The sequence below is a fragment of the Notothenia coriiceps genome, unplaced genomic scaffold (genome assembly GCF_000735185.1).
Source record: "Notothenia coriiceps isolate Sejong01 unplaced genomic scaffold, NC01 NC01_scaffold00020475, whole genome shotgun sequence".
Taxonomy (NCBI): Eukaryota; Metazoa; Chordata; class Actinopteri; order Perciformes; family Nototheniidae; genus Notothenia; species Notothenia coriiceps.
This window is the reverse complement of record NW_011353176.1, coordinates 394545-452261: the sequence shown is the minus strand read 5'-3', so window position 1 is coordinate 452261 and position 57717 is coordinate 394545. Positions and strand designations below refer to the sequence as shown.

General features: G+C 40.4%; 1 protein-coding gene across 1 annotated transcript; it reads right to left on the bottom strand.

Moving 5' to 3' along the window:
* Positions 1 to 28239: 28239 nt before the first annotated feature.
* rab11fip2 (RAB11 family interacting protein 2 (class I)) lies at positions 28240 to 45747 on the bottom strand. Its single transcript, XM_010779614.1, has 6 exons — positions 45547 to 45747; positions 44138 to 44717; positions 40231 to 40637; positions 38708 to 39041; positions 36623 to 36689; positions 28240 to 33063 (listed from the first exon to the last, which is right to left on the bottom strand). The coding sequence occupies exons 2-6, from the start codon at positions 44488 to 44490 to the stop codon at positions 32836 to 32838; spliced, it is 1389 nt and encodes a 462-aa protein (XP_010777916.1). The 5' UTR covers positions 44491 to 44717; positions 45547 to 45747; the 3' UTR covers positions 28240 to 32835.
* Positions 45748 to 57717: the final 11970 nt, after the last annotated feature.

The window sequence follows — 57717 nt, the reverse complement described above, 5'->3', positions numbered from 1 at the left end:
GATTGGAAAAGACTGATAATTTGCCAAAAAAACCCGTGGCGTGGAAGCATGTACTCAACCTTGGGCCCAGGTTATTTTAAGGAACGCCAATCTTTGATCAGCCAAGCTGAAATGGCTAAGATAAGTGGGAGCTACATCTCGCGGCAGGACCGCGCACCAGTCTGATATTGCTATTTCCTCCCTGGTTTCTCAAGAGCGGTAAATAGCTGCTGCCCCCACCTCTCCCCCCCACTGCACCTCCTCCCCTCCCCCTTATCTACTCCCCACTTTCTTCTGGAGATCTCTGTCACTTTAATCCACAGAGTCTGCCGCTGGTTAACAAGGAAATCCTGTGTCAATTATCACCAACCACTTCCTGCTGGGAGAGCAGCGGGGAATCAAAGGGGCCTGAGAGTCTTTCACACCAGAGAGGAGCAGTAGTCCTAATTAAATGGCCCTTGTGTCCCGCTGGCTGCCGGTGGCCGGGTGACAGATAGCCCAGCCCAACGATAACCTCCTTCAGCTGATGATTGTTTTGATAGGGGCGCTAGTAGGCACTTTGGGTGCCCTAAGGTGGGCAGATAGCGATCCAGGGGTCCAAATTAACTCACATCCAGGACGCAAAGGTTTATGGGGGAAATGATGGCTAAACTCTTTGAAATGTATGTAATCATAATGTAATGTGGGTACGGGTACAGATGTAACAGATTCATGTTGAAATGAAGCTGTTAAAGCTTTTAAGTACAATACGCTTTTTTACAATTCACCATAGGCTTTCGCAAAAAAATCAGTGTCCTAAACTACAAGTCAGGGGGGAAAAATAGTCATTTAAATTCTTGGTTCATAAGTCTGGGGATGTGAAACCCGTGATGCATCATTTGCACACTAGTGGGTGAAGCGTGCATATTAAGATTTGATATGCCATATTTTATCTCGATTCTCAAAACCCTGCATTTGGGGAAGAAGGGAGGTTATTTGAAGCCCAAATGTGCAACGCTCAAAATGACAATTCCCGGACCACTTTCAGGTGGGGGTCTGTGAAAGCACAATTTAAGGTTCAAACTGCTTTATATCAACTTTTAACATCATATGGGGTCAGCAAATCAGCAGCCTGCCTGCCTTGTAGTTGTCATTTCACTCCAAACTGTCACTTACAGGTATCTTATGTCGCCTGCATAATGTCAGATTAAGCTATCAGCCACAGTCACTGCCAAAAGTAGCTCTTTCTGTTCATTAAAAAAGTTAGCTTCTAAAAAACTCACCGGAATTATCATTTCAAATAGTGCCTGTGTGAAATATGTTTCCAAGATATTGGCTATGGATTGTGCATGATTTATAGAATAGGTAGTTTGAGGGTCGGGAGGAAGTGAATAAATCAAACTTAGAATATTTAACATTTAAACAAGCTGAGGATAATGCTGAAATTTGACATTGAAGCCAAACATTAAGAACAAAAGAACCTGCAGCTGAATGAAGTTCATCAGAATGTCCTCCCCTCTGCCTCCACTCCTGTTGGAGACTGCTTCACCCCCCAGTGCCTTGTCCACCTTCACATTTTCATATGGAGGAAAAGGGGCAGCAGAAAAACCAATTTACTAACAGAGCGACATCATCTGTTTGGCCGTTTATCTCTGACACACCACCCCTCAGTCCAGTGTTGACAGTACATGATATTCCATTAATCTGCCTAATGAAAATTTAACCAGTGTTATAAACAAATAATTGGCCATTATCCTCTCAAAGATCCCGAATAAATTACTTGGGCGTTTTTCATGGCTTCTGAAAGAAGAAGAAGCCGGCCCCTCCTGATTGATGTTGGAATAAATGCGGGGCCGGCTCCGACGCTGCGAGTGGGTCTCGGCTAAGCCTGTGATTGACTTAATGAGAGTCTTTGGGGTGAGTAAATGTTCCAAATTGCTCAGTCATTAGCTTTTGCTCAGCTGTCTGAAGATACCCCCGGATCTGCAGCGCGGGTCTCTCCTCTTGTACCATTCCGCCTGCAATTACATTTTCATTTAGAGCAAACCTCTGAAGTCCGATAGGCAGGCCCCTTTTCATTATGCTGGCCTCCTTTTTCTTTTTTATCTAAATGGTGTGAAATGTCTCTTCATTTAGACCAATTAAAGTTGAAAAAGACTGCGCTGTAATGAATTATCATACAAATTATTTACTTAATGCCACAATCTCTCTCCCTCTCTCTCTCTCCCCTCCTCCTCTCTCATCCTCCTCTCTCTGGCACCAAGGATGCACGGAGTCAGGCAGGCGGGGAATACGGTGTGAGAAGACGTGGTGGGAGTCCACAATGGATCCACTTTGAAATTGAAACTTCCCTCAAAATGCTTCACATTTCGGTGAGGTTACGTCTCTCTCTGGCATTTATCTACGTCTTGCATGAACCAAACGCTGCATATGGACCATCTTGACTAATGGAGGAGGAAGGGGGAACAAAGGGGAATAGTATGTCGTCAATATAGCTCATTTCAGATATTTCATTTCAGGAGATGTCTAAGCTCTTCTTAATTAAGGACAAGCTTATGGTTTCAAATTAACTCATTTAATTGAAGGGACCAGTTCTAGTCTGCAAGACGGTGTGGAGAATGTCTCCAGTCTCCTTCCGGAGGCTGTTGGCTCACACATAAACACTGGGAGAGTTCACAACTATCACAGCAGCCCCATCCATACCTCTGGGACCGCCTCTCTCTCTGTCTCCCTCCTCAATGAGACACACACTGCCAAAGTCTCCCTCCATTAGCTTTTCACCAGCAGAACAGCTATTCAGCGCATATTCTCCAGCCATTATTCAGTGTTAGCAGCCAATGCACCATATTAGGGTTGTTTTTCACCCGTCTACATAATAGGGAGAGGAATGAAACGCTATATTTTCTTTCAATGTTTTTTTTTTATTTTTTTAAAGCCAGTCAATTCACAGCCTGGGTAAAGCTGGTGGAGCTGAAGTGACTTGTCACCATGGAGACGGCAGCTTCTACTTCATGCCAGAGCAGTTCAGCTAAAGCCCCGAGATGAGGGGGCAGCAGAAAGGGGGCTGTTAGTTTGTCCCCAGCCCAGCCACCACTTCCCTTACTGCAAATGAGGGGGACTGGCCGGACCCGAGATGGAAGCCAGATTTGTCACCGGAGGCCATATATAAAAAAAAACAACAAAAAAAACCTGCTGAAATGAAAAGTCCGAGCCTGGATAAATTACTTTTACGTCCTGCAAAGAAGTTGGAAATCTATGGGGGGAAATAAACTCAAGAGGGGTCAGTTTCAGAGGTGTCAAAGTGTTGTTAAACTCACTTGGCAATAATCGTAAGTACTCCATGATTTGCACTAATTGGTATGAAATCACCCACAGTGCTTAACTGCAGCTACCGCTTCGGTTAGCTGCATCTGCTCTATGTCAGAGCCGATTCTATGTGACAGCCTGGAAATACAAATACTAAATTGCCGTATGGATCGCCCACCTATGAGCTTAAGCAACAGGTACAAACGAAATGGATTCTCACCAGAAATGTTGCTTCCTTATCAGCAGTTAAGGAAACAAGTGCTATGCGCTGTCATTATCAAGGAACACGTAAAAGCTGCAGATATTTTCTTGTGCAAAGGGAGCTTTTCTGAAAATGATGATGTGGAATGATCCAAACACAATGACAGGATTGCTGTTTGGTGATTTAGACAAGCAGGGGCGATATGATATGCTCATAACACAAAGACATATGTTGCCTTTCAGCGGGAGACGTGGGATTCTGACAGCAATAAATTACCGCTGTGAGAGGATACTGTAGGAGTTTGATGTCAAAACCAGCTCACTTAGATCAGTCATGGGATAGTGAGTGTCCCCTAACCACATGTGGCTGGACGAGGCTATTTGCTCTCTCCAACATCAAGCTGTCTGAGTAATCATACCCAAGTACTCATTATGTGTGGCATGCACCCTAATGCATGCTAATTGCTGCTTATTAATCTAATACTGGCATTTAGAGAGGTAACTAAGGGGGCTGGCGCGAGTAAAGCCAAAAACAGAGTAAAGTAATGAGTAAACCCTGCGCATGTATTGTCAAGTTGGTGAAGATGTTTCCTCAGTTTCATGTTTTTTTTTTTATATTTGGACCGTTTTTGAAAGTGCAGAGCATTTCTCCTAATGCAAGTATTTTGGGCCTGTCAGCCACCCTAGGTAACTCAATCAGAAGAAACATGAAAACAATACAGAAGCCATTTATAATTGTTGATTTACTAAAGTAAAATGCTTGTTGATTTGATTAATATCTGCTTTTATATTCCTTAAACTTTGCTTGTTGTTTTAATTTAGATTAACATAAAGTCAGGACAGGTATATCCTTAATGCTCATGTAAGTAACTGTATCTTCATTTAAACTACTGAAACAAATGTAGGCTTGAAACTTCCGCCTGTCATGAAATGTTTAAGACTCGGAGCCGACGGATGAGTTGTGAAATTCTAGACCTGCCGGCTAACATTACCTCCCTGTTACTTTAACACAAAAGGCCTTGTTTCTTCAGTATTAATAACCATTTGTCACCTTAAAAAAATTAATTTGAAACTATGCATACACTCCTGAATAGGAGAGGGTAAAACTATTAATTAAAAGTGGAACAGGTTCTTATTTTAGTGGAAAGTGGAAAAATGATGAGCCTTTGTTAAGGAAGGCCCAGGAGCAAAGCTTTCATTAGCCTACATGCATGGCAAAAGCAATTCATCAACTGTAATTTTGCCTCAATGGGCAAAAAAGAGGGATCAACCTCAGCATGCTATTTATGGAGATTTACGGAAGTCTGGGAAATGCTAATGTGATTAACATTTATCTACAACATGTTTCAAAATGGCCCTCATGTCCGCGTTTTGCCTCTAAGATTAAGTTATTGCACTAGCTGGAGAAAAAAAAGGAAAAATATAGTGTGATACAGAATCTGCTTTGCAGAGCAAGAGCACAAAACGATGATTTTTTGGGGGGGAGAATTCTCTGTCACATTAGTGGAGGATTTCTTACCCCCCCCCATCCCCTCCCTTCTCTCTAAATATCTCTCTTTATGTGTGTCTGTCCCTAGATGTAGGCGCGGCGAGCAGAGCGGCGCTTTTGTCCTACCGGAGTGTCTCTCTCAAATATGTGAACTGTTCCACGGATTAGCTGAGCAGAGATTTATTTAATGCATCCTCATAGAGTATTGTTGAAATCTATTTTGGGATACGGAGCTTGCCAAGCTCTAAGCCTGGTAATATATGCCTGCTACAGTTTAAGAGAGAGGGTTCACAGACCCTCTTTATGTTGGGATCATATGGATCATACAGAGTCATTGAATATGAAAATATTGAGGGCTGGTAGCACATTTATTGTTTTCACACAGGGCTTCACAAAAGGCGTGTTTCCATGCCCCCCCCCCCTTCAGTCTCTTGTTTGTTTGGCCTGTTTAAATATTTGATGTCCTAGAGAATGATTGTGATATTCACCAGATAAGATACTGCACATGCATATGCCATGAGAGGCCCCTATTTAAGATACCGGCTTAAGGTTTCTGAGAGGCCAACAAAGCCATGGGTGGAAAAGACTGCAGTGCATTTGCATTTAAGCGACGGATTTAGCTGGAGCAGAATGAATACTAATAATGTATCTAATTTAAAATGCTAAGTATTTACCTTAGAATGTATTCATCCATAAAAACATATAAATACAATCAAAACCTTTGTATTCAATATCTAAAATAGCACAGGATGGACTGTGATTTCAGGCAGCATTTAATCAAATACATGTATTCATTTAGATTTAGTTGAAATGTCATGGATCAGTTTCCAGCTGCTGATATCAGCAAACTCCCCAAAAACTGAACCAACAATCCCCAGACCCTTGACTACACTTCCCAGCATGCCTCGGGGGGATAAGGTTTTGGACCGCTTCTCCTCACTGTGAACGGGTAGCAATATGACAGAGAGTGACACAAAAGAGGAAAGCCAGGGGGTGTGCAGGAGTGGGGGAGAGGGAGCCGGACAAAAGAGAAGACATGGGCTTTGCACGGAGGACATGATAAAGCCAGGAGCATTATCGTCAGTGTGAAAGACGGGGGCCATACTTCAAACGGGATTTTCTCTCCATGACAGGATACTCCGCTGACGCAGAGCAAATAGCTCTCTGTAGCAGTATATAGCTTCAGGGCTTCTAGGCTTCTTTGTACATTCAAAAAACTACAATGCAATGATAGCATCTCATACAGAGAAACCAGAATGCTCAGTATCAAAATTATAGAAAGGTAAATAAAATAGAAAGGTGGAGAACATTCATAATTAACGTAGAAAAATATATATTTTATTGTGTTATTAAGAAAAAGTAGTTCTTGAGTAAATAAATGAGACCCACTAAGCTATACTAGCAACTGATGCTTTTTTTCTAGCTGCTATAAAGGAGGCTTTAAGCTTTACAAATATGACTCTTGCAAGGAAGCCACGGGGTTCAATCAATTAGTCTGTGATTATTATTACTTCTGTTGTTATTACTAGTCCCAGCAGCCAGGCTGTTATGGTAACCCTAGACGCGGTCCATACTACTAATCCTTGCCCCTTCCCTAACCCTAACCTTTACTCTCTTAATCAACATCATATTCGGAGCAAGTGGGCAAAATATTGACATGTTATCCCTCGCAGCATTCAGTGAGAATTGACATTCACTCTGGGAATTCTCAGCTGGAGTTGTTTTGTGTGCTTGCATACATGTAGGAGTGTGTGTTACAGTATGCGCATTTGTGAATGTGTATACGTGTGTTATTCTGTCCGGGAACCATTGTTGTTTTTGCCTCTTTTGTCTGAGTTGAAAGTCACAAGGACATTAGGGCTCCAATAAATTAGAGGAAGAAAGGCTCCCATTGTGGATGGGCTGCCACGGGTGGTGTAGTTCTGTCTTTATATAGAACTGTCTTTCCCTTTATGGACTTTCTGACAAGTAATAGCTTTGGGCTTGGCCTCAGAAGTTGTGGTAAAATACAAGATATTTTGAGTTAATAAAGGCAAAAAAAAAGACAGTAGTACAGCAACCACAGCTAGACAAGTTTATATCCCAGACTGGTGGAAAAGCTCTTCTTTTATTTTGTTCAATATTCAACCCATCTGTCCCAAAATTACTACTGAGAAGTTTGATCCAACAGCAAATATAAACCGGACAGCAAGATAAAGGAAAAGCACGAAAACATCGAAGCAAGCAAACATCAGAGTGAGACAAAGATATTTCCTATGCAAAGCTCGCACACAATGTCATGTGTGATAGCGACGAATCCCGTCCAAGTCACACGCAGGGGGGTTGGTGGGGAGACAGAAACGAGGTCGGCTGCCTGCATCTTCCAATGATTCCCCCTCTTAGCTTTGATTTTGCTGATCCAGTATCTCGCCATATAGCAAGGGACACAAAGCAGATTTCAGCTTTGGGCTAATCTCATTAAGAAACTCTAACCAGCCCTATGAGTGGTGGGGGGGGAAAGCAACTCATTCTGCACTATGCCAGAGCCAAGGCTCAGGGAGGCAGGTGTAATGTTACATAATTAGCCTCTAAACGGTAAAAAGGAGATTATTGCAAATGGCCTACCAGCCAGCACATGCAGTGGACCTGGTCCCTGAAGACTCACAAGTCTACTGAAGCTGAAAACAACCCCAGGGAATTGATGTGTGAAAAAGGAAAAACAGGTTATTTGCGGTTAGTGTTTGGTATCGAGTGGTCAAGACCCTTTGTAATTTGGTCCACTTTAACAAATGAGTTTGATTAGGGTGTAAGGGGGGAGTTTAAGTATTTGATGGCCAGTTAAGCTGCTGGAAAAAAAAGCAGGAATCTGAATTGACATGTAGCTGTCCACCATCTTTCTTTTTCTCTCTTAAAAAGGTGAAAATGTTACTTTTAAAGACATGAAAACTGCATGAGGGGAATTTAGTGAGGCCCGAGTCTGTGCCCCTGCTGAGATGTCCTGTCAACCACCAGCAGGGGCTCTGTGGCCGACTCCTGCACAGCAACGGCTAACAGAAGAATTGATGGAGTCGGTCTGATCCGGGGAGCCCACACCTAGTCACTCATAACCTCAAGCCTGGATTACCATGTCAGATTGTTGCCATATGTGGCACGGCGCACCACTCTGGCAATGACAGTGATCAACTACTACCGTTCACCATAACCATCCAACAAACATTACTGTCAGAGTTCAAACACTGAACGCACTTGGATAAAGGATTTCTGCGCCGTGTCCAAGTACAATAGGACGTATTGTCCAGCTAACATGCTAATTAGAGAAACAGATGATCTGAAAGTCTCTCTGGGCAGGACAAAGAAAGAATGGCGGCATTCCTTTGTTGCCTCTTCAGACACGCTGAAGCATCGGCTCGTTGTTACATAAAGTTGTATAACAAATGAGCCTGGGCCCTTTGAACTGGCTGACCACACAAGCCTGCAAGAGTCACTAGGAGCCCAACATGTGGCAGCAATAAGATGGCCCGCCCTCCACAAGACATGTGGGAGACACTGCATTCCAGCGGAGCTCATTAAAGCTAAAAAACAAATCCAACAAACTCTGCTCCGGTCTCAGAGGAGGACTGTGAAATATGTAGGACAGGCCGCTGCAAATGATGCATTTATTGTTTATTTATCTATTCTCTAATCATTTGATTATTTCTATTGTCTACACTGAAATAATCCTTCATTCCACTTGCTGATCATATCAGGAACTTTAATGAACCAGTGTAACTGACGGCTGAATTTTCAGACACGTTTTAAAGACAGTGACATTTACCATGGCCTTTATAAAGTGTACAGATGTGGTTAGGCGTTTAAACCTGTCATTGAATTTGGCTTATTTATAATGCTGTTTGTTCCACCAGTCTGCCCAGTTAAGCTATGTGTTGTCTGTTCAACTTGGCTATAAACAGACTGCTGCTGACTGTTTGAACTCCTCCTCATGTGAGCACAGGGCGTGTTTTTTTTTTATTACTGTTATTGTAAAATGTGACATGATATTGAGTTTGTGTACATGACTTCACGACATGAGGGCCGTGCATTATGAGGATCCCAGGGAGTATATTCACTTAAGATTGATAAAAACTCAAATCAAATGCCCACCGGGAGGCAGCTCTTCTCACTGTAGCAGACATCTGGCATGATTATTTTCAGCTCTTCAGCTAATCCTCTCTAAATGTAAACTGAAGAAAAATGTGCCAAATGGCTTTAGAGCAAGACTGAATTTTGGACTTGCAGAAGGTTTAAATGAGTTTTATAGAAATGTTAGAGGCATTATTGGAAAACACAGTGAGACAATTGTAATTACTTTTCAGCCTGTCACATTTATAATCATTATCCCACTTTTTAGACATGGCAATTTTTGACTCCTGTTAACCACTGCAGCTGTGGAGGAGCCACGTAACATGCGGCAGGTTGTTTTTGTTCATGTTTTGATGTGCTTTCATCTTTGTTGCCGGGCGTTAGATGTTTGATATGTAGCGTTGTGACTGGAAACGCTTGAGTCGTGTGCATGCCATTCAGAGGTGGCCCATAAGAGCTAATCTACTTGTCAGGGTTGACTGCCAAGCATATCAGCCCACACACTTCACAATATGACTTTATTCATACTGTAGATCTGGGACATTAACTGTCTCTGCCCACCAGAACACAACACTTACGCCCACCGCTTCCGATGAAAGAAACCGACATTACAAGAAGTGCTAAAAAACGGATCTAGGTTACCTTAAGACGATAACCTTAGATACTTTTTACTCAAACTTAAACTTGTTTTTATGCAGGGAATCTATTCATTTTGATATTCCTATTCAATAGACTTCAGGAAAACTGCCAGCAGGATGTTTGGACAACACTCCATTTACAATCATTCTTATGCAGCAGCATTTGAAATGAAAAAGGCTTAAGGGGCTATCATGTTTACAGCGGCTGCATCATTAAGGGACTTCTCAGTGATGTCTACCACCAGTACCAAAGATTCTGAAACATAAGTGCTTTATGATTAAATTAGTCAAAACAAAAATGGATTTGTGATGACTCTGACAAATGTGGTGATAGCTTCCAAGCAGATGACTTGAATCATGTTCGAAAAACGGCATATCGCTTCTGGCTTGGAAGCAAGATATGCATTTGATCGGGCTTATGGCACATTGTAGCATAATAAAAGTGGTTGGCATGATTTATTGAGCTTGAATAACGGTGCCTCATGGGCATTTCATAAATCTCTAATAGGGGAGTGACCTCAGGCGCCAACACTTCATAAATCTATATCAACAAAATTGGAACTTCAAAACACACATAATATAGCAAATGTGTCTAATATGTTTGCTTCAATTAAAGGAATTGAGTTCAGGTCAAATAGGCTGGGTTCACGTATACATTAAGAGTAAGAGCAATTATTTAGAAAGTAATAACTTCTTGATAAAGAAGAAAGGACACACAGACATCTGCAGGCGATTAAAGCCTCCTAAATTTACAACGAGGCGGAAGAGGGATGTCAAGTTTTCACACTAATTTAATACCGGGTCTTCTTGACCCAGCTATTATGAAAGGGATAATTTTGCATAACGTATTGCAATGATATATCTAACTCTGACCCGTAAGGCTAAAAAGCTGTCACAGGAAGGGACGTTGCCAGATTGTAGAAATATCACTCTTGACTGTATTGTATTAGGACACAATTCAAATAAGAAGGTTTCCAAAGTTTAAAATTGCAAACGTTTTTTTTTTTAAATAAAGCAATAAATAAATGAGACTACAAATGTGTAAGCCTCAGGGCAAAGAGAGCCTCTTGCTGCCAAGTCACTATCTCAGTTTGTAGTACACCACAAGGGGCAGTGTGCGGCCTGTGAGGGGCTGCAGAGCGGACACACACTGATTCCCTCACTGAAGTCACTCAAGGTAAAGCAGTGATTATGGCCACAATTGTATGTATAGCTAGCAGGTTAAATGAATGTAAAACCAATGTGTGCCGGGGGTTTTTATTGCAGAAATGCATGTGTATTTTGTAAATCTTCTTGTTGTTATTTAGCCTGCACAGCTACTATGATGCTTTAAAGGCAGTATATTGTACTCATATGAACACGAGCAATAGTCCATTCATTCCAAAATGGCAAACTATTAATGTTCAATATGACATTTAAAATAGGCTGAGAAGATTTCTGAATATTTTATACAACCAATTAAAAGCTTCTTAGTGGATGGATTTTATTTGAATGAACAGGCCTGTCCTTTTTAATTTCCCATTTAGATTGTTTCAAAAGGAAAGGAAATAACTCACAGGTACAGGACTGACAGCGGCAATGTGTTCCTGGGTGTATGCTTAAGGCTTGTATTTGTAAAACATGTTCAAAACATGTGTTTTGCATTTCATAGTTTGAATACAAAAGGCCATTGTTAAAGTTACTTAAAATATAATATTGGAAAAAAACAGTTTTTGAATAATTAGAGAATTATTGAGTGTGATTTAAATGACAAACTAAAATCTTTCTTTGCATATTTTCTATAATTGATGAAATAGCTACATTTTTATTTTAATACTTACATTTGTATTTTTCTTATAATGAAAAATTGTATTATAATTTTGAATTCAATGATTTGTTCCTTTTAGTATTATATTGTTAATACTGAAACATTACTGACTACAAAACTCTTATTCTTTATTATTTGGATCTTTTAGCTGTAAAGAAGAAATACTTTCTCAAAGCCACACAGTTCACTGGGCTGTGTTAATTACAGTAGGCCGTTACACTGTTTGCTCATGTACAGATTTACAATGCGGAAGGGGGGTACATTTTGTATCTATATCCACAGTAAGACAACCTTCCAGCTGAGCCACTGAGGGGTCTACAGGCTGAGGAGAGGCAGGGGGGCTGTGAGGGTGAGGAACTTGAGAACACAACCTGAATCACTTTCAATCTATGTACTAAATTGATGGCGATGAAAATAAGTCTCAGACACACAAAAAAACACTTGTTTGCAGATGAATGTCTTGAAAGCAGGATTGTGAAGGTGCTCTTTGTCGCAGGGCTCACATTGTGCCGCAGCCCTCACCTGAGACTAATGCTCCAAAGACCCTCAAACCACACTGGGCTGAGCAGCACAAATGAGACCAAAAAAAACGATTCACTTCGCTAGAAATGTAAAAAAGTAAGCCACCTCATTGGGGAGACCATTTAAACACAGTTTGTGTTTCTCCAGAATGTCACATTTAGGCTCTAATATTCTCCGGCAGAATGAATATATTTGTTGACTAACAGCACGGATAAAACTCTTAAATATTCAGAATTTTTAATCTGGTTTAACATTTCCACCCGTTTTATGCAAATGACAGTCTATTAGCATAATCTCATTTGAGAATACATCCTTTTAAAGTAAAAGATTATAACCTATTTTTTTAAACGCATATAAATCAAATGTTATATTGAAATGGTAATGTTTTAAAGTCTGTGTGCTCAGCAGCAAAGAAGAGCATTTACATATATACTTTTTTTTTTGCATTAGTGGCTCAACACTACATGAAAAGATAGAAAACTGAGCTAAAACCTCCATGAGGGAAAACATCCAACAGCTTAAATGTCTTGGCAAACATGAAACATCCGTTTAAAGAGCTACAATAAACAACTAAGCAAATATTCTCTTTGTCTTGTTTCACCCAATGTACGTACATCATTTCTACCCTTTTTCTGATATCAATACTGTTGTTGACAAGATTAAATCCATTTTGCTGGAGAGGAGAGGAAGAGGTAGGACATTACCTCCAGGCATTTAAGTGGAAACAGGGTCTGTAAAAGCTTCAGCGAGATATTGGGATGGATAAAGATGTAAGAAAGGGCCATTATGCTGCCGAGGTGGGGGGACTGTATCTCTCCCCGTCCCCCTCCTCCTTCCCTCTTTACGTCTACCTTGAACTTGTAAGGAGTTCAGCAGGTCTGAGCCTACGGTCCAGACAGGCCTCTGGAATGCGAGTGCGGCCACTCAAGCCCGTCTGACCTGCCACCATAGCAGCTCCGTTTTCACCGGGCTAACTTACCTATTCACTTACAATGGGACTTCAACTTTATCTTCCCTTGTAACACAACATTAACTGCCAAAGAGCTGGAAATGCATTATCAGCCCGCCCCAAAGCTTGGATTGCTTCCCTCATAAATAAGATCATTATACGAGTGGTAATCCCATTAAATAGATCATTTTACAAATATCTAAATCCAATTAATAAAGTGTTTTCAGAGGGGGTGCAGCAAACACACGGCCTTATAGAGAGCTGACATGCTGTGACTCCAGCTCTTTGTTCCTCACTCCCTTAGTAGCAAGGGTGATATTAATAAATACAACCCCGAGCCTGATTCACTCTTTGAAAGAAAACTGGGATTCGTTGTTCTGGTAGAATAGAAATGAAGTGAAAAGTCAACGTTTATCAAATGAAAAGATTCAATTATTTAAGTGAATTTTAATAAGGGTTCAGGAGATTCTCCCCAAGAAAAATAACTTCTTCCCTCACCTTTAACTCGTATTGCGCTTGCTTGCATAATGTGCTTATGGGATGTTCTTATGCTGTAATCCTATAAAAATCCCTAGCTGGACTAGGCCACATGAGCCAAAAGCTTTAAAATGATTGCCAGATGGTTTAACAAATTAACCATTTATGGAATTAATCCAAACTAGTTTCCTAAATCATTACCATAACTCATCAGTGCAAGTGCCCTCTAAATGCCCTTTAACTTTTGGACTCCCTGCTTTGACCATGTCACTTTCTACGGACCATTAGCCAGAATATTAGAAAGAGAGAAAACTGTTAACTAATTAATTGCCCTTGATAAACGAACCATCTGTGGGAAGAAGAGGCATTATAATCTTAAAGTAGATGCCCCTCAAGTGCTTGTGTTTGTTCCACTGAACTAATAAAGTGCATAATCCGATAAAGGATGATATCCTAAGCTTTGATTGCGCCTGAAGTGGTTGTTTTACCTTTGTGGAAAGTGCGTCTGGCATGGTAAGAATGTTTTCGTATCTTTTCATGGTTTTTAATTGCCGGCTGAAGCTGTTAGGAAAACACTGCTGTGGTTAAATGAATTAGAAAACAGTGCCCCTGGGTGATGTTAACACGTTGCACCCTCTCATCCGAAGAGCGCATGTAAGGCAGCTGCCAGTGGATGATCTATGTGTCATTTATATGGCTGTTTATGGTACAGCGTGAGGGAGACCACAGCTCTAATTATGGTTTTGAATAAGTCTTTCACTATCTAGATATTTTCTTTATCTTGAGGCTTTAATGACTGTGAGATGATTTACATCATATTGGCAACAGTTTTTACCGCACTTCAACCTGTCAAAAAAAAGTTAAATATATGTCTGAATCTGCACATACCATAACATAAGAGTGAAAAGCGTTTTGAAATTCAGCAAAGCTCTATGTGTTGAGAGCACTACAGCAGACCACAAGTCAGCATCCTAATGATGGCATCATTAGAAGAACGCTAGCAGTAATTATGCTCTTCATCTGAGGGCAAGCCTACAAAGAGGGGCCGGTGAAAAACTAAGGTAGAGAACATACCTCTTCGACTCTGCTTCCCCCGTCTAATCTGTCTTCTTCTAATGAAGAGAAGGAAAGCGAGAACAGTGAAGGAAAGAGATGTCAAGATTGAGGTCGGCCGGCCCCCCTCGCGGGGTCAAACTCGAGGGGTTAATACCTGGTGTCCGACACTGCACATAAACTCCGCTGAGCTCATCACACTAATTAAACAGACACACATCCTCTCGGAGCTCCGATGGCCAATCGCTGCCAGCTAAAAAAGCAGTCCATTCATGGAGGTTGGCAGGGTGTGCATGTGGGGTGGGCTAGGGAAATGCTACCTGCCCTTCCTCAGTTTGATTAATGTGAAGAACAATGGAGCTCTTGTGGCCCGCCAGCCTCACTCCACTTGGTTCTGGTTCAGCGCTCCAGGAGAGGGGACTGCATGTTCCAAACTCGTACCCCCAGACGAACCAGCACCCAGCCTAACAACTATTCCACGACTGCTGTCTGCTCAACACCCATCCCCTCAAAGTACTGACCCAACAAAGGCACAATGTTTAGGAATATATGTCATTTACGAGAATTGTTATTGCAGTTATCGGAGATCATTATTTTCTCAAGACATCACTTGTCATTTTTCTATTTTTCAAAGAAACCAAAGCTGCACAATATAAGATTTTTTACGGTCAACGCGAAGTGAACAACTGCAATTTGGAACCAGAGATTATTTTGATTTAGTTTAAATAGATTATCAGTGGAAATCTGCATTTGATGTGCTTCTATTATTCTTCTTTTTATTGGTGTCAGTTCAATTTGTTAAAAACTGTGTAGTATTTTGGCCTAGAATACTGAAAGCAGCTGAAAGGCAGAAGCGAGAACACTTAAATATCTCTTTAGTTAATGCAAGCAACAGCAATATGAAAATAAAACTGCTACTTACATTACGGTTAAAATAGTATTTCTAAACTCAGATTAATACTGTAAACCACTGAAAAACAACGGTGTTAAATACAAAAGTTGTATTTATATGCAAATGTCATCAATTGTTAGTCTTTCCCGACTTAACAACCTTTAACTTAATGCATCACTTCCAAGTTAAATAAAAATTCTGCATGATGCCTGAAGTTTTATCCAAAGGATCGTACAACCTTTCTTTCTTGTTGTTAGCTTAAAAAGTAAAGGACAGCCTGCAATTACATCAACGTCATCTCTCTGAGGAACGGCATAATGTAACGCCTGTCAAAACTTAGGTGACATAATTAATTGCTGCACTCCCTAAACTCTTGTAGAGCTTTACCAATACTTTGCCAATACTCTGAGCTTCAGCTTTATCCAAACAGGGAGACACATTAAGCCACCTGCATGTCTCCAAAGCTTGACAAGCCATCTCACTTGCAAATTGCAGGCATTTGACCCCCCCTACAAAGAAGTCCGTAGAGGCTTGCGAGCTTCTCACCAGCCAAGGCTTGATGGGTCTTCATACGGCTATGTGACACTCTGAAAACAGTGGAGACATTCCATAACACTGGAGGCTGGAAACAGAACATGCAAAGTCCTAATGATGGCCGTCCATATGGCCAAGAGCATAGTGTTGGTCACACACTCTGACATGTTTAGAGAAGTGCTTCATAATTATTTTCAGAAAAACGTATATTTGAAAAAACAAACCATAGTGCACTAAAAGGTATTCAGTGAGTATTATGAACTCAGGCATGTTAGTTTTTCTGTAACGTAAGGTTTATCTAAAGTAAGATTTATTTAATGTGAAACTGGTGCTTGTTGCACAAACTGGGCTTATGTGAATGTGGTCGTCACTCAGCGTTCTAATAGATTTGCAAGTTGCCTCTTCTAGGTTTACGGCCCGTCCACACTACAGCTTCAAAAAAAGCTTGGAGCTGGGCATATCTGAAGCTTGGGGATTTTTTGCGAGCAACGCGACCAACAACCAATCACATGAGTCTCCCGCCCCGACATACAAAGCAAAAAACCCCGGGATTTTATGCGAGCAATATATTTAAGCAATAGCTCACGACAGGCCGTGGTATATGCTCATTATATCACAGCTAAGGGGCGTGGTTCGGCCCGACGCGAAGCGGAGGGTCGACAACCCCCTTAGCTGTGATATAATGAGCATATATCACGGCCTGAAGTGAGCTATTGCTTTTATAAAACGGTTACCAAGTGTGGCAATATGAAAGAAAAATACACACTCTAATTTAAATAGTTTTTATCAGTAAATAATGATGTTCAAAATAAAATAGTGCCTCCGTTGCCTTCTGCACAAAACATAGTGCAAGGTGGTTGCTATGCAACAACACTAACAGCAAGCGAACATATTAGACAGAGAGCGTTGATCCATTATTTGGCTGTTTATTTACATTAATGTGGATGTTGCTGTTTATTGTGCATCCACTGAAAAACTGTCCAACATCAGTAGCATGGCTTACGTGGTCACTTGTATAGGTTGTTCGAGGCTGTTGCTTGGCGTGGCGAGAATATTGCTCCACTTTCTCCGGTCCCCGAGATTGGGCTTCCAGTAGCTCTGGAGAGAGCCTTCGCACCTGTGGCCACTAACGGTCATAATTTCTCTGCTTTGTTTCAAGACCCGCATCAGAAAACTTTTGAATGGTGCTACTTTTCCAGTTGGTCTACCTGCTCTTCACGTAGTTCTGCATGTCGTAGTTTAGGTGCTTTTTTCCCCTGTTGATAGGCAGAGGCAATTTTTCCCACATGAACGTGTATAAGTACAATATCAACCAGTTAACCACCGGTAATGTTACCGGAATTTAATGCACAAAACAAATGAGCTGATATAAAGACCCTGTTAGTAGTAGATTGCTTTTCAAAGGAGAATACTGTCTGGATTATGAACATTGGTTAGTTGGTCGTTAAAAACCCCTAAAGAATTATTTTGTACCCTACTTACTCCTATTTCGCATAAAATATTTTCTTTTTGGGTCTGAAGTTTCCGCAACAATAGTCAAATCTCCAGGGGTAAGTCGAAGCTATTGGCGTCCCAATGCGTATTTGTTTGGCCAGTCGCCTCGTTTACGCAGGCGTTCTCGTCTTGTACCCTGGTGAGACTGTGTGCTCAGCACGACGACTCGCGCCCGAGCTAGGAGGGAGAACGCTAGCCGTCGGTGCAGGAGGACGGGCAGACCGGTCGCTGGCGTCAAACCTGAGGACCTGACGGACTGTGCTCGTCTCGGTTGTGTCACGGTCTTGAATTAAGCAGACACCACTGGGATGTCTTCGGACGGATGCCGGGCAGGGTTGGGTCCGTCGGCCATTTTTTAGAAGGTTGCGAAGACGGGAAGAGAACTTACGAGTCCACTGCAGTGAAACCGGTAGCGAAAAGCCGGCTTGCACGTAACCACCTCCTTCGTTTCGCCTTCTAAAGGTCCCAAAGGTCCTAAGTTTCAACCGGTTAAAGTTGAAAACGGACCTCGACCTTCGCCAGTGGTTAGTGTAGGGCAAATACGTTTAGACGTGGATGTTGCGATCCGGTTAGTTTGGCCGCACCACTTCGACCCTTCTGTGTAAAGGAGTTAAGGTCTTTGCCTCTTTACTGGCCATCGTTGAGGTGGCCAAGGAAATGCTGGTCCTTATTAAAATGGCCGCTGTTTGGCCCTCCCTTGGTCCCGTACCTACCCCTCCGAACGTGCTCTGTCACCACTTTGACCATCCAAAAGCGGACAAACCCTCAAATTATTATATAAATAATTTTTGACTGTTCAGTTTAGTTCGTAACTCCAAGATCGCACTAATTGACTCGCATATGGCGCTGCCATCTTATCATTCAATGAAAAGCTGTTGTTCAGTCTATGGGCAGGCGCACGACCTGTTTGTCATAATGGCCAACCCTAAACGAAAAAGTATGACCTTGTTCTTTCGTGCGCCTCTTATGCCCCACCGTCTTCGGAGGAAACCTGCGTCGGCTCCAGCGTCTGGTATCTGTAGTTCTTGCCGTTTTGTAAAAGTCACACGTTCAAGGAAACCGTAATCCCGTCCTAATAGATCTATGAAAACTTATCCAATTGTATTACTTAACACGAGAAAATTGTCGTTCGTTGTGCCTGACAAAAGTTTAGACTAGTTTCTCACAGGCGTTTTTGGATAGCTGGTTAGTCTAACGAAACATAACTGAAACAGTCAAAATATTTATGATAAATTTAAAGAAGGCAATACTTTGGTTGAAAGTTTCGTATTTTACTTTCGTAAATTCTAATTGAAGCTTGCGAGGCCCCCCCAGAATCGATATCATACCTCCTCAACCTAACTTCGTCACNAAATTACATGTGATTAAATGGTTGAAAAGTACACTGAATCCACTAATGCGATCCAAAAGCATCACCCTATTGCTCTTTTCGTTCTCCTAGATGTACGCTGCACCCTAACGACTCCTTGGCGATGAGGGCCCTCTTTCCAGAGTCAAGTCTTTGAAAAAGTCGCTACGACAGAGCTTCAGACGCATCCGCAAGAGCAGGGTGTCGGGGAAGAAGCGCCCCCATCGCCACGCCCACCAGCAAGGTAAAAAGACGGTCTCTGTTTGGTCGTAACGGCCCGTCCACACAGCAGCATTAAAAAAATCTTGAAAATCTTGGAGGTGGGCGTGTCTGAAAGCTTGGGGATCTTTTGCGGCCAACATCCAATCACATGAATATCCCGCCCCCGACATACAAAGCAAAAAAACCCGGGGGTTTTATGCGAGCAATATATTTAAGCAATAGCTCACGACAGGCCGTGGTATATGCTCATTATATCACAGCTAAGGGGTGTGGCAACCCCCTTAGCTGTGATATAATGAGCATGTATCACGGCCTGAAGTGAGCTATTGCTTTTATAAAACGGTTACCAAGTGTGGCAATATGAAAGAAAAATACACTCTCTAATTTAAATAGTTTTTATTAGTAAATAATGATGTTCAAAATAAAATAGTTCCTCCGTTGCCTTGAGCACAAAACATAGTGCAAGGTGGTTGCTACGCAACAACACTAACAGCAAGCGAACATATTAGACAGAGAGCGTTGATCCATTATTTGGCTGTTTATTTACATTAATGTGTATGTTGCTGTTTATTGTGCATCCACTGAAAAACTGTCCAGCATCAGTAGCATGGCTTACGTGGTCACTTGTATAGGTTGAGGTTGTTCGAAGCTGTTGCTTGGCGTGGCGAGAATATTGCTCCACTTTCTCCGGTCCCCGAGATTGGGCTTCCAGTAGCTCTGGAGAGAGCTTTCGCACCTGTGGCCACTAACGGTCATAATTTCTCTGCTTTGTTTCAAGACCCGCATCAGAAAGCTTTTGAATGGTGGTACTTTTCCAGTTGGTCTACCTGCTCTTCACGTAGCTCTGCATGTCGTAGTTTAGGTGCTTTTTTTTCTGGAGATAGGCACTGCTCAATCCACTCCTCAATACTATAGTAAGACCCCCCCGGAGGTCGAAGTTAATCTTAAATGTTTCCATTTTATGCTTTGTAAGTTTGTTTCGTAACGGAAGAAATTTAAATATATTTATAAAACTGACAAGTCAAATCAAGCAATCTGATTGGTCGATAGCGTTTTTGCGGACCTCTTTGATTACAGATTTGAAAACATCGTTGCTTGCTTTAAAAGTAGCACAATTCATTATGTTAAAGTCTGGAAAGTATCTAGATACCCCTGCCCTAATGCCAAAGGAACTGCACACTGAATATCTTTTGCCGTTTGATGTCTATGTCTGGACCGCTGCGTAAAAAGGAGGCTTCTGCCCCGTTACTTCTCCGCTGCTTTCTTGTTCCAGTATGAAAAGCAAACTGCAGGCAGTTTGCTTTTCAACCCGATGGTATACTGTTTTTCTCAGACGCGGAGGGATACTGACTTGTTGTGAAAAGTAACTTACAATTCTACCCGTGGTATACGCTCAGTATATCACGGCTAAGAACCAATCAGATTGCTTGATTTGACTTGTCCGTTTTATAAATATATATATAAACTCCCCAAACAGGCGAAAACCTACCAGTTTCACCCACTGTCTCTGCCACCTCCCTCCATGCCTGGTTCTTCCGGTTTGTATCCCGGTAGGTGAAGAGGGTCTGGTCATACAAAACCGGGTGATTTGCTACGGCGATAATTAGTTTCTCCTCCATCTTTTTTTGAAATATAGAAATGAACGGCGGGATATCTCTCCCAGCTTAGACGCGGTTTGATTGGCTAGGGCTTGAGCTGTCAGATTTTCAGAAACGGGATTTGATTGTCTGGCGCTGGCTACTCCGGCGTCTCCGGCTCACTAGACAAGACGGCGGAGACGGAAAGCTATGCTACCCACAATTCAGTTCGGCAAAAAGCGAACGTGACGTCACCCCATTCAAAGTGAATGGGCAGACGCGTTGGAAACCGTTTTTGAAGATGTCGAAGCTGTAGTGTGGACGGGCCGTCAGACCTTTTTCTTGCTAAGAACCGGCGTGTTTCTCATGCCTAGTCAGAAGGCAACATGAAGTTTTCCAGATTGAATGAAGGGTAGTCTTCAACAAATACATTATATTGACACTTTACAGCTTTTTTTTGTTTTAATCTTTACATTGCTCAGGAGGTTTTCCAAATGTTAGATACAGAATTTTCTGAATTAAAGCTCCAACTTTGAACATTTGTTATCTCTCACCAAGCCAACTGCTTCTTTTTATTAGCTATACCATTAGATTGCTTGCAAGTCAGCGTGTTTTTGAGCCGGCTGAACCACTCCATTCATTCTCATATCTCGATGTCCTTGAAATCTTCTTTTTCTCTCTCTCAGATCCTCCAAAATAATGTTGCTGCATATGATAAATGACTATCGACACATTAGCAAGATGGCAAGAGATGTTAACAATTTATCTTAGCTAGGTTACAGCCATGGGCATCCACATGAACATTCATTGAATTCCGTTTCATTGCAACAACTGACTTGAAGTTCATTCTAAAGACTGGTTTTAACAAAGACCCATTTAGCACTTAAGACCAGCTTTCGTAAAGACCAGTTGGTGCAACCTGCTCCAGGAACGTATTTTGTCTTAAAGGTAATGTGGTTTATAGATTACAGAGACCCTGTAAAAACATTCAAATATACTTTATAGTTTTTAAGGATTTTATTATCGCTTCAATAAATGAACTTATATGTGAATAGGCACATTTTAATTGAGAATTATTGTTAATGGAAGTGAGATAACTGTCTTCACATAGAAATTGGCTATCACCAGGAATTGTGCTGATGGGACTGTAGATGAAGACGACTTTACAAAAAGGGAAAAAGACACAGAGGGAAAGAGGCGAGAGAAAGATATTTCGATTCCTTTCATTCAAAACGTATTACCTTGTAATATATGGTATTGTAATCCTCTGTGAGCATTTTTTTAATAGCATAAATCATTATTTATCTCTGATTAATTAGATTACAGACCTTTTAAATCTCGTCTTGTGCAGAACGCCCATGGAGCTTCTCTTTTCACAGTGAAGAAAAAACAATAGATCTTTGCTGCCGATCACTTTTCGTAGATTAGAGGGTTGTTATTAATTGGTCAATTGGCTAATTGTTCTGTTTCTTAATTAGTTACCGCAGAGGAATAACAAGCTTTGTTCAATGACCCTCATTTACAGTAATGTGCTTGTCACATTAGTAAGGATTCATACAGCAGCCACAAATGATTGGGCAGGAATATAATAATGTGTGTTGAAGAATCTTGAACTAAACAAATAAATCATGCCAATGATCCTTAGCATCCATAGGCTAATTCAAAAATAAAGCTAGCAAACTGAACACTTGCATTTGAATTACACTAATCCTTTACATATAGGAAGAGGACAAACAACATCTATATTTGTTCATTTTGTTTAAGCAGACAAGCTGAAAGAACATGTTTTATTTGCAGAATAATGCCAACTGTGGTGTCTGCAGGATGATGAAAAGGTTGCACGTGTTTACCTTTACACCTGGGAGCTTGCTGGTATTTAAACTGGTATGCATAGTCAGTGGAAAATAAAGGGTAGAAAGTAAAAAGGCAGTGACGGTGTCAGTGTTGGTTAAGCTATCTGAATCATACTGTTTTGTTAACACAGAAAAAACACAGCTAAATTAGACGCATATCTGCAATAATCTAAATAAACACCACACATACTGCATTTAAGTCCCTCTCAGGTCTGCTTGGTCTTCAGTAGGGGTTTCCTGGCATGTCCCTTCAGAAACCTGAATATTTCCATCGCGATAAGCACAGCAAATCTGAGGTAATTCCTCTTTCCACAAACTACAAGTGGTCAGCAAATGGCCTTAGTGGTAGCCAGAATATAATGCTTTCCAAATAACTCCCATAGAAATTCATAGGAGAACTGCAATGGCTTCTGACAGCATTTCCCAAAATGAGGTAAGCAGGAAAAATGTTTAAGTGGGCCTTGACCATTGGCTTCAGTTCCCAGCACATCTGGATGTGGTGGGCAGGGAAAAAAAATCACAAAACGAAATGGTAGGTCTACTAACTGGCCCTGCATGCGGCACATTAAGGAGGGTAAACAATGCTCTGATAATAAGAGGTAAAAACATTGAAAATATCAATCAAAAGTGCTATTTTTGGGGAATTAAAGCAATATTCTCAAAGATTTCAGATGAAAGGTGACTATTACCATAAAAAAAGATAGCAGGTCCTTGTTCAATAGTTTCAGCATTATTGTATGCTTTTCTTTTTGCCTCAGCTATGGAGACAACATCCAATTTGAATATCCAACAAAACGCTAATATTTGACACCTACCTCAATTAGCATTTATATGTAAAAAATACACTAAATCACCACATGTCTCCTAAGGAAGGGAGGAGTGTCCCAACACATTTGTATTAGGCTAAATTCTGTAGTATTGAGACAATGGCTATGGATTTTAGACGCATACAAAATGACAAATCGAAAACAAATCATATTGAAAGTTCTGTTTCTTCTCAAGTATAAAAAAGGTTTGTCTCTATCAAACTCAATCGAACAAAGCCCTAGCCCAAAAACAACAAGCGGACTGAATCCTGAGTTACTTCACTAACAAATTATGACTTTCTGTTAGTAGTGTGCAGTGATGTTACATCCTGCTGGTCGTGCCTCCTACTGTAAACTGCCCACTGCCATCATCATCTCTAGGATGACCGGAGAGCGCAGCTCGACAAGGAGCTCTGTATGAGACCGCGAAGCCAGACACTCAAAGACATTGGCAGACTTTGCTGAGCTCAGCCCAAATGTACAACACGCACCCCTCAAACGTGGGCTTGTTTAGCTGCTGGCACCCGAAGGCATCAGTCAGATGTATGCCAGCTGAGCTAAAATGTGCCCACAGAGTACACACTGCAGCATCACTACCAGCACTCGTGCCCTCACCTTGTCTACCTTGGCACTTTTTGAGTTTGATGGAAAAAATGTCCCATTGCAAACGACAAGTCAAGTGCCAGACAGCATATTTATACATCTTAATTAGCAATAATGAAGCCCAGTACCTGCCAATGATCTGATGCCAGTTGTTACTGTGTCCTGTTGACTAGAGTGTGTGTCTGTTGTTTGTCTTCTACTTACATGAGAACTGTGCAAATAAATAAGGGGAAAGGATCCTAAAACTGTTGGATCCGATAACTAACATGTAGTGATGATGAATCTTTAAATGCAGGTAACTCTTAAGGATGAAAATGTTTAGTCTGAATGATCCTGTTACATCCCTTAATGATAACTAAGCTTCTTTCTAGAGAAATGTTTAAACTGCAGGCTGCAGCATGCCTCATATTTACAGAAGATTATGAAAGAGCAGGAGATGATTATTAGTTGCTCTCACAGCTTGTCATGTAACAGATCATTCATTTTGAAATACCTGTCAGGACATGGTGAATGACTACAGCAGAATCTCATGATGTTTTGTTTCAAGTCTCCTTGATTTGAGGCTCTGTTTGGATGCAAGCATGTTTAGATCTGTCCTCTGCGATAAGTTTGAGGCCTTCACAGCTAGACATTTTTTATGGAGGTTATGGAAACAAGTTGCATGGATTTTTACCGTGAAATAGGCTGCAGCCATCCTCCTGACGTCTGGATTTATGGCCTGGTAATTCCCCTCTGGAGTAATTTGGCTGGTACATCTGCAGCTTAGCAGCATTCCAGCAGAGCTCTCCTGTGCTGTGAAGTCAGGAGATGACTGATTGATTGATTGTATTACTCTAGTTTTAACATGGCTTTACTGAGCTATTGCAGTTGAGTTCTAATGTGATCTATCCAGTGCGAACTAAAACTATGTTTGATGTGAGCAGTGAGCGGCCCGCCTGCCGCTGGGTTATCCTGCTGTGATGATCACAAACTATATTTAAAAAGTGAATTTAGCAATATAATAATAATAATCCATAGCAATATCAAAACACACACTTATGTGGTATTATTTAAGATATGGGGTGAATTGTACCTCCTGCCATGCAGGAACAATTAGTTGGGAACATCCAGATTAATCCAAAAGCATTATAAATACAGTGTCCGGCAATCTTCTGCTTAATCAAGATGATCTGTAATTATTCACTCAATATGATCATCAGTTAGAATCCTCACTGCTTTCAAACTAGTGATACCTCTACAAGCTCTTTGTGGTGCCCATTACATGCTAAAAATGCAAACCCAGGGTCTGCTGACAGCTCATGTTTCCTAGCTTTTAGGTGATAAGTCCCAGGCACGTGCTGCTCAGACAGTGATAATGAGACCGGTCGCTCACCAGCTTGTTGAGGAAACACTGTGGACCTTCGAGTTTGACCTGTTCCTCAAAACAGCGAGGCCTGCAGAGAGCACAAAACATCGATATCTAAAACAGGGTTTACCACCAAAACTGACTTGAGTCAAATTGAAAATGATGAAAATGAACTATTCTTTAATGTTTTGTATATAAATTGTTATAATTAAAAGTGTAAGTTAACCCAATGAGTGTTATATTAACCACTGATCAAGTTTACCTTTTTGTTAGGTCCTACTAATTAACATAAAGTTATGCTGGAAAATGACCCCAATCTGATAATGGGGCAATTCACATTTAACTATGTGTTAGCTGTGTACTATTATAAAAAAGATTGACTCAACATTAATATCTGGGTATGAAATGCAATTTTGCCAACCGTTTCATTTGAATTAGTTTTAGTCAATCCACCTGTTAACATAATTGATTTAGGAAATTACAGTCTGGCTAGCGAGCTAGCACTAAACTAGCAACTATACAAATGTAGCTTGCTAACACAAAACTATCTACTGACATTTACATTAGCTCTGTTAACCAGTATTAAATTAAATGTACACTTCACTGTGTGTTTGAAGCCATATTCCTTGACAGCATAATTACATTATCTTTTAGCTTATTAATGGTTAGTTAGCAAACATGCTAAAACAATAAAGCTAAGTTAGCCAACTAGATATAAAAGATGGATGGTAGCTAGCTTGTTAGAAACGTTAACGTTACGCCAGACATTGCACGTAATTTACACCTCTCATTTTATAAACCATAACAACTTGTGTTTGTAACTATAACTCAATACAAACTCAATTGCCTGAAGGAGAGGCTCACTGCAAACTGTTACATATTGTGCACATCAACAGGGCTGAGGTCTGAAACCTGAGCCCAGGTTTGTCACTTTACCTTCATGAATCCTGTGTCCTCCACCTTTACGTCCTTTTTCTTCACTGTCACATTAGTAGCAACATTTTTTGTCTAGTGATAATATTAAATTTGAGAAAATATAAATCAAAACCAAAATAAAAAGTTGTGTTTATTCAACAGAAAAAATTATTTGTGTTAATGACTGCACTGACAGTGAATGTAATTACATTAAAATGTTTAATTTGTAATTAGAGTAACAACAATTTTGGAACACATTTACAGTTTTAAATGGGTATGGATTATAAAAATCATATTTTTTTATGAAGTGGATAAACTATGTGAATAATGACATCCCTTTTAAACTATAAGAGTTGTAGGCTCTATCTTTCACCCTTGTTTGCTGTTCAATGTTGACAGATTACCTCTTTCCTCTGGTTATCATCTGGCTTTGTTCACCTGATACCAGACGCGTGGAAGCTATCAAAGGAAGACAATACCATCAATACAATGCTCAATGCTGGGATCTGCAGCACGTTTGACACCTGATTTATCTCAAGCACCCATTCAGATTAGTTAACTATCCAACAAAGAGCTCTACGTTGGAGGAGAGGGTGTGGTCTGATACTCTGGGGAGTTTGAGGGGTTAACCTTGACATCTGGCCCCCGATCATCCAACAAGTACAGGCCAGCTGCCAAAATAGGTCTGCTTTTTTCCCTAAAAACACCTCATCCATCTGCTGAATTTCTCCTCATATAAGTTTCTCCATGATTGCCTAAGGCACTTCCATTCACAGACGCGTGCTGGGTGACACTGATCCCTGCTATGACGCCCATCCATATTTAAAGGGGAGCGCAGGTGACCTGTGGGTGGCCCTCTGTGGCACGCTTGGGCTCTCCAGCACCCACAGAATCTTACATAACATGCTTGTTGGATATTTCCTCAAATTACAGCAATATGATATAATGCACAAAGAACTAATGGGCTTTAATGTAGACGGCACTCAAATGACACGTGCCGTACAAAAGCTGGGACCTGTGAAATTCGATCAGTTCATGAATGTGTGAGGATGACAATGAGTATTCCAATTAGCTTATGAATACAACAGGTGACACCTACATAAAGCCCAATTACACACTTATTTGTGCTCTCCCAAAGCTGACTATAAGTTAACACAGGAGGATAAAAAATTAATCATGACGCAAGCTGCCAATTTGGTCTCCAGCTAGAATTATATGGAATTTAACACTTACATCTAGCCACATGTAAAGCAAAAATGAACTGTTTTATCAGCACATGTGGTTCTGTATCTATTTCTGTCATGAGGTATTTAGGAATTGTGTTGCAAGTCATTTGTTTGTTCATGGTGTTGTGGTTACCACCGCTTTGCATCTTCCACCATCAGCTCTTTCGCGGTGCTGCATTGTTCAGTAGCAGCTGCCGCTGGGTCGTTGTGAACCTCTTCAGGGACTTCTACAGAATAGACAGGGAAGAGGTCATGTTTTAACCTGCTATGTGGCGGGAAGAAAAACCCACCAACAAAAGCATCAGGCGGTAAACAACACAAGTGTCTCTTGTCCCAAAAGACTTCACACAGTCTTGTTGCACAAATAGGTAAATTAGAGTGGACCTTTAACAAGTAATCTTTACTCAGTTGTCAAACGATGCCACTTCTCCCTTTTACCATGGCATGGGAATTTCTCAAGAACAAAAAAGGAAGAGCTGCCTAGAGCAAGGGAGAAAACAAAAGCTTTGACACAAATCAGTACAATTTAAAACACTAATCATGGTTTAACTGCCAGCGAGATCGTAGTTAATTGAGAGTGGATTTAATTTATCCTTAGGAATGATAGGGACAGGAACAGATGAATAGCAACCCACTTTATGGATGATTTTCAACCCAATTTACAGTGCAGTTTGATAAACCACATATGCTGCAAAATGTAAGATGCAGATAACATAATTAGAATGTTGTTGAAATTCAGAGGTCAAGTAAAGACAGAGGGTGTCATATTGTCATACTGATATTCTGTGAAGTCCACTGAAACAAATGTAACATTTGTGATATTGGGCTATATAAATAAACATTGATTGATTGACTTAAACCACAATTACATTTGATTTTTTTATAGAAATGTTTGCCTTAAAAAACTATACAGAAGCACATTTCATTTACAGTGAGTTTATTGAAAATGACATTGGATTTGAATTATAATGATGGTGATGATATCTAAAAGGAACAAGTCAAAACTGTAGTACATGGATGAACTTAAGAAATGCATCACCAAATTCTTCTGAATTAGTGCTTGCGTTGGCACTTTATATAGTCATCATTAACAGCATCATACTGTTATTATATTACATACATTTTCTAAACCCCAACACTTTTCCAGAACTACAATAATACAAAAAAAGCCATACATTCTTGTACCCACACATCCACGTATGAAAGTCTTGCATATAGGCTATTATGTGAAAACAAATAAAGAAATCATGTAATTTTTTCTGATGAAAGCACTTTTTTTTCATTCAGAGTTAATTACATGACAATAAGGTAGTGTGACAAGTTGAGGAAAATGATCCCAATCTTAAGGAATCAATGGAAAAAACAACATATTTGGCAAAAATATAACGTTTTACATAATCAAAACATTTGATTGACATGCAGAAATGACAAGAATCAGCCATTTACTTCCATTTTTTTTTTTACATTACAAGGCTTGTGACTGAGTTCACATCAACTACCTTGAGAAACACGCAAGTATCAAAATGTCATATAAGGTCTCCACCATGTTGGGGCACTAAACTCAACTGACATTCTGTTTATTTGTGTTGGCACCTCTTGTGCACCAGCCTCCATACGATTGTGTAAACTCAATGCTAACTGGCGAGATCTTTTATAAACACAGTCATCATTTCCTTCAAAAACTGTGTGCCACATTACAAGCACCGTCAGGGGATTTAGCGGGAGCTTAAGTCTTAGTGTCTGGCAGCTGTATGTGGCCTATGGCAAGCAGCATCATATTATCAGTAGAAGACTTAAAAACCTGCCAGAGGAGGATTGTGAGATCCGACTTGAGCTTTATGCCATCTTCATCAAAAGGTTCAATGCATGCTTCGTCAACGTGAAAAAAAATCCCCATATGTTTGCACTGTTTGTTTTCTTTGAATGGGGTGGACAACACTAACCAAACATACTTTTATGCATTTGCAAAATACTCTATATTAATTAGAATTATAACACAGGCCAAATTGTATAGGACATGTTGCCTCCACGCTTTGCACATTGGAACATTGGCATTGATTGGATGACAAATATTATGCAAAAGAGCAGAGGAAGAAGTGCAATAATGATGCAGGGGTGGTTGTGTTTTTTTTGTTTTTTGCAATGCACCCCTTTACAATGTTGTGCTAGAAAAATGATTTGAAAATGCTTTTCATTTAGATTAGCGATTTATTCTGACATCTTCCAAAGCACCAAATTATATAAAAGCATATAAAGCAAATGTAGCAATCAAGCTGAAAGAGAATATGACAGGCAAAATTAATTAGAACTAAGCAACCCCTCATTTTTCATTTGAACTAAATAACCTCGGGGTCCGAATGTGTTCAGCATTTATTTATTACGACCTTATCGTTTGAGCAAAGCAGCAGCGCTTTGGGGCAAATAGTTGACCTGAGTGTAAATCACCTATTTCATTCTCTGCTTTACACTATAATGCACCATATGTCATACACTAAATACAGAAGCAACAGAACATGTCTATAAAAGCTGGAATATCCCAACTACTTTGCTAGTATCAGTTTTGCTCATATAGGTGGTAATTACTTTTCTTTCCTACCTTTGAATTTTTATTTGGCTTGACATGAATTCAACTGAATTTCAGACCTAAGTAAGCACATTTGCAAACATTTTACAGCACAGTGAAATGCGCAAAAAGTCAAAGTGAGGAGATATTACAAAGTGACTATACAGTATGTACAATGGAAGTATTGAGACTTCTTCAAAGGTCCATTTACAACTAGCAATACAGAGTAGTTAAAGCAGTTTAAACAATAAAAGCCTGTAACACGAGTTCACACTTCAGCACACGTAGGAAGGCAATCAGTGAGAAGCTTCTCCGTAATGTGAAACAGATTCTTATCCAATTATTTTCTTAATTACTATCACATAATACTCATCATTTCGTGAAGTGATTCAAACATGTTTGGCAAAATATATGCAGATCAAATAACCTTCCTCCAAAACGAAGGAATTTACCCAACATCTGTGTCACATCATCGCACAAAACAATCACTTCTTGTCCATAATGAAGATGTCTGAGTGACGTCAGAGTAATAGAAGGAAGGAGGGAGGGGGTTAGCTTGTGAAATTATCTCTTTGGATACACCAAATACCTTAAAGGCAAGCAAGGTTCTATGGCCTTGTAAGTGTTTTGTATATCATTATACATTTCAGAATCACGTATTTCAAAATCGAGCAGGATACATTCAGTAACAAGACAAGTCCACGAAGAGATCGCATACCTTCTCATGAAGTAACTCAGCAGCAGAAATAATGAGTACATGACAAACTGTTTTTCAAGTGGTTCATGAAAAAGTGTGTTTTGACATTCCATAGATACAGTGTAGCACTCAACTGTGATTTGGTATCATACAGTGTAAAGGTCAACAATTGTATAAGACTGAAAAGTAATTACAAAATAGATAGAAACACCAGAAGGAAATACCAGCATAAGAACAAAGTCACCGGAAAAATAAGATCGATAAATCAACTACTGTAATACAATACGTGTTTAACACTGTACATGAAGATGCTTCTCATCTAAAAAGGAATACAAAACTTGAATGTAAACCTAAACATCAGGAAGTTATTCAACTATTGTTGAACATCTAGCTCGAACACAGGTAAAGGAGATACAAATGATTCACCTTTAAGTAGTCATTTTGTTCATTTTAGTACCAGGAGTGCGCTCCAAAAGCAGCTCGGGGTGTAACGAAACAACAATATCCATCGATTCAGTGACCAACAATGCAATATCTCTGGTGCAAGTAAAAAACATTCATACAGATATGCTTTTATTTTGAAATCCCTAAAAGGCAGGTTTCTTTTTGGACGAATTTCCATGTAAATCACACCGCCCTCCTACACATTTAAAGATGGTTTTTACATAAATGTCAAGTCATTTTTTTTAGCTATCTTTTATAAATGTAGTTTTGTTACAAGGGCATATTACATCACCTTTCATTGATCAATAGAAACAAATATTGCATTATTGGTGGAGAATCAACGTTAAACCATATTGTGGTGAAACGTGTTACACCCTTTAACGCTGCCCCTTATTTCACTCAGCATTTGCTCGGTAAAAACTGATACATTCTCAGAGTTAAACATGGAAACAACATATTTTGTTGTGACATTAGCATCACAGATTGAAGCGACATATGAGATGACATCAAACTGTGAAATGAGGACATTTTGCTTCTGACACCAGCTGTCTGCAACCTGAATGACACTCATTGGCTGTTTACCTCGAACAGTTATGCACTGGTCATAATTATTACCGTGAAGTGGTGAAACACGTTCATATTACTGTATATTCATTTTAGAATTTGTGTTTATAACAGAAAAACTGACATAATGAGGCACAGTACATCATTCATCTGTGACTAGGTAAACACATATTAAAGCCGATGTAAATACATATAAAACTGTATCAGTATGACACTTATGAATGATAATATATTTTGGGACTTTTACCATCTGTTGAGTGTTAAACATTAGAAAGGGTGATGAGGGAGGGGGAAGAGTAGCGTTTTTACCATTTTAAAAATTCTTTGTTCATATGTAACTGAGCTATAACACATTTATAAATAAAGATTGTTCAGCATAAGTCCACATGTGCATCTTGGTACCATAATTCAATCTTCTCAAAATTGTAATAGAAGGAGATGGTTGATCTGTAGAGGCTGTAACAACATGACTTTTTCCAGTGAATCAAACAATATTAAAAGACATGAGTTTGACTCAAAGCTTAGATTATAATGTAAACAACAACATTACCAGCAGAATGTAAAGCAAATTATTATTATTGCACTTAAAGTCAGTAAAATGATCACCTCCAGCAAATGACTGAGACACTAATAAACTTAATTGATAGTCATCACAAATAATAATAAAAAAAGAATAGAAAGACAGTAACTGTATGTTTGTTCATTCGAAACCAGATTTCCAGATACTTTCCAGCAACTTCTTACAGTAACTCTCCTCAAGTCTTTCTAAGAATACACATCTGTAGAACAGAGGAGGCTCTAAAACAAAGCTGATGCTTCCTCCTCTGAATGTGTATCGTAGTTTGAGACTCCAGTGTAAACAACGCAACTACAGCTTCATCTTCTCGACCCACTTGACCGTGTTTCAGCAAACAGGAAACATAACTTCAAATACACCATCTGGTAAACTTGGATTTGGCTGCATTTGCACCTTAAGAGCTTTTGAGCCAATGACGGCAGCTGTATGTGCAACATGTGGGGAAGTGCATACCATATTGTCAAAAGAAACTGATTTGATTGGACTTGAATCAATCATTGAATTTCTCTCATCCTGTACCTAACAATACACCGAAAAAAAAAAAAAGCTACACCCATTGAATAAAATGTTCTTTAGGCAAGGACATAAACCATTGAGCAATTTGGCTCTGATGAATACCATTTGTTCTCACTTATTTGACCACATGAGTTCCTCCTTCATTAGCAACTGTTTGACTTTCATTTCTTTTTACCAATTTTACCCGCCTTCTTTTTGGGCTCGTAGGGTGTCCGTAGAATGCTGGGTGTCTCCTCCATCACGCGCACGAGCAGGTTGTCGATGTAGTTCTCCAGCTCTCTGATGTGGGCATCTTTCTTTTTCACCACCTCTTTCTGCTTGATGAGTTCCCGCACAACTTCCTCGAAGGACAGGTTGCTGTAGGCGGCCAGGCTTTCCTGTTTCACCTCCTGGAAGTAAGAAAAAAGGAGTTAGTTTGAGGCTCCATAATCACCATACTTGACATGGATCTTTTGTAAAAGCAGCCTGAATGATCTTCTATGAAATGTCAGCATCTGATAAGCTGATCACAATGCGAAGGAGAAAATAGACTAATTAGACGTGTTGGCCTAACGTGACATAGATTGTCATGTGTTTTTCTCTTGTTCTCTGCTGCTAATAAAGGCTAACACAGTTGTTAAGAAGAGAGTGCTGAGATTTAGCGCTCACATGTCAATAATGGCAGATGCTATGATCCAATACTGTGTAACAGTGTTTGCAATGAGAATAAAGACATGTTTAACAGCTCTAATGGGACTTCACTTTGACACTAAAGCATTTAGCTAGAGAAAGTGGTTCTTCTTTAGTTTTAACTAGGGCTGGGCAATATGAAAAATCAAATATGACAGTATTTCTGACCAAATACCTCAAGATCAATAATTGTGTGGGGAGTGTGTGGGAGAGAAACGACCAACTTTGGGATTTTAGCCTTTGAGGACCATTTACATGCACACAAACCTATACATTATAATACAGGAAAGGGAAACCCCCCCCCCAAAAAAAAGCACAATACGGCCTCTTTAAAAACCAGTAAATGACACTTACAATTTTCAAAATCAAAGATAATATCTACTCTCATATCAAAATGATTATATAGTATCAATACATATACAGTGGGGCAAAAAAGTATTTAGTCAGCCACCAATTGAGAAAGTTCTCCCACTTAAAAAGATGAGAGGCCTGTAATTTTCATCCTAGGTATACCTCAACTATGAGAGACAAAATGAGAAAGAAAAAAAAAATCCAGAAAATCACATTGTCTGATTTTTAAAGAATTTATTTGCAAATTATGGTGGAAAACAAGTATTTGGTCAATAACAAAAGTGCCCGGGTGGTGTGTTTGGGATCATTGTCATGCTGAAAGACCCAGCCACGTTTCATCTTCAATGCCCTTGCTGATGGAAGGAGGTTGTCACTCAAAATCTCACGATACATGGCACCATTCATTCTTTCCTTTCCACGGATCAGTCGTCCTGGTCCCTTTGAAGAAAAACAGCCCCAAAGCATGATGTTTCCACCCCCATGTTTCACAGTAGGTATGGTGTTCTTTGGATGCAACTCAGCATTCTTTCTCCTCCAAAACACGTCTAGTTTTTACCAAAAAGTTCTATTTTGGTTTCATCTGACCATATGACATTCTCCCAATCCTCTTCTGGATCATCTAAATGCTCTCTAGCAAACTTCAGACGGGCCTGGACATGTACTGGCTTAAGCAGGGGGACACGTCTGGCACTGCAGGATTTGAGTCCCTGGCGGCGTAGTGTGTTACTGATGGTAGCCTTTGTTACTTTGGTCCCAGCTCTCTGCAGGTCATTGACTAGGTCCCCCTGTGTGGTTCTGGGATTTTTGCTCACCGTTCTTGTGATCATTTTGACCCCACGGGGTGAGATCTTGCGTGGAGCCCCAGATCGAGGGAGATTATCAGTGGTCTTGTATGTCTTCCATTTTCTAATAATTGCTCCCACAGTTGATTTCTTCACACCAAGCTGCTTACCTATTGCAGATTCAGTCTTCCCAGCCTGGTGCAGGTCTACAATTTTGTTTCTGGTGTCCTTTGACAGCTCTTTGGTCTTAGCCATAGTGGAGTTTGGAGTGTGACTGTTTGAGGTTGTGGACAGGTGTCTTTTATACTGATAACGAGTTCAAACAGGTGCCATTAATACAGTTAACAAGTGGAGGACAGAGGAGGCTCTTAAAGAAGAAGTTACAGGTCTGTGAGAGCCAGAAATCTTGTTTGTTTGTAGGTGACCAAATACTTATTTTACCGAGGAATTTACCAATGAATTCATTAAAAATCCTACAATGTGATTTCCTGGATTCTTTCCCCCCATTCTGTCTCTCATAGTTGAGGTATACCTAGGATGAAAATTACAGGCCTCTCATCTTTTTAAGTGGGAGAACTTTTGGTGGCTGACTAAATACTTTTTTGCCCCACTGTACCTGTACAGCCTTAGTTTAACACATTTCAAAGCATGACCTCTCTGACTTAAGATGCAACAACTCTAAAATGCCTTTAAGAACTTAGCAGGTTTCCCAAAAACACAGAATCTTTGTTTTGACGGGGGAAATGCCAGGCTGCATATTTCTGCAATTAAAGGTCAGGCTGATAAAGACCAAAATAAGGATGCAACCCAAGCCCAGCGTTGCTCTTTGAGGACAACCTGCTTGGACGGAGCTGTGTGGTACGGTATGTGCAGATCGTATTGCGCGGGTACGAGAGGAACTGTAATCGTTTTTAATGAGGGACCACTTTATCGCTTCGGTGCTGGGCATCCTCCCCCGAACGGATAGAGCAGCAAAGCCTTCACCCTTGTTTAAAATACCACACTTATCAGCTTCCACTCCCATGCACCATTCAAGCCTCCACTAGCCGGGTAAAGACAATGGAGAAAGACCTGGAGCGGGACTGCTTACCAGGTATCTTATCGCTTCTAACAGCATGGAGGCTACTGTGGGGAGACATGGACCAAAATGAAATATTTGCCAGAGATTAAATGCCCGATGTAAGAAAGGTTTTAAGAACAGATCTCTGTAACCTATTCCTGGAACACACACACAATACAAAAAAGGTGTTTCACCGAAAGATACTGCACTTTGAGAGGGAATACGAGAAGTGACAGCAATATGTTGTGTCGCATACAAGCATGTGTACGTGCATAGCTCTCTCTCACACACACACGGCATAATAATCAGGAGCTTCAGTGGCTGGTGACAAAGGCCTGGAAAGGACCATGAATTGGCAAAGTGATGATGACCGTTTCCCTGCGATCAGTAGTAAGGAGAAGATAAGGCGCACACTTGGCATTCTCCAGTTGTGTCATTACAGTTTCTAATGAGCTCAGCTTTGAGAATCTAAAAGCTCAGTCCTTTGAAATCTCTCACTGCTTGCACCCCCCCCACTCCCCCTGTGTGTGGTTAATTAGGGCCTTGAAGCGGAGGAAATGGGAGCTGCCATTTCTGTGAGGCACTGCGGCATGCACAGGGGCACATGTGTGGATACCGACAGCCCTCAACACCCACAAAGAAAGGTGAGGAAAGCTATTATCAGCATTCTCCTTCTCATTTAAGCGTCACTTCAGCCACTGCTCCTTCATTAATACTATTTGCTGTGTAATAGCTGGCAAATTTGACTTTTCTATTTCAAATTGGAGATACAAACTACAAAAAGGGTAAAACGCCATGTACAAAAAATGTAACAATCATTAAAAACAGAAGAACAAATGACATCTTTATGCTTTTTCCTGACTCCAATTACAGAATAACCCAGCACTATGACCGACCTCACAGAGGGAAATCTCACACCACTTCAAATTACGATCAGATCAGACATGATGACCGATGTGTGCAGCTGCTAATTAGTTGAATGGCACAGTCTGATTCTTTAGAGGACTCAGAGATCAATGTGGCCATCTGCTTTGTCTAATCAAATATGACAAAAAACAATATCACGACAAATCATGTCTTTCTTACCTTTTTCTTGCCGTATATGTCTTTCTTCTTATGGCCAAATGTGATGTCTTCATTTGAATTTTTATCACTGCAAAGCAATCAAAGACAATTCACATAAACACATTAAAGTGACCGTCGTAGCCTATGAGGAATTAAAATATGTGATGTATTTGCTACAGAAGTTCACCTATCAATAATATACTTGAAAACAGCCTTTTGGTATTCCTGCACCGCATTACAGAAGGACCACTGAGCTACTGTACGACAAAGGCAGCAGTAAAGATGATGGACCAGTGCCCAAAGAGATAAGTGGTTAATTGGGTGGTCTATCTCTGCAGAGGATCTCATTACTATAGCTCAGAGGGCTCCGTTATCAAGCCCAGGCCCTCTAAAGAGCCACTAATGACACCTTCAGCTCTGATAAACCAGAACTCAGACACAGTGCCCACCAACTCTTTATGCAACACGGGGAGTAGAGGCAACGGGGCTCGGTGGAGAGGTTTGAACAACAATACTTGACAACAGAATGAAAGAGAGAGAGAGTAGGGGGGTTTCATCAGATGGGGAGATTTCAATCAACAAGGTATTCCAAACTTTAAGGGAATGTTGTAACCAATATCCTGTGGTTCAGTACTTGGTGTTCCACAGGGTAGCAAGGGCAAGTTTGGAGATTGTGAGAGGATTGATGGAATATGATAAAAAAAAACATGCAGTATATGCTCTTATGATCTAATGTCAGACAAGACTTAAACATTTTGTTTTTGATTTTGAGCGCTTCACACTTTCAATGTGCTTCCATTAACTGCTTGTATTTGCCACCGATAGGCTCAGAATGTGTGTTACAACAATTTGGAGGGGATCTATTGTTACTGTTGTTATTGTATCCAAACAAGTGTGAATACCTGCATAATAAACATGTTGTCAAAATCAGCAATATAATCAGCCATGATATAGAAAATATTTGAGATGACTGTTAACTATGTTTTATGAACCCAAACACCAACATGCTCTGACAGCAGCGGCACCCCACCAGAGCTGTGGCCTGTATACAAAGTAGGATTTTCTGTTAGCACGTTTGTGATAGGCCATATGCTGCAAACCACGCTCCTTTTATATGAACACGCTCATAACCAGACTGAGGAACACTAGGTTGACATACTGCTTTTGTTAGGGTTAGTAAAGCCAGATAACATGTTGAACTGGCTTCAAGGTACAGGCCTCTGGTGAAGAGTAAAGAAAAAAGTTTGATTTTCCATAGGGCCCTTCCATACTGTCAGACTGAGCCCGTCAGGGGCCAAAACAAAAACTTTGAGTTGACCTGTGTTGACAGTGCACTTCGAGTGGAAGGATATGACTGCAGTCCATTCTCCAGTGGCTGTCTACAGCCTTCTTACACAATACTGAAACAAGTGTGGTCACTATTAGTCACTTGGATATAAAGAAACCATGGGACGCTTGCCTCATAAATGTTTTTTGATGTGAGGCTACAAAAATATACATGAGCATTAATTATAGCTTTGGTTAACCAAAAGAGAGACATTTACCGAAGGTGCTGCCTTAGGAGGAAGCATTCATTTCAAATTAGGCTCTTTAAACCCAAGAGGGATAAATAAGAACTTGAAGGCATTTTTGTAGCATCTTCTGGATTATATGTGTCCACAAATAGCTGATGTATTTGAGAACTGGAAGTGTTTTTAAGGGTTGAGTTTAGATATACAGATTGGCTTTGAAGTGTGTGGGGGTTAGTCATTATTATTGTTTTGTGAATATAAAAAAGAAACAGAATATGTTCCTTTGTATTTGAAAAACATTATTCAAAGATATTTGTACCTTTCCCCATCATCATGTCTTAATGGACATGTATCTAAATGTCTGTATTGATGCAGAGTAATAGATGTACTTTATAAACTGTTGTTTTATAAACTTGGTAATTTATCGGTGAAATGAATGACTGTTTATCAGGAACAGGAAGAATACCCCAGTCACTACCCTAATAAAGAAACAGAAGACATTCTGTGAGACGAGTAAAGCCTGGGTGCGCTAAATGAGAGTTGGTTGGTGTTTTAATTAGGATAGAATCATACAGAGCAAACAAAGACAGTATACCTGGTTTTGTAGTTGGAGATGAAGGGGTTAGTGTCTCCACTGAAGGGGTTGGGGGAGCACAGGTCTCCAGAGCTGCCCGATCGCCCCCCATAGTTGGTCTTGCGGCCTTCCTTCTTTCCAGTCACGCGTTCCAGTAGGCTGACCTTCTCCTTTTTCTCCTTCCGCTCCGGCCGGTCCCACAGCTGCCCGTGCTCCCCCTCAAATGGATTGCGGTTGCGTGGGAGCGTGGCATACTTCTGTGGCAGGGTGTCACTGATATCAGTGAAAGGGTCACTGTGTGCCTCCCCGTCCTGGTAGCCTGGCACCTCGCTCTGGGAACGCCTGTGAGGGCCGCCTGCAAGACAAACCAAAGGGAGTACATCAACTGCATACTTCAAGATGCACTTATCTTAACAATGTATCAATGCATATCACTAATCACAAAAAGGCCACATTTGTTCTTTTAATAGGTATATTTAGAACTTGAGATGATCACATGGCCAGAGGTCATTGTAATGTAACTGCCTCAGATTGCTGTGCAGTGGAGATCGGACTTTCCTGATGGAGCAGGTGGATTCAGTATTGCCTTCTTTTTTATCCTTTACCCTAATTTGGAGATTTAGAGATCAACAGTTATGTTTTGGGTCATTAATATCAGCCAATTCTGATTGTTGCCCGACACCTTTCAGCTTCCCCTGACAATAGTAAGAATTGAAGTGCATCGGCACAAACCATCATGCATCCTAAATTAGCAAATAGCATGATTGCATATCAATAGCTGACCTAAAAATACATCACCAGATAAATATTTGTTGTGATAATCTTTTTAATTTCAGTCAGTCCTTATCCATCCTTTTTTCCTTACACAATGCAGGACATTAGTACATTTTCTATAATTATTGTATTGTTTTGGGTAGTTGTGCATTATCTTTTTGTAGCCCATTCTGTTTGATCTCTTTCTTTATGTTGTTCAAATTGGGAGTATTCTTCACATTGATTTACAGCTTCTGCAACTCAGGGAGAGAGGGGGCAAATGGGAGGCCAATTATACTGGTTAGAAACAGAGGCCAATTAAGGTCACAGATTGATAGGATTGACCTCAATAACTAGGCTAGTGAAGATTGTATAACTTGTTGTGTAAATATCTTTCTTTCTCCATAGCTGTGACTTATATTGACCTCTACTGATGGCCATTACAAATTGCAAAAGCATATTGACAATAAGTCAGTCACACAAGAAGAAGACACTTCGATAAGAATAGGTTGACAGCCAACGTTTTTTTTAAGTAATAGCAATGTGAAATAGTTCCATTTTAGTGCTCTAGAATGACGCCTTTTATTCTACAGATATAGCAGGAATGTTTGAGATACAAGGTAGACTCTCTGATCATCAGTGACTCGGTTAATAAATGGGATGACTGTTATTTTAAAAAACAGTAACTCCTGCACGCATTTGCCAACTGCTAAAAAATGATTTATACAAGATATAATTCAACTGCCTTATAAACAAGGAATCTTGAAAGAAATAAGAGTTTTGTTCCTCACCACTTTCTTCTATGGAGTTCATGGAATCCGGTTTGGGTCGGAAGTGAGTCCCAATGAGATCGGACATGGAATGGGCTGCAGAGAGTTTGTGGGCCCCAGAGAGCAGCGGCCTCTTGACCTTAGCTTCAGGCTGGGGCTGTGGGTCTGGGGCGAGGGACTGGCGGTTTGGCTCTGCGTCGCTGGCAGCAGAGCGAGGCAGGATGGCAGAGGACGTGTCACTGAAGCCGCTATCGTGTTTGCGACCTTTCATTTTGTCTTTAAGTTTGGAAAAAGGCGAGCGGGGCTTCTCCTTCATGGAGAGGTCGAACATGCTGGCAGTCATGTTGTTCCTCATGAACTGGATGCTCACTTGGATGCGACCTCGTTCTTTCCTCTTCTTCCCCGGCTTAGACTCCAAGGGATACCAGCTAAAAAATGAAAGAGGAGGACGCTTAGGCTGAGCAAATTCAATGAGACAATTTATATAAAAAGAGCAGGATTTGTAAGAAAATCTTCTCAGTTGATTACATGTTATTCAACATAATTCAGTATGACAGGTATACAAAGTCAGAATGTGGTAAAAGTCTATCAAACAATGCGACAAAAGGAAAAAATAGCCCACATTCTCACTAATGTGCTCTACCTACTTCTTTGTGGACATCACTGAAAAGGCTAATTTGAGCAGACTAATCCAACAGCGACACACAAAGCATGGGCTTAAATCGTTTGAACTTTTTCTGACACACACAGGAATACAATTTATCATTCAGAGGATAAACATTATTCCCTGCAAACTGAACATAGGAAATAGCCTGCTGCTGCTGCTGAATAATATAGACCATTTCAGGCTGCTTTTTGGGCTCCTATTTGTTTAACCTCTCCGCTTCTTCAGCTGGAAGTAATGGGATTTATGCATTCATTCTTAGCGAAATAAAGTGGCATTTGCACAAATCTGGCCTTTGTTCAGAAATGCAACGACAAGCAATTGGGAAATTGCAAAGCCCCGGTGCAGGTCCAGCCAACAGTTCATACATGTTAATGAGACGTATCCTCTGTGTTATAGGCCTTGTGACAATGTCCTTTAAGAAACTGCAGTAGGAAAACCTCTACCAGTCATTGTGTTCTATTTGATGTGTTCATCTGGGAGATGATGAAGGTGTTTTCTAAACTGTGGTCCCATTAATATGCTGTATACATTTGCACTTATCCATCATGTTGCCGTTTGATCAATATAATAAATTGTTCTAATTTTTAAAATATTGTTTTGTGAAAAGAACTTTAATTTAATTGACATTTTACCTAAATGTAAGCAATTTTTATTTTTTTTTCATACAATTATTGATATTTCTTTGTGGATTAGGCCAGATTGTGAATGGAGATTTGTATGATCCCTTGAATTCCAGCATGAAATAACATGTATCCGTTCATCCAAAAAAGGTGTTGGTATTGGCTTTCTAAAACCTGCAGCTGTTCAACGCTATTCTGAATCCGTCTAGCTCGTGGCTCGGGGAGCCGCTCATGAAAGGGCCTCGCTGGGTCTGATTCCCAGGCTGCGCGCCGCTCTTAGTCTGATCAGCAGCCACAGCATACGGCTGCCGTGGAGCCGGGGCTGCACCTCACGTGTGTCTCAAGGCCAAGATAAACCTCCCTGTGCTTGGAACCACAATCCTCCCACTCGGGCCTGGACCGCTGGGAAACTCCTCACAATCAACAAACACAGGTGTGCGATAATTATGGGCTGCCTACTCAGATATCAAGACGGCCTTTCCTCCCCTATATGTGGGTTCAAAAACATTGCGGATGGGCCACGGTGAACACAGGCCCACTGTGGAGAGTGGATATAACATTGAGGCATCATTGTCAAGTATGCCTGCAGTGCAGTGTGGGATTGGGCCAACAAGCAATATGAGTGTATCCATTACAGAACCTCTGCTGAAAAAGTGCACGGCCTGGAGGTGCATCGGCTCAGGCACTTTAAACAAATAACAGCCATCCACGCTGATTATAACATATTGTGATTCTCCTGACTGATGGGCAGAGAGGAAGTGTGCTAATGTATTTTTTGTGTTGAAGTGAGCTAATTAACACCAGATCCAATTTGGTTATTCTGTTCCTGTTTGCTTAATGTGAGGCTAAAATGTGTGCGTGTGTTGGACTTGTAGGTCAACACCCACAATTATATCCTTATGTAACACTGCCTTGACGAGCTATAATATTAGGTGGGATCCGCTGAAGCCTTTCCTGCAGTAGTGTAACCAGGGGACAAACCTTAACCAAGCATGCATTATGCATAGGGAGGGTGAACAGCCTAGACAAGTTACCAGTTAATGAATAGGCTGACTCACTCCATATACACCCAGTATCAGCCACCAATACATATGATCTACACCTAACCTGACATGTATTCTTGTTTGGCTAAATGAAAGCACCCAGAAAAAAACAAAAAACAGAAGGAAAATTTGTGAGCCCTACACAGAACAGGACAAGATTCAAAATCATGTTATTTAGAAAAGGAAGGGCTATTTTCTATTCACACCTTTTTAAACAATTGTTTGTATAGGAGTGACTTACAAGACATGTTTAGCCAGCTCCACTTGTTTCATTAGGCCAACTGCTACTCACCATCATGTCAGTGATTGTTGAGCTTAAAATAACCTCCCAACAATATGAGCCCATCATAGGAGCCAGCTCTTTGCTAAGCCTCAAACAATAAAGGGTCAACAAGATGGAAAACCTCGATGAACGGAGCACTAATGTTCTACTTCATCTGAAACAATTGTGTTAGATAGATTAGAAGGAACACTCTGGTGTCTGTTTACCTACTGGCAACATAAAAAGATCTATTTGCTTTTTCAAATTAAAACACGCCTGTCTAATAAAATGTAATCGTCTAAAACAAGGGAATAAAAGAGAATATTAAATTCAATTGTATTTAAATCATGTGGTGAACAGGAGTTAGGTCATGAACTTAATTTAGAACCGAGCACAGACTATAACGCACAAAACATTTGTATTTTGTGTAGCTTAATATGGTAAAACACATGTGGAAATGTGGCAAATAAATGCTATTTTTGTCTATTCTGTAATCCACTTATGACTGGAAAACTTCTGCAAATACTTTCCACTTCCTCTCAAAATCCCCCCCTATCACCAGCAGCACGACAATCCATGAGTATGAGCTGGAAATTAAATTATTACATAAGAAAAGTACTATATAAAATGTAAGATTGAAAGAAAACTAAATGTAGTGGCATCCAAATACCACAACATTTGATTACTGTACAAACTAATGAAGAATCTCATACGCTTGGTAATCTAGTTTGTATCTGGATCAAGTATTCCTTTCTTCACATAAGTACTATAAAATAATAAAAAAATAATATTCTCTTTGCGAATATCTCTATGGCTATATGTAGCAGTGGGTGTACTATTGTCAGTTACTAGATTTGACATGACATGATAACAGATGTCAAATCAAGGAGACATTTTGCCAAAACCTGTTGCTCTAAATAAAAACACAATAAAATTATATGGTGAGAATTTTGCAGAACTAACAGTTATATTTCTTCGACCTGTACACATATATATTGAGGTCTGTTTTTCTTTCTATTTTGGACTGTAGATCCTTGTTACTTTGTGTTCTTTCAGCATTTTTGCGGCTAATAAAAGCACTTAAGGATGCATTTTTTGTGACTCTAGCCATCTTATTTAATTCCTAGTTTTTTCATCTACCCTTTTTGTAACACACATAATAAGTCATCTTATTTTAGACTGATGATTTGCACATTTCAATGGGTGTATATGCACTACCTGAAACTATTTAGCGTGAAATCCACGGAAAAAAGTAATCTAAGCATGTTCAAATGTACGGCTTGTTGTGAAACAATATGCCTTGAGGTTAGTTCTTTGAACAGTTTATGATACTTACTCCGTTTTCTTCCGTTCCTTGTTATCAAAGATTTCATTGAGGCTGATGGACCTTTGACCCAGGAACTTGTCCATCCCAACCAAAGAGCGGTGCATCACGATAAAGCAGAGTTCATATACTTCTGGGTTCCCCTCCAAAAGTAACCCCGGTAACTCAAAGGAGGCTTCCTCTCTCCAGACGGGGTTAAGCGTCTTCTCTGCCACCGATGTCGAGTACTTTTCCTTTCCCAGCTGAATGATAGTGTAGGCATCGTTGGTGCCATTTTTGCCCTTGGCCTGTAAACTGGTTGATTGAAGAACAGTGGCTTGGACATGGGTTGGAAACCACTTTTGAGACTGCTCGGCCAGTGACATGGTTATCAACTGAAAGCCATTCAAAACTAATTAATTATAATGTATGCAGTTAGTGTTTTTTTGTGGATGTGATGTGCCAAATGCAACAAACATGTTTCACTATAGTTTGTTGTCCATGTCAGTGTCGTTTATGAGCCTACAGAAGCAATCATTTTGAGCAAGTCTGATAAATTGAGCAAGCCTCATCTTCCGTCAAATCACAGATGTCCAAGCCACTTGTGAGTCATCTGAAAAAGCACAAAAGGAAACAGAACAGTATTCAGTTTCTTTCCCAGAACCATTACATGACTCATGTGGGTGGAGAGGCTACATTGATATTAAGCCAGATAATATTTCCTCCAGCTTTGATAGCAGTCACTTGCACTAACATGTGATTTTAAAGTAAACACACAGAAAATCAAGACTGAAACAGAGGTACATGTATGCTATATGATGTTGTACACCTGCTATAAACAGATCTCCCCGAGCTGGAGTATCAGGAAACTGGTGATCTCATGCAGTGACACATTTGGGTGCTGGTACATTGTCACTGACTCAGTGCCATGGTCGTTTCATATAGTACCTACACATTCATTGTACCTGGTTACAGGGTTGAAAATAGGAACATGTATTCAGTTATGTCAAATGATTATTACGAGTGGTGTCAAAGTGATTTTGTCACACTACCCATGAGCAACTCTAGGTTTTATCTTAAGGTGACTCATCTCTAAAGGGTCTGTTCTTCAACTTGAAAGTGTGTTTCATTCATAAATCTGACGTTGCAGGACAACTCAGCTGTATATTACTGAACTGACAAGAGCCACGTGAAACCTATTAGTCCTGGATGTACCTTTAACCGAGCATCTTTCCAGAGATTCGTCCACGAACGGAGCTAGTATTTAACTCATTTCCAATATATAGTTAAACATTGAAGCAAATGTAAACACTAAATTGCAATACTAAATGATATGGTTAAAATGGAGCTTTGTTATAGTTGTTACACTCTGCAGAAGAGCGTTAGATAGATGCAGCTAGCTAGCTTCAGGCACACAGAGCATCCCACACACAGCTGCTTACCTCGGTGTCATGTTGTACCGACACTTGAAGGACATTCAGCACCTCAGCTCAGCAGAGACAGACTTCACAAATACATTCATGTAATCGTCCCGTAGGAAATTGGCCCACGAAAGTTAGTTGTTGCTGCTGCTGCTGCTGCTGCTGCTGCTGTTGATATTCACTTCTGTCGGCCAGCGGCGAGCTTTACTTCCTAGTCTGACGTCACTTCCTCATCATCCCGGTGGAAGTTCAAGCAACGTATCACAAATAAAAGGTGGTCGCACTAATAACTGCGGTTACAAAGGTTCTACAATTAAGACTAAAAAAAATTTCTTATAAAGTTAAATTCTGTGCAAAACATTTTTAATTAATAAAAACACTAATAAGGAAGAACAATTGATGCATTCAGCTGTCGGTGTTGAGTTGTGGCTTTCCTGCACAGGTAAGCAGTAATGAGAGGCTATATGCTGTAAATAATTTTAGCTAACACTCTCCCCTGTAATATATGGTTATGTATGTGCGTGTGAGTCTGCCTGTGCTCGGGGGGTGCACTTTACTTGAGAGGTAAATCATACAAACATGGGAAGTGCTTTTGTCTCATGAGTGGGACATGGAGGTGCAGATAAGGGGTTCACTTGAATGAACACAGACATGCTTGTCACCCCTCTTGACAAGTGCATCTTAACCAAACACACCTGCCTGTGTTGGTTTGATCGTTCTGCCACAACCAGTGCAGTATGTACACACCACTGGCCTGAGGCTCCAGCTGGGCCATCCATCAAACTGAGATTATTGCACTTATCTAGAGTACATCTCTGAATGAAATGCTAAGGCTTAGTGAAATATTAGGCTGTACAAAAATGTGAGTCAGATAACATTTAATACATTTGAGGATATCGGCCTCATGTTTTGAATTAATCGTTAGGTGTAAACATTGTGTGAATAATGAGTACAATGTCACTTTGTAACTGTATAAAGGATGTGACAACATTTAGGATTTAGGTATCACACTTTAAAAAGGGCTTTTTACACAGTAGCCCTTATTAAAGGAATTACATTTTAACCAGAAGATACTTCTATTATTTAAACAAAATAAATAGTTATTATATGAACAACTAAATACATGGCAATAAAACCATTCTTACCATCCAGTTTTCCCCTTTTATATCCTACGATGGTTTTGCTCCAATTTACCAAATGACATTATTGTAGATGTCTTGTGCCTCATTATATACACATTTCCTGAAAATGTAGCTCATCATATTTTATAGAAGGATTTAAAGTTGGCAATTTGATGAAACAAGATGTAAGATGACTCAAATTCTACTAAAAGGTCAATTCAACCAGCTATAAAAAAAATGTTGATCGTAGGTTTGCACAAAGTTTGGTAGCACTGCATGAGTTTATAACAACGACAAAAAATGGCCAGACAGCATTTTGAACATTTTGGCTCTTGTTCTCGAGTGATTAATGGCTTATATTTGAAGATTGTGACAAGAGTTTGTTTACAAGTGAAGGCAAGATCTGATTAGCCTTTCCAGTCTATAAATGGAGTATGCTCAAACAGCTCTGTGTGTTTCCGAGTTATCCAGTCCCATCTCTGATCCACTACTCACATTCAGGCACATTTTATGATCGGTTATGGTTAGCCTTTTCGGCTTGAACTGAATAAAATAACGACCAGAGGAATGTTTATACACCAGCGGGGTCATGAAACGCTTCCTTAATTTGACAATAAGTCAAACACTTTCATATATTACCCCGTATAGGAACATAATACCACTGTACTGGTGCTTTGTGAGATAAGACATGAAAGACACGGCGTTCCAACATCACTTGAATCTTTTTATTACCCTCCTCTATGGAGAATACATTGGTCGTATAAAAACAAAACATCACGCTATAAATTAAAGTAACCTGGTACACTTTCTGAGGGAATAACGCTGAGGGTCATAAACTGTCCGACATGTAAGTGAACCTGCATGCATGGCGGGGTCCACATGTTGAACCATATTAGCTGTGGCCCCTAACGGCTGGGCCTCCATCCATCCCATGCACATGGTTCTGGTTTAGATCCCTTTCTTCAACACTAGATAGGTTGTATTACATTTATTAAACACTTTAAAAAATCTCTGGCTGCAAGATTGTCCATCTGTTGAGGACAAGAGAAAATATATGAAAGAGGCATGAGGCGGAGAGGGGAAACAGTTGTGATGTCAGTGCCGGTCTTAATGTGGTGCAGGTCTGAGCTCTGGACGGATGACTGATTTAAAAGGTATAGCTTTTAGCCGAGTGAACAGTTAGATCACAGGTGAATTTTAATAAAAAAAGAAGGAGAAAGGCACACAAATCACCTCTGCTTGGCTCTCAGGAATGTTTTTGTGCACGGCATTGATATATAGGTGCAGATGTGCGACTGCGGCGTGACGAGCAGAGCTTAAAAGGCCTGCTAAGCTGGGGCAACATGTCAGGCCGGTTACTCCCTTAAGGCCTTGATTTCTACCTTGTAACCTCAAAAAACTGAAACTAATGCCAAGGAATAACGGCAACATCCATAATTCACTGTTCAATGAGCTTTATTTACGATTGTCCAGAGAAGCAACAGTGAAATCTAAAGGTCCTATTGATAATATTTGGTGGGGTTTCTCGCCAGATTCAAAACCTTATCAATAAAACTAAACAAAATCCCATTAATTCTGAATCCAAGCATCCAATTAGCACGGGTTTGTTTGTGCAGGAGGTGTTCCCCTTTTGCATGTCAATCATACTATGTGCACAGCTCTCTACTCTGCAGATAACACAAGGTCCCTTCTTCTATGGTTTACCATATCTGACCGCCAAAGCTGTGCAAAATATTAGCCTAGCTGGACGAGTCAAGATTCAAGATATGTTATTGTCCTTGTCATAAAGTGATGGGGGATGAGACTATGGTCAGGTCTACTACACACATGATTGCCCTTTTTCGTGGGGAAAATGTAGTCTCCTCAAGTGATTGAATCAGAGATATTCATGTAAAACATTGAGGCTAAAAAAGAGCTTGAGATCAGGTGCTGCAACCGCTTTGACCAGCTATGTCATTGACTGTCATGGTGAAGACATGACATCTACGTTCACACCCTCACAGATGGCATTGAGCTCTGGAGAGTGATAGGCGATCACAGAGAAGCAGCTGAGTTGAGCTTGGTTCCAACAGCTCTCTCTCAAGGGCGAGGGAACTCTGATAGAACCCCTGCTCCTTCACGATTAATCGTATTGCATTATCATTCAGGTATCTGATCAAATGCCTCGTGGACACCTCCCTGTTGGACATGCCTGACATGTCTTTACAGGGTGGGGTCCATGAGGCCTCAGAACATTTCAAATCAACACCCTAAAACTATCTAAGATAGTTTTAGAATTGTGCACTGTATACAATTGCCCAGCCAACACTTTAAGACATTACATATCTAAATAACGATCAGACTTAAATATACTTTCATATAAAATAATAAATCAAAAAAATATAAAGAACGTTGTCTTTCTGTTTGCAGTTTGAAAAATACAATGTACTGTACATACATTCATCCATTCAACTCCTCAGAAACAGATGACATTGCTTAAAAGGGTAGAGCCTAAATAATAATTTCAGCGGCTTTTATATTCTATAAACGCAAGAAAACAGATACAGATATAAGCCTGTGCAGTAGGCCTCTGTGAAATGTATTCCTATGCACAGTTTAATGTCAGCAGCACACTCGGGGGTCATGTGTTGCGGGGCAGGAGAACAGGTGTCGACCCTGCAACAGCACGAACAAACTCATCCAGGCCAGAGGAAGCACCCACACGTGTATGCCCCGCAGTCAGCCCCGTACAGGATGAAATAATTCATCAGAACTGTTCAGAAGAGACGTTGTGAGGCTAAGTTCAGAGGCATGCTAATGACAAGAGCATGTTTGCAGGGAAAAGGAAAAACTGTCAGCTCTGAATGAATTGAGAACGGCAGAACAGAGGTTAGGCCATTTCAAACTCCTTATATCTCTGTATAATCTGTGTAGAGGGCTTGCAAATGCCTGACAGAAATTGGTGGTTTTGTAGCACATGGCTCATGCATTATTTTATGCTCTCTTGACTTGTATGGATTTCTTGAGTCCAGTTCTTTACAGCACAGCTTATTGGATATTCCAAGATGAAAAATGTTGGATAAAGAATGTTGCTTTCTTTCAAACCCCTGTCAATGCTTTTTGATACATATTTATATTCAACATATGGACTACTTTTTTCTAAAACCCTGCTGCTGAAGACAGATTTTTTCAATAAAAAAAAACAACTGCATTTTTAAGTGGAATGATTTAAAGTAATTTTTAAGTAATGAATGTACAACACGCTCTAAATGACTCCCTCGAGATTAACATTTTTTATGGAATGTATGGTTTCCAGGCTTTTGCATAGCCAATAGGATATATGTATATGTATTTGTCTTAACTTAACAAGCAGTGAGACATTTAAATGTAAAACAAATACTGCATTCGGAGAGAGTGCGTATTAAATAAACATACAAATATAAAGTAGTATTACCTTAGCCCTACAGAAAAAATGAGTGGGTGCATCATTACGTTCAGCAGTCTTCAAAGCTCGAAGCAGAATCAGCTTATTACCAGTTTCTACAAGGATAAACATCCCACACAGCCACTCAGTCTGCACAGTTTTATTGCAATTTGCCTATATTAAGTATCAAATTAACATTTTCTTCCAAAAAACATGTATATACAACACCATTTGGCAGAGTCAGACTTGCGTCTATTTGAGATGAAACTTTCATGATTCCTGAAGAGACACTGGTCCTGAAAACTGGAACAGAAGAAGTAATGACAATTGGGATAACATAGTATTTATAAATATTCAAGGTTCAAGGTTCTTTATTTGTATAAATGGTCTGCATATTTTGTCCATTTACTTACATTTAATATTCCATCATGTTGTCTTATTGTCATTGCAATTGCACAATAAATTAAACAGATATAGTAGTTAACAGATATAGTATGTCAAATAGGACACGATTGATTAATAAAATTGAATTGCACGTTAAACTGGGCCTATAATAACATGTAGGGTGTAATATGAGGCCTTTGCGTATTAGTTAGTCATTTAAGATCGCAGTTTTTTAGCATGAATTAGTTAGTGTCAGATTGCACAATTTGTAAATGTCTGGGGTTGGTTTATCTTTGCTAACAATTGGTTAAATTGATGTGTCTGTATATTTTAATTTAAAATAATAATAATAATAATTCAAAGCATTACAAAACAATAATTTGGCAGACCCCTGCCGTACATTTGAGGACCATTAAGGGTCACATACCCATGTTCTGGATTACTACTGTAATTGGCAGTTTGTGAATGAAAAGATAATGTCCCCCCACCTTTGGGTGCCAAATGATGACCTTTGTTCTCACTCCGCTAAAGGCCAAGAAAGTGAGAGCAGCGCCAACCTGGAATGACATATTTCACAGATTACACTACGGATGGCTTGTCAGGTTAGATGATAGCTGCCATGATGTGCCATTACTGGTGTCAGCGACCCGGTAGCTTTGGTGATCAAGCCTTGAAAACCTCAAAAGAAAAGGATATTATGTTAAATGCCACATTTTTTGTTTTCGTAACAGATTCACAATACCAGAGAAGAGCGTGTGTTACTCTGAGTCAACGGTGTCTGCTGGAGGTCAGTGTTCCCTGGAGTCGTTCCTCGCTGAGGTCAGACACACTGCTGCACTGTCATCATCCCTCTTGTTCTTCTTCTTTCTTCTCCGGGACACATCACAGACACTTTTATAATCTCCACACACTACATCTTCACCTGGGCTAACATGTCTTCCAGATGTTGTGATCGTAGCAGCTTTAGCACGTCTTCTCTGAACAGTTAGAAGGAAAGATTATTCCTTTTCAAACAAGTCTTTTTCTACTTCTGTAAGGTGACGATATATTGAAAATTGTGGAAATCTTTTTTACATTGACAATGTGACAACAAAGGTCAAGGTCTGTGATGGAGAAATGCTGAAGTATTGTCTAATTTTTGTGTCATATCAACCACAAAAGGTTACACAGATGACATTAAGCGCAGCTGACATCTCTGATTGGCAATTTGAGGCTCATGACCTTTTGTGATGTACACAGTGGGAACTGTACTGTGATTTCTTGATATCAAAATGACAATTGATAATGAACACTTTTGTAGATCACGTTTGCAAGACGGCTCTAATTCATTCTTTAAGTCAGCTTAGCTGCAGTCGTAAAAAAAGGATATTAATGTCCCTCATTTCATTGCATCTCATTATCATACGCAAAATGCTTGTTGAATGAATGATACCCTCGACTTGTTGTCTTTATGTTTGTGACACACAAATGTCTTATTTCGACTTTAATTACATGTATCTGTTGGAAATGTTAGCACACTTTCCTAAAATCTGAGATTCAAACATAGCCCGTACAAACTAGCTTAAGTACATCACAAATGTTGAAGTTTGAACAGCTAGCATGGCAAAATCTGAATATTTGTGAAGTTGGAGCTTCCTTGTACAAAACACAATGGACAAAAACAATCTCATTAAATGTTATTGTATGTTGCAGTAACAGTAATGCTATCACTCATTGCCAGTTGCAAGCTAACAAGCTAACAAAAACACAAACAATAAAAGATGCTAACTACACTCTTCATACATGCTGTTCCCAACACATTGGACTCCTCAACTTGATGAGTCAAACATGTAGCTATGGCCTCAATCTCACCAATGTTTCCCCCAATGGAGAAACAATACACACCCAAAAGTATTGCCATAGAGTTCGATGTGTCCTGGCCTGATACAGAATGTGTCAATGAGGGACAAACAGTATATGTGCTTCAAGCTCCTTTCAAAGTGAAAACTAACCCCCCACCCCCTGTTTTGCACGAATAAAAAAAAAAAAAAATGAATCAATGGGTACTTTGACATGGGTCATGTAGGACTTTATTCACTAGAAGGAAAGGGAAACCTGGGTCTTCATTAATGAAACAGTGACAAATTGACTTTATGCAAACTTTCAATTTTGCTCCTTTGGGAATATCAATAATATGTCAAACAGACTTAATCCACACATTGTGACAGCACACCTGACAGTTAATCCCTTCAATTTGAATTGATTTTGATAACAACATGGTTCACTGTAAGCCTTTCTATCTGTTTGTAAATAGTTACCCATTTTCAATTATGAATATGTTTAAAACCTAATTTTAATGCCTGTAAAAAAAGAAGGCACATTAAAACATGGCTTTTGCCACAAATAAGCTATTTTCCAGCAGAAAGGCCAATTTGATGCTCATCATGTGCCCTGGTGTACCTAAGAGCTGTTTAAAGAACATCAATGCAAAGAGGGATTAAATATTCCTGTATTTTGCTAATCATTTATGAAATGCATAATTATCTCAGCCGCTTATTGAGTGGATTAGGAATCATTGATTCTCCCTCTCTTAGTGTATATATAGTGTCTACCTAACCCTTTCAAACTCCCCAATAGAAATATTCTGAATAATACGTATGTATATAGTTGGCAGCGTTGCACCGTGGTTCATATTTCATGCAATGTGAATGACTAATCCATGAAATGTGTGGGAGGGATGATTAACACAGACACCAGCACTGAAAATATGTTTGCTTTGAAACTCTGAATGTGATACGTACATGAAAACTATGAGTAATTGGCAGTGAATGGCCGCCCGTGTAGATTTAGAACTCAGAAATGCAGTTTATGACTAATTGTGTTAAGTGAAAATAAAGTGCACTTTTGTTCCTGGGCTAATTAGCTTTTTAATGTTTGCGAGGGTGATTGTGGAGGCTCTCCTGGGCCCCGCTGCATGTGGAGTGAGCCCTCTAGCTCTCCCGTGGGGAAGGAGCGCTTGTTACATGTCAGCCTGCGGGCCAGAGGAGAGGAGAGGAGGCAACACTTGTTAAGAAAGAAGCATGAACAGAAACAGTTCCTACAGCAAGGTGTTGTTGGGGCTAAAGCTGAAGCCACATTACAGTATGATTTTCAAACCTTATCAACGTTTTTTCCTATTGTAAAACATGGACACCCAAGTCTGTTTTACCAGCTTGTTTTACACACATTTGATATTTTCAATACACGTTGTAAATAAATGCACAATTCCTGGAAGTACATAACATATTTATTTTATACCATCAAGATTGAGGTCTTGGTGGAGATTATGTGATTTTTTTCACGTTAACAGTATGAGGTAAGAAATGCACAAGAAAATACTAACCTTTAAAGCAACACAATTATCATTGCAAACACTGCAGGGTCACATTATTTCAAGCAGTATTTCTCAGACCATGTACTGTTGTAGTTTTCAACGTGTGGATATTGAAACTTAACAGCCAGTTAAACTCTCCTCAGCATCATTCCTCCAAGTAACAGGCAGGTGTTGTATTTGGCAGGGATTTTAATGATAAGAAGTGTGCAACTGAAACAAAATACATTTCTCCATAAGTACACATAAAACAATGATATGTTCTTAACATTTACAGAATAAATGTACTTTTTACAAGAACAGGTTATTGCAGGTAAATATGCAATGCAACATTACACAGCATTACGTAACACACTATAACACAGCAACAATTTCTTACAAAAATAATAATTATCCTTAATACAAAAATATATTACCACAAATAATATCAAACACTTGTAGCTAAGATAATAATTAGTAACTTGACTTACTGATAATGCCACGTTTTGGGCTTAGAACGAAGGATGGATGGGGATTCTGCAGCTAGTGTTCCCATTACATGCTTATTGCATTAGTGTCCATGTGTAAAAGGACTTCCTGGAACTTAAGGAAGTGGTCATAGCCACAAAGGAAGTGCCATCTCTTTCAAAGTACATTTCAAAATAAAAGCTGCCTTCTTACTGCTAATACATTCTTATTTGTGTTCCATGACACTCCCCGTCTGGCGTCATTAATGATGTCATTTTCTCTTTCCTGTTACTCCTCAGAAGCCAGGAGAAGCACAAGGTCCGAGATAGGCCTTGTATATGTCTTTTTAGGTTGGTGAGAAGACACTTTTACTTCCACTTTCCTTACTACTCCATCTGAGCTCGGAAGGGTTTTTGTTATCCGTCCCATGGGCCATTCACTCCGACGTGCCTGCTTGTCTTTCAACATCACTATGTTCCCTTCTTTTAGATTTGGTTTCTTGCAGTGCCATTTCTGCCTCGTCTGAAGTGTACTTAAATACTCTTTCCGCCATCTCGTCCAGAAAATGTCTGCAAAGACTTGAACTCGCTTCCACTGATGTCTGAACAAGTTAGTTTCAGAGAACTCCCCTGAAGGAACCGCAGGTATGCCAATCTTTTGTGTTAAAAGCATTGACGGGGTTAAGATCAGTGGAGCTTCAGGGTCTGAGGACACCGGTATCAGTGGCCTGGAGTTGATAATGGCTGTTACTTCGGCCATTAATGTACATAAGACCTCATGAGAGAGCTTGGACTTCCCTTGTTGAAGTAGCATTGAATCCAGGATGCGCCTAGCAACCCCTATCATGCGCTCCCAAGCGCCTCCCATGTTGGATGCATGTGTTGGGTTGAAAACCCAGGTGCATTTTTGAGTCAGGAGATAGTTTTCGATTGTGGTTTCCCCAGGACTGTTAGGTAGAAGCAACAACTCTTTTGATGCACCGATGAAGTTTGTGCCACAATCTGACCGTAGCTGCTTTGATGGTCCTCAAATGGAGAAAAATCTACGTAGTGCGTTTATCATGCTTGAAGCAGTCATTGACTCAATTATCTCGATGTGGATAGCTCTTGTGGACATACAAGTGAACAATACTACCCATCTCTTGCTATTGGCACTGCCGCCTCTTGTTCTCCGGGAGACAACTTCCCAAGGTCCAAAGACATTAAGCCCCACGAAAGAGAATGGTGGTTCTTGTTGTAGGCGCTCTGCAGGCAAGTCCGACATCTGTTGTTGTTCCAGTCTCCCACGTAGCTTCCTGCAGATTACACATTTATGGATCAAGCTCTTGATGTTTTTCTTTGCTCCCACTATCCACAAACCACTTGAACGGATAGCTCCTTCTGTGAAATGCCTCCCTTGATGTCTCACCTTTTCATGATGATGGCTGATGAGCAACCTACCAATATGATGATTTCCTGGGATAAGGAGAGGATGGATCTCATCTATTCCTACATTAGAATGGATTATTCGACCTCCTACTCGTAGCTGCCCTTCCTCATCAATCATTGGATGAAGCTTCTGTAGGGGACTGTTTGAAGGAAGAGCCTGCCCTTTCCGAATACATTTAATCTCCTCAGAATACACTTAATTCTGGACACTTTTAATGATTATATGCTCTGCTTTTTTGATCTCAGCAATAGTGGGACCTGTTGGGCAGATATGCCATCCCCTGCAGCTGGGGTTGTCTGATTGTTTGCTGAAACCTTGTGCAATGTGACAGAGACGAGCTGTGCTCTTCGTTAGAGAACTCCAAGATGAGAACCGTTTTGTGCCAAGCTCCTTTACTGAGACTTTGGTGGAATAAGCCGTAACTATTGGACGGATCTCTACTTCTGAATCTGGATCGACCACTTCGAACTGAGGATTGCTGTCGGATGTAGAGTTCTCAGGCTCCAGGAGAAACGATGGTCCAGACAGCCAGTTGACACTTTGCAGTTGACCTGCAGAAACAGACCGTGTCCCATGATCTGCAAGTTGACTGTCTTATACGTTGCACCCTGTTGTGCACATACACATAGAACCTTCGTGAGTCATTGCAGATATATCCTAAGACAACTTTGCTATCAGTATAGAATGTCACTTTGTCCAGCTTCTGCCCTATTTCTTCTTTGACAAACTCTGCAACCTCTACTGCCAGTACTGCTGCACAGAGTTCTAGTCTGGGAATAGTTCGTTCTGATGAAGGTGCGAGTTTGGCCTTGCCGAGGACAAAACCAACCTCAATGTGACCTTTTTCATCTGTCACCTTCAAGTAAGCGACTGCGGCAATTGCATGAGGCATCTGAAAATACGCAAAGTTCGGTTGTTTTGGACTTTGAAAGAGGGAATGAAGCATAAGTTCGAGGCACATCCAACATTTTCAGCTCCTGTAGCGAGTCCTGCCATCTCCTCCATGCTGTTTACTTACTTTCAGGGAGGGGTGTATCCCACTCTGTGTTTTCAGATGTTAGCTCTCTTAGGATAAGTCTTCCCTGTATTGTTACCGGAGCAAGAAGCACTCGGTTCTTCTGCGAGAAGGCGTTATTGTCTGTCCGTCGAGTGGTTGCAGAGTACCAGAGACGCTGGCCATGGAACCTTTTCCTTGGGTGATACTTCTTTCGTGATATTGGCTTAAGTACGTTTTTTAGGACCTATTGTCGTTGCGAACTTACCGTGGTCGGTCGACCTTCGTCCTGTTCCTTACAACCATTATGAGGGGTGGAACCGCAACAATGGTCAGGAGTCGTTGGACTTGGCTAAGACCAGTCAAAACAACTGAGGTCACACGCAAACTCCCTCACAGACGAACTTGCTACACGACGCAAGACGAGACTCAGAGTTATTACCCGACAACCCCCAGGAGGACTCCAAGTCTTTTCTGGGCCAGCGACAGTGGCGACTATATGTCGTCTCAAATCTAACGAAGTCAACATGTCCTCCTGTTGTCTCTAAAGAACGCCAAGAACAACCATAGCACTAGTTGTTGGAGTATTACTATCACCACCTCTATAGCGTACTCCCCAGGAACATAAACCTTTGTCGGGAAGGGGGTTCGTCAACGATGAATACCCGACTCCTTTCCCGTCGGTTCCCTCTCCTCTTTTCTGAAGCCTTCGCGTGCAGCAGTAAAGAATCTTTTCTCTGAAAGATACATCTACTCGGGACTAGAAAGGGATGTGTTTTCTTCTTTCCGGTTAACTTATGACCTTTTCTGAGTTCGGCACAACCGTGTAGGTTATATTTCGAGTGTTCCTAACGTAGATTATCACGCCACTACGTACTTACGGAAGGGTTCCTACCTAGCTCGGGTTTCCTGTAGTTCGTGAATCTAGAAAACCAACTACTGGATGGTCAAGTCGCGCGGAACCTCACTCGACCTTATACTTCAGCCATGTGTAATTATAAGTTCAAGGTTTTACGGTCTTCGGGAATGTGCACACACATGAAGGTGGTTATTTGTCAAACAACAC

What these genes read in the sequence shown, in the direction of transcription:
- rab11fip2 (XM_010779614.1), bottom strand. Translation starts at nt 44,490, where the DNA reads ATGTCACTGGCCGAGCAGTCTCAAAAGTGGTTTCCAACCCATGTCCAA. An exon ending in GAACTCCATAGAAGAAAGTG is followed by an intron (nt 39,042 to 40,230) that starts GTGAGGAACAAA and finishes TTTGTCTTGCAG; the next exon opens with GCGGCCCTCACAGGCGTTCC. An exon ending in ATCTCCAACTACAAAACCAG is followed by an intron (nt 36,690 to 38,707) that starts GTATACTGTCTT and finishes ATTGCTTTGCAG; the next exon opens with TGATAAAAATTCAAATGAAG.